Here is a 72,089-nt window from a genome sequence, read left to right on the forward strand (position 1 = left end):
TCGGTGAGTTTGTGCATCTCGTAGAGCCTCTCCGGGGTGTAATACCAGTAGGTGGACACCTTGGTAAAAGTCTCCGTCAGCCCAGTGTGGTACGCAGAGTGCCTCGCCCGATATGCGATCCCGTCCCACTCCTTGTGGCTCAGGGTTCTGCCCAATTCTCTGTGCCAGCGCTCTCTCCCCGGGTTGTGGTAATGAAACGGCGGGGGTTGGAGAAATTTGTACAGATCAGTGATAAGCTTGGCATCCGAGGTCCGAGTCACCAGCCACCGCTCGTAAGGTGTGATTTGGCGGGCTGCGACGTCACGCACTTGGGGTTGGAGAGCCCAGTGACGGACCTGCATATAACGCAGTCTGTCCACCTCCGTCAGACCAAAGTCCTGTCGGAGTTGTTGGAAAGGGAGCACGCCCTCCGGCCCGTAAATCTGAAAGAGCGCCCTGCAGCCCGCCCGCACCCAGTGAGAAAAAGCTCCTGGGGCCAGGCCCGGAGTAAAGTCTGGGTTACCAACTATGGGCGTGAACGGTGATGGGAAAGTAGTGAGCTCGCGGAGTTCACAAACCGCATCCCACACCCGTAGCGGAACCCGGGTGACAAAGGAGGCGTAGAGATTAGCCGGGCGGTGTGCGCGCCGCAGGAATGGAACCTCTTGAAGGGTGCGACCTGCAACCGCCTGATCTTGAAAAAGCCAGTGCTTGTCCGACTCCCATCTGCTCCATTCCACCAAATACCGGAGCTGCGCCGCTTGAAAATACTTCCGGAGGTCCGGAACACCGAGACCCCCCGCCTCCGGTGCAAGCGTGGAAAGAACCCTCTTCATCCGAGGCTTGCGGCCCTGCCACACGAAACGGGAGATGTCAGCTTGCGCTTCCTGTATCCAACCCACAGGGGGCTGGAGAGGTAAAGCGCGAAAAAGATACAAAATCTGGGGCAGCACCGTCATCTTCACCGCCGCGATACGGCCCAGCCACGAGAGCAGGCCCTTGCCCCATCGGCCGAGTTCCTCTTTAATCTTCTTGCTAAGGGAAGAATAGTTGGCCTTGACCATCTCGGGCAGCGAAGGCGCAAGCAGGATCCCCAGGTACGGCACCGTGGAAGAGGACCACTGCATAGGGAAAAGACGCTGGAGGTCTCGCCTGGTGTCCGCGGAGAGCGACACATCCAGAGCGGCCGATTTAGACATGTTCATTTTAAAGCCGGCCACGCGTGCAAAGGCGTTCAGTTCGCGAACGCAGGCAGGGAGTGACCGCCTGGGGTCATCCAGGGTCAGCAGGACATCATCCGCATATAGGCTAACAGTATGGGTATACCGACCCATCTCAACCCCAATAGCGTCCGGATTGTCGCGAATCCTCTGGGCGAACGGCTCCATATAGAGGGCGAACAAAAGCGGCGAGAGGGGGCATCCCTGTCTCGTACCACGCTCAATGACAAAACTACTAGAGCTGTGTCCGTTGACCCGCACCGATGCTGACGGTCTCCTATAACAATTGAAGACCATGGAGCGGAACTTCTCGCCAATCCCCAGTTTCCTGAGAACCAGCTCAAGATACGGCCAATGAACCCTATCAAAGGCCTTCTCCGCATCGACCGACAGCAACATCCGTTCCCCCGGGATGCGTGAGGCCTTTTCTAACACGTGCGTCACCCTCTTGGTGTTGTCGACTGTCTGCCTACCGGGCACAAAACCAGCCTGGTCCACCTCCACCAGGCCCGGTAGATGCAGGCCAAGTCTGGCCGCCAGGATCCCCGTGTAGAGCTTAAGGTCCACATTCAAAAGCGAAATAGGCCGATATGAACCGCACAGGGTCCGGTCCTTCCCGGGTTTCGGAATAACCGACACCGTCGCGGAAAGAAGGTCCGGCGGGATGGCCCCCGGCACAGAGAAGGAGTTGAACAAGCGAGCCAGTATAGGCGCCAGAGTGGAGCAGAAGGTCTTGTAGAACAAGGCCGTGTAGCCATCCGGGCCCGGGGCCTTACCGTGCTTCAATCGCGCGATAGCGGAGATGACTTCCACCACATGGATGTCCCTCTCCAGATGGTCCGCCTGGGCGGGCTCCAGAGACGGGAGGGTCACAGACTCCAGATAGGCCTCAGCTTCTCCCGGCGGGGAGGGCTCCGCGGCGTATAGCGCCTCGTAAAAGCTACGGAAAGAATCCGCCACATCCGCGTCACCGGAAACCGGGACCCCATCCGCGCCCACTAACTCCTTCACCACATTGCGTTGCCGCGCAGCCCTGAGCCGATGGGCCAGGAGCTTACCGCATCTGTCTCCGCCCGTATAAAAGGCATGCTTCAGACGCAACGCTGCGTATTCCGCCCGATCTAGATCTAGCGCAGAGAGGAGTTTCCTCGCCGCTTTCAGCTGCCTCCAGACCCGAGGAGCTCCCGTGCGGAGGTGAACCTGCTCAAGTTCCCTGACTTGCGCCGTCAGTTCGTCCCTCTTACATTGCCGCTCTCTGTTCTCCGCCGAGGAAATGGAAATAAATTCCCCCCTGAGGACCGCCTTCAAGGCTGCCCACTGCGTCGCAAGGGACGTGTCGGAGTTGCTATTGTGGACCAGGTACTCCTGAATGACCTCCTCCACTCGCGTCACCACCGACTTCCTATGTAGAAGCGTATCCCGAAGCCGCCACATCCCTCTAGAGGGGGGGGCTGCCGGCCAAGCAAAGACTCCTGAAACCGGCGCATGATCGGACAGGGACAGGACCCCGATGTCTGCCGCCGTGGCGGCCGAGCGAAGCGGTCCGCTCACCAAGAGGTAGTCCAACCGCGAATAAGTGCGGTGCGCATGGGAGAAGTATGAATAGTCCCTATCGGTGGGGTGCATAGTGCGCCAGAGGTCATGCAGATCCATCTCAGCAATCTGGTCTCGCACCGCTCGAGAAAGCTCCCCCGTCTGCGGGAAGCGTTGGGCAGACCTATCCAAAGCTGAGTCGAAGACCATATTTAGGTCTCCCCCCAGGACAACATGGCGATCGGGCGAGGCAGTGACGTCCACCAACACTGATGCCAGGAAACGATCCTGGTGGTCATTCGGGCTGTAAACGGAGCCAACCGTGAAGGCGATACCTCCAAGCCGCATGCGATACACTAGGAGCCTCCCCTTCTGCTCGGCATATTTATACAACACCTCGCCCCTAAAGGAGCTGGCTAAAAGGATGGCAACACCCGCAGTCTTGGTCGCCGCCGAAGAGAAGAATTGGGTGGGGAACTTGGCAGAGCGCAACCTATGACAATCATTGGAAAGTAAATGGGTTTCCTGCAAAAGGCAAATGTCCGCCTGCGTCCCCTCCAGCAGGGAAAGGATCGCCCTACGCTTCACAGGGTTGTTCAGACCCTTAACATTAAGGGTCACCACCTTCAAGGACGGCATCGCTCCCAGGGGATCGAAGCGCTATGCAGCAAGCGAAGGAACAGTGGAGGGGGCGCGCGGGGCAGGGGTGCAGGGAAGGCCAGAACCGGCCTCGCGCGTTCATGGGCAGTATCGGACGGGACCCCACCAACAACAAACCAACTCCTAAACCCTCCCTGAACCAACCCACGGCAACTGGCCAAAAACAGAAACAAAGAAAAACAGCCCATTGTCTCAGTCCGGCCCGAACGGGCAAGTCTGCAGAAATCAATCAAGTGGACGTTCAGCCACTCACCTTCGACTAACCCCCCCCCAACCCCCCAGTCCCAACCCAGCATCGTAGAGGCTAAGAATCTCTCCCCCCGGAGTGAAGTTAGGCCGTCATGGCCACACCGCTGGATTCAGGCGAGGTCCCGGCCGCCGCCCTCAGGGCCTCCGCCATCTCCGCTCTGACGGTAGGGGAATCAGGGCGACTCGCAGTCGCCGGCGATTGTCGTCTCCTCGATCTTCGCCGGCCCCGTCTCTCGGGACGTCTCCATGCGGGCGTTGCTCCGTCCTCCTCCGTGGCTGTGAGTCCCAACACCCCGCAGATGTCTTGGAGGGAGCGCAGCTGGTGTAACACTCCATTCCATCGGAAGATTAGACGGAAGGGGTGACCCCAAGAGTAGGGCGTCTCATGTTCCCGCAGAAAGTCTGTAGCGATCCGGAAGGACCTACGCTTCTGCAGCGTAATGGCGGACAGGTCCTGGTAGAGCGCCACGGGCCGCTCTCTGAAGGTTAAAGGCTGCTTCCTGCGGGCTTCTGTCATAATGCGCTCCTTCAAAGGGAAGTCCGGCAGGAACGCCAGAATATCAGGGGGGGGTGCCGATGACTGGCGCTGGCGGCCCACTCTGTGCGCTCTGTCTATGCGAATCGGAAAGTCCGTGTCCTCTCCCAAAATCTCCCGGAACAGGTCCTGCAGATAGGCCACCAGGTCCGATCCCTCATCTGTGGATGAAACACCCCGCACCCGGATATTGTTCCGCCTGGACCTGTTCTCAAGGTCCTCAGAGTGGGCCTGGAGCTCGACGCATTGCTCCCGTAGGCGGAGTACATCCTGCTGGAGATGGACTATCTCCTCATCGCGGCGCTGGGCTGCCGTTTCCACCGTGTCAACACGTTCGCCAAGGCCCTCGACCTCTCTGCGCACCTCTCGGACCTCGCTGGCTACCTCGCTCTTGAGCGTCTGGAAGTCCTCCCTGAGGGAGCTGAATAGGCCCTCCATGAAGGACCTCGTGACCGGTGGCTCGCCTCCAGTGGCGTCTGCCGAGGCCCGAGAGGGCCCCGGGGATGGTTGCGTCCTGTCCCGCTGCTGCTGGGCCCTGCTGAGCATGTCTGGCAGGGTGCGGTCCCCCTTTTTTGCGCCCCCTCTCCCAGACATCCCGGCCTCCTCAATGGACGAAGCTCAGGGCTGGCCGCTGCAGATGCGTCCAGTCGCCCGTGGGCACCAAATGTAAAGGCCCCGCCAGGGACAAGGGTGATGCGTCACAGATGACAAAATGGCGGCACAGTCCAGGGCGAGACGATCACCGCACCGACCAGAGCGGTAAGCAGGGCCAAAGTCAGGGCCCCGTAGTAGGTCACTCTCAGGGAAGTCGGAGCGGAAGCCAGGGCGAAAGGAGGCACTCGGTCAGCAAGGGCGCCGGGTGGGTCGCCAGTTCCAGCTCCCCGGTGACAGGATGGCGGGAGAGCGGGACCCGGGAGGGCGGCCCAGGCCGACAAGACCGCCGTAGACCGCCGGGCTGCAATGGGCCAGGAAAGTACAGAGCAGGTGCCCCACAGTCGCACCGGCGGGCGCGCCCAGATCGGCCGCCGCTGAAACGCCTCCGTCCCCCGCCTCCAGGTCCGGGATCAACGTCGCTTCGCTCACCGGCACCAGTGGCGAAGAATCAGAGCACCAGCGAGGGTCCAGGGTCCGCTGCCCATCGGCGATTCCGGTCACGTAGGCTCCGGCCGGAGGGTCCCGCACTCAACAAAGCACTTCGGGTCCGGTCCCTCGGGAGCACCAGCACTCCGCACTCGGCCCAGCCGAGGCGCCCGGACAGCGCCGCAACACGCTCCGCCCCCAGGCTCCTCTCCGCGGCCCAAGCCCTTCTCCGTGGAGCGATCTGCGAGCAAACTTTAGGGCACTTCCTCCGGGGCGACAGGAGTCAAAGTGGCTTCAAAACGTGCCCCAGGAACTCCGGCACAGTCCCCTCGCCCGCAAAGCAGCCGCGGGGGGAGAGAAGCGCAGGAACCGGGGCTCGAGCTGAGCCGGGACGGGGGAGCTACGGGAGGAAGCGTCCGCTCACACCGCCATCTTGGCCACGCCCCCATTCTCGGTATTTTGATATAAAAATCGTCATGCTATGATGAAGTTTAATTCTCGAGTCCAGAATTTTCAGAACTACAAACCCTCCTTTTGCCCTTACATAGGCAATTTAACCTAATCTCATGCTAATCTGAGTCCAGGTCTATATTCCTAAAGTCATTGAGATGTTGCTGTAACATCATTCTGGTACTTAGCTCGTCTCTTGATACAGGTTTCCTTACACATGATGTAGCACAGAGGCCACATATTGCAGGTGCACACTGCACGCACAGAAAGAACAGGAAAAGAATGGCTAAGACCATCCCAATGACCATCAGAATTTTCCATCCCCAGGCGGATATCAGTTCCCAGAACCATCCCATTAAAGACCAATCTCCTTTATCCACATGAATAGATTCGGAAATCTTATGCAGTTTAGAGATGGCCTGGTACACTGTTGGAGCGTTATCTGGAATGAAAACACAGCAACTCGATTGGATCAATCTACATACCCCACCTCGGTCTGCAAGTATGACATCTAATGCGACCCTGTTCTGAAGGGTCATAAGACGATCCGACTGGAGCTCAGCAGTCAAGTTACTAAGGGCACCAGCAGTTTCAACTACGGTGAACTCAACCACCCTTGTCAAGTGCCTTATGTTCCTGCTGTTAGCCATCGGTACCCAGAACGGCAGAAAACCCTTTATGAATTCCCCAAATTCTTGTCCTGCAGTGTCGTCTTCGCTGAAGACACCTCTAACTATCCTTGTCTTGTGGTAATCTGCTGCTGCTGTGTAGGTGGGAGGCAACAGGAATGAAACAAAACATGTGCCCGAAAAGTCAGGGGGCAACCATGTATTGGCTCTTTCATGGAAGATGAAATAGGTACCCTTAACTGCTAAAAACGCTGGGGAAGTCTGGGCTGCAAAAACATACGTTTTAGTGCAGATACTCTTCCCTAACTGAGCTCTGGGATTCTTGCCATTACCTTGCAGACACAGGTGACCCTGATGGGGTACGATCCAAATTGGGGAAGTTCTCTTTGCTTGCTGTTTCTCACTCAGAGTAGCTCCATATCCGGTTACGTTCCATCCTATGTATACTAGTGTCTCATCTCTCGGGATAGTCTCATAAGAAATATCTTCCTTAATCATGTCTACTATACCCTTAACCAGAGCACTATTCTTAGGATTGTCTGTTACAGAACGTAGGGGGTAGACTTCATGTGCGTATATGAACATTGTTCTGTATGCCCACACAGAACCATTGTGGCTGAAAGGCAGGACCAGATAAGGGATACCTTTATCCGTTGTGTGAGGCATAAGACCACACACCCAACAGTTAGTTGTGTTCATTACAAGTTGGTGTTGGTGCAAGAGCTGAACAAAGGAGTTATTAATAAACTCTAATCTCCTAGCTGATTCGTGTTCAGGAAGGGGTTAAAAAGAGTGTGGGGAAACAGTAGAAGGAGGAGGTATAGGCGATGTAGTGGGTGCAAATGTTACTCGAAAAGAGAATAACACATAACTTATTAAAAATATCATCACACTGAATAACATGAAAATGCACAATATCAAAAAGCTTTTCTTTGTCATTATATTACAGATCCTGGTTTTAAAGTTCACTCTTTTGCCAGGTCTCTCCATCTCGGAAAACTCCATCCTCTCTAAAGTGCTTCCCGCGATGGGAGGTTGTTTCTGCTAAAGAATGCTTCTGTCAGTCCAGGGCAACTCCCTTAGACCAACCAGAACTGCCGACCTAACGTCGTCAGCTGCACCCCAAAGACTTTGGGCAATCGCGGCCCTTGCAGCGGAACCCGGATGGCAGTTCGAAAAACAAAAATGAGCAAGTTTCTCAGATGGGAGATCTGCACTTTCAAAAATAGCAGGATAAAAAAAAGAATTTTATTTATTTGTCTATAGGTCTCGGCCTCAAATTATAGCGCTTTTTCCCAGCCAGGTACTGTTTGGTCTTTGAAAAGGAGTTCAGGTTCTGTAGTGTCCAATCGGACTGACGGCGATACAGTTGGTTGCAAAATATTGTCGCTCTCCTGTTCAGTAAGTGTTCCTTTTACACGTGCATCACTGAAAGGCAGAAAACGTGGCACGGTTTCAGTCTCTGAGTCGCCGACACCCTCCTGGACCCACCGGTCGTACGGCAGAGGTAAAGGGATCCGTTTGCAGTGGATCCCGTGGATCCAGCTTTTCTTCCCCTCCACTCGAACAGCTGATCTTGTGGAAAGAAGGACGAGGTGCGGTCCGGTCCACCTGGGCTGGTCGTTCTTGGTTCGCTGGAAGTTCTTAACCAGCACCCAGGATCCAGGGTCAATCTGGTGTCCTGGAGCTTCAGAGACTTGAGGCAGTGAATCATGCACCTGTTGGTGTAAAACTCGCAATTTAGCCGTCAATTTGTACAGATAATCAAGTAAAACAGGGTGTTCAATTTCACTGAACTTGGTGGGTCTTGGCACTCCCCATATGTTGGCCGGGCGGCCAAAGACTATTTCATAGGGACTAAGTTTCACTCGTGAATGCACAGTCATTCTGGTGGATAGGAGTGCTAAAGGGAGAGCGTCAGGCCATTTAAGACCAGAGCTCGCTTAGATTTTGGCCAGTTTAAGTTTTAAAGTGCCGTTGTAGCATTCTACTAATCCAGCTGATTGGGGGTGATTTGCAGCGTGGAACTTTTGCTGAATGCCTAGCCCTTCACATACTCTCTTCATCACACGACCCACAAATTCACTCCCATTGTCACTCCAGACCATTCTAGGCATTCCGAACCTGGGGAAGAACTCTTTCACAAGGGCTTTAGCTGTGGATAAGGCAGTGTTGTCTTTTAGGGGATAGGCTTCCACCCATCTTGAAAAGGCACAAACAACAACGAGTATGTATTTTAAATTGTTGCACCTCTCCATGTGGATGAAATCTAGCTGCAAAACCTCGAACGGATACGTAGGAGGTGCAAAATGACCAGCTGGAGTTGGGGTTCCCCTACCAGGATTGTGTTTCAGACACACCATGCAATTCTTTACGACATTCTCTGCACACTTGGGAATTCCTGAATTTTGCCATACTGGAGCCACCAACTTGCAAATCCCTTTCACGCTGATATGAGCCATTCCATGAGCCATTGTAACCACTGCAAGCACATATGCATCGGGTAACAACCATCTCTGATGCTCTGACAATTCAATCCAACAACCATTTGCATACCAGTACTTTCTCTCCACATGCTCAACTCTTTCTCTGTAGTCTCAGCTTGAATAGACTTCACACTCTCTATCGTGTCCTCACACATTCCAACATCACCAACCCATCTTGCAGGGCCTGCAACATACATTCGGCTCATTACATTCCTTGCAGTTTCTTTCGCGATCTCGTCAGCAAATGCATTTTCACGACCAACATCATCAGTCACCTTTTTGTGAGCACTACATTTCACAATCGCCACTTGCAGAGGCAAGGTCAGTGATTCAAGGAGCTTATTCGCCAACTGACCATGCTGAATCTTAGCTCCATGCGAAGTCAGGAACCCACGTTCTTTCCACAATCGTCCAAAACTGTGAGCCACACCAAACGCATACTGACTATCGGTTTAGATAGTCACTTTCATTCCTTTAGACAACACACATGCTCTTGTAAGTGCAATCAATTCTGCTGCTTGAGCTGAATTATGTGGAATACGTGCAGCTTCAACAATTGTATGCAAAGTCGTGACAGCATATGCTGCAGTCGTGTCACCATTCGGAAGCTTGAAGCATGAACCATCCACCCATAATAAACCATCACACTTTGCAAAAGGAGTGTCCTGGAGGTCTATTCTCCCTTTCGTTTCTTCTTCTGTTCTAAGAAGACAATCATGCTGTTCTGAAGCCTCTAATTCCCCTACAATTGGCAACAGCGTAGCTGGGTTTAGAGTGTTGCATCTTTTTATATGCACATGACTCGCTAACAATGTCAATTCGTAACCTGACAATCGAGCACTAGTTAAGTGCTGTGTCTTGGTTCTGTTCAACAATGTGTCCACTGCATGTGGAACCATCACAACTAGCATATTATTCATCACTAGACCAGCAGACTGTCGAATAGAAACAGCTGCTGCCGCTGTTGCTCTTAAACAACTCGGCAATGCTTTAGCTACCGGATCCAAAGTCGACGAAAAATACGCACATGGACGCTGCTTGTCTCCAAACAACTGAGTCAAAACTGACAATGCACAACCTTGTTTCTCATGGACATACAATGTAAAGGGCTTACTGTAGTTGGGGGTACTCAACACAGGAGCCGAACATAATGCTGTGCGCAATTCAGAAAAACTTTCCTGACACTCTTGAGACCAAGGAATGGGATTGGGTGTATCTTTACACGTTAATGCCACCAAAGGTTTGGCTAATAACGAAAAATTTGGTATCCATTGCCTGCAATATGATGTAATACCCAAGAAAGCACGCACTTCTCTCTGTGTTCTTGGCACACTCAATTTCGCTATTGCCTGAATTCTTTCTGGGGTCAGTTTCCTTCCCTCCTTCGATAAGAGATGACCTAAGTAGGTCACTTCTTGTCGACAATATTGCAATTTTGAGAGAGACACTTTGTGGTGCAAATCACACAAATGATACAACAATGACAACGTGGCTTCTTTACAGATTTCCTCAGTATCTGCAGCAACAAGCAAATCATCTACATACTGAATGAGGGTAGCGCCATCAGGTAAAACAATCGTATCAAGCTGTGTTTTTAAAGCTTGACTATATATTGATGGACTTTCACAGTAGCCCTGGGGAGCGCGTTTAAAGCGGAAGCTGCGACCTCCTAAACTGAAACCAAAAATATCTCTACTCTCCTCAGCAATCGGGATGCTGAAGAAAGCATTCTTCAAGTCAATCACGGAAAACCAGGTGGCAGAAGCTGGAATCATAGTCAATAGGGCAGTAATGTCAGGAACAACGGGAAACTGTGGCACAACTATTTTATTCACCTCTCTAAGATCAATCACGAATCTGTAAACAGGTGGCTGGGAAGGGTCAGTTCGCTTAAAAACAGGCAGAACAGGACTATTGCAAACGTTGCCTCTTGTCTCTTCAATCACATCTTTTTCAATCAGATCATAAACGATCGCTAGTAAAGCTTTTTCACCTTCACTAGAGATTTTGTATTGGGGAATTCGTGGCATTCTAACATTGGCTTTCAATGTTATAACATATGGTGGTATTTCTAAAAGACCTACATCATTAGGACCAGTAGCCCAAAGAATATTAGGGAGAGATGACAATTCTGTTGGAAGTTTATCCCTTGACAAATACATTGGAGAAACCACTTTCTTACCCAGTGTAAGTTGTACTCCAGAAGGAGAACAGTACAAAGTCGCATACAGTCTTTTCAGCAAATCTAATCCTAGCAAGTTTTCACCACAACCTGTTGTCAGAATAAGGGGTGCTTCGAATTCACAAGGTCCAACAGAAAGGGACAAAGGATCAGAAATCGGATTTCTAACTGGGGCGCCAGTAAAACCTACTGATACATTTGTTTCGCCAGACAAAGGTGCGCCAGGGAGTATGGAGTGCATAATAGAACTCTTTGTAGCACCAGTATCCAACAGAAAAGGCTCTGACACACCTGATGTAATCACCTCAACGTATGGTCCACTCTGATCTACTGGAACTGAAACAACTCCCTCTCTTTGTCTATGGCTGTCATAGCAATCATTACCGTCCATATTCTCATCTTCTGCATAGTAATCATCAGTATAGTACTGAGCCGTCCTACCAGATGCGTTATTCTGCTGATCGAACCTATTCATCGAATTTTGAGGTGGAAGAGACTGTGTGTTCTGGGGGAAATTTCCACGTCCTCTACCTCTAGATGCTTGTTGAACACCTCGACCTCTTACACCAGAAGCACCATTCGCACGCTGTAATAAAATAGGACAACTATACTTGAAATGACCCTCTTCCTTACAATATGAACACTGATTGGGGCCTACAGGGACACGTGGTTGAGTATACTCGACTCTTTGCGAGTTCCTCTGATACTGTTGAGGCTGCTGATAACTATTCTGATAGTTACTCTGAGCACCACTATTTTGACCACCACGTGGCGGATATGCTTGCTGTAACAAAACCTTCGTTTTTAACTCTTTAGTTTTCTTTTCTGCTCTATCTTTCTCAACTTTGTCCCGATTTTCGTAATATTGTGCAGTAGCCAATATCTGTGCTGAAGAGGAAACTGCCCAAGAACTCTCTGAATCTTTTAACTTTTTTACACAACTTGGGAAGCAGATTGTGCACGAATTTATCGACGAACAGTCGCTGACCACCTTCTGTGCTCATATCTTGACCACTGTGGTCGACAAAAGTCTCTTCAAACCTGGTGAAGAAATCTGAAACCGTTTCATCTTTCTTCTGCTTACATGCAGACAATTTATCCCAATTTACTTGCATGGCAGGCATTAAAGTCTTCATTTAATTAATAATCCTACCAGGGAGGTCTGCTACTAAAGGCTCGGGTTTAGCACCACCAACTTGTCGGTCATCTGCAGCAGCAATATTAGCCCATGTGTCACCTAACTCCTGATCATGATCTGCATGACTAATCTTTCCCCACAAAGGCTGTGGAACAACGTTCCCAAACAACATGTCTATGTCTGCTAAATTCATGATACATGACCCAGCAGTTTGTGACAACTCTTTGTAATACCCTGCGGGATTTTTACGGGGATCAGGCAATGTCTGTTTAAGGGCCAAAACTTCAGCTCGCTTCCAAGGAACATGTACCCACACACGCTGAAAATGTGCTGGCACAAGTGGTGGAACATTACCAGGACCAGCTGCTACTTCTTCCTTCCATACTGGAGAAACTTCTCTCATGGGGTACTGTCGCGCCTTTTTCCTACCGGATGCGTCATGCTCAAATAATGATCGAGAAGTGCCCCCCTTACTCCGATACGACAACAATGTCTCAACCGCTCTCTCGACATCGGGACCTACGATAATGCCCTCTGCGAACTCGAACCGCACACGACACAACTCGGGCGGGTTGTATTCCAGATCATTGTCTTCCAAATCTTCACAGAGAAAAACACACATTCGTTCAAAAACATATCTCTGCTTCGTTGCTTCCCATTGACGGAAGACTTTCATGACAGACTCTACATCATACCTTACAGCGTCGATAACCCATTTATGCGCTAAACAATTCAGTAAATCTCTCTCTCGATAGTCAGACAGTTGACTCCGCAACCGTCTTCGTTCCGTGTTCGACCCGAAGAAGGGTGAGAGAAGATTAGTAACAGTGTTGGCCATTCTTTGTCGAACGGAAGGAGAAACTGACGGAAGAACGGGCAGAAAAACAGGGTGAGATAAGGCAGGAGCAGAGGCAGTAGCAGAGGGAGCATTAGGAGAAATAGAAGGTGCACTAGGCATTATCGAAATACCCCTTTCTCGCTTATTTTTCTTTGCTAATTTAATTTCCTTCTGTTTGGCTTCCTTACGCCATAGGCGGAAAGAGTCAAACATTGCCGGCCGGGCTTTCTTCTTGAAAAGTTTAACTTCAATGTTATCTAAGATTTCTGTATCAAAGCTACCATATTGGGGCCATTTTAAAACACCATCTTTTCTGGTGTATTTGATCCACACTTCATTATATGTGATGGGACCCACGCCATGTTTTACATATAATTCATAAGTTGGAGTTCCAATCGGAGGAACCGGACACGAGTCCTCCAATCGGGAGTCCCTATTATTACAACCAAGACAAAACAAATTTCCAAGTCTGCTAAGACTAGGCATCTTCGCTCTCTAGTCTAGCTTCAAACTTCAAAGGATTTATCGATTACGATATTTCTCGTGAATACACGAGTCCTTCGGTTTTGGCACTTGCATGTTCCAAAAAGTGATTCCAAAAGGACTGGGAGACGCTCCACTTATACTTAACTGAGATACCGATGACGTCACCAGAAGACTCGTCTTATTGTTTCGCTCTACCAAACTTCAAGGGTCCAAATCAGGGCGATAGCCAGGGCAGCAGTCCTTCGTAGCCGTCGGGAAGCGGGGAACCTCGCAGCAACGACTTTCGGACCACGTCGACATGCAGGGGTCGATGAAGTGGCGGCCTTCCTCCAGAATTTTCACACGAAGCTCCTCACGTACATCTGGCTTGGACCGGTACCGCTGGTATCGCCCCACTTGGGCGCCAACTGAGGTACTGGGTTTTTCAGAACCGGTACCGAACCGGTAACCCCGTGGTGTCAGGGAACACACCCAAAGACCTCGAGTACTTTCCTGATTTAGACCACAGAAACTCAGAGTCTTCAAGGTGAAGTCAAGGATCGATTTTATTGGCTGCAACCAAGGTAACAAGCGTCCTAGAAGTACAACACACGGGATGTATATTCTCAGGAGACTGCTCAATCTTACAAAGTCAGGCTTCTCTTTTTATACATAATATTGTGCTTCAGGCAAACATTCTTCGAATTTACAGTATACTATTCACATATTTTCGTTAAAAAGGAAAAGCAGAGTCATGATGACAAGCCCATATTTCAGTTTGTCCAGCCCATCATTAAATTACCCGGCAAGGCCCAACATTTCATCAGATATCGATGGACCCCCAATAAAAACGGGCACCTCCCCATCATAAAGCAAGTGAGAGAGAAAAGAGCAGGGACAGGTGTGAGCAAGATTCGGCAGGGCATGTGTGCGATGAAAAAGGGTTTATGGCCTGTTGTGCCTTGATGCTATCTTGTTCGGCCACCGGGAGAGGAACTGACCAAACAGGTTCGGCCTGGGGCAATGGTTTCAACCTGCCCAGGTCAGAGAAAAGTCAATTAAGGTGTACGTGTCCTTTGGAATCGAATTTAGCTGTATCATAAGCCTATGTAAAGGGCAACTCACAAAATGGCTGCTGTACACAAAATGGAAGCCAAGGGTTCAAGACGAAAATTATGATTTCGAGGTGAAATCGTCACTCGAATATGACGAAAATGCTTGTACATAGTCTACTAGCCATTCTCGGTATTTTGATATAAAAATCGTCATGCTATGATGAAGTTTAATTCTCGAGTCCAGAATTTTCAGAACTACAGTTGGGGTACCCCTAGAATGGGTTTGACCTCCCTATAAGGGCCTTGTACATAATAGGGCAGGGGGATTGAAACTACCTCTATGTCCCTAGCATATAATAGGGCATGGCAGTTTAGAGGCCTTTAGCCCTTTCTGCACTTGCATTTGTGCACTGCTGAGCCTGATGTCAATTTAAAAGTAGCCCTGTGCTGCAGGACTGCTTTTAAAAAGTAAATTGTACCCAAACAAGACATTGGTGTTTGAGGCCCTTGCAAATGGATAACCTACAATGTGTGGGCATATTAGATACCCCCAGGGTCTCCCCTAGGTGTCACAGGGATGGGGAGTCAAGTATTTATAAGGTGGACCCTTATTATAGGTTTGGAGAAAAGCTTCATAAGTGGACAGACTCAACCTGTCCGACCAAGCCACGCCCGTGGGTCAGCCTGCCATACCTGGTCGACCTGCTGAAAAGCTCCTTAGGTCCACCTTCCAGAGTTTGACCGGGAGTAAGCAAAATCCGAGGCAGGCGAACCCCCACCGAATCCGGCCTGGTGAAGAGCATCGAGGTACCCCATAAGGAAAAGCTCCTTAAAAATTTCTAAGTGAGAATGAAGAAAAGGTGAACAGGAGCAGCTGCCAAAGCCAAGCTGACTGCCTTTAGCAGCGTGTCAGCCTGGATCCTTGTCTCGTCCCGCTAGAACGCTCCGGACAGCATACTTCCATAAGTTTGACCGGGAGCTCATCGCAAGGCATTCCGGCAAACTCTCACCGAATTTGAACTGGCTGAGAGCTTCAAGAGTCCCCAGGAAGAAAAGCTCCAGAAATGTTTCTCAGTCAGAAGGTAAAAACTTTGATCAAGACCTACTGTGGGGGGTAGCCGAGCAGGGCTCTATCGCGTTCTGCCTGAAACTTTGACTTTGACCCGGTCTATCGTGACCAGATGTCCCGCTAAGGAGCTATAGTCTTCCATGTACTAGATAATGCAATATCTTTGAAAATTCCAAAAATGGGATCTAAAACTGTAGCTGTTCTAAAAGTGTCCTATAGCATCCCCATGCAGGTCTTGGTTTGAAATGCGTGATAAGAGAGGAAGGGGTAAAATGAGAACCATATCCAGACCACGGACACCTAAGTCAGCCTGAACAAGCCTATTGAAGTGTTTTGGAAGTAGAGTTTTCAAAACTGATGTGACCCAGTAAAAGAACACTGCTTTAGTGAGATTTGGGACAAAGAATGGTTCAAACACCAATATCCATTAAGACCCATTGGAAGTTGTTTTTAAAATTTCAATCATTTACAGTCAATTGGTAAATGTTGTTCCCTGGCCCTTGAGGACCACATGTTTAAAAAGCAGCAATGGCTGAGTGATCTTTAATCAGTTAAAAGTATTGAGAATAGTTCTACTGCACAGAGCCCCATGTCACATAAGTACATGTTTCTGGATTCTACTTTTGGCTTGACATGCAAGTACACCTAAAGCAATTGTGGATATGGACTTGGAAAATGGGGTCACATCTACGACTGTCAGGTTATGCGACTTGCAAATTGCGATTTTTAGCGAATCACAATTTACGAATCGCAAAACCTTATCAGACACTGTTTGCTATTCCCAAAGTGGTCGTTAGAATTTTGTCTCAGTTAAACTTAAGTTTTGGTCTTAAGTTAGAAAACTTAAGTTTAACTGAGTCAAAATCCTAACTTTACTACTGCTAGATGCCCTTTGTGAATACCGAAAGTCGTAAAGTTAGGATTTTGTCTCAGATTACTTTTGTGAATCGGGCTCGAAAAGTTTTCTTTTCGTGTTTTTCAGTGGGTAGTGGTCAGTGAGACCATTGCCTGCTCTGAAAAAATGTTGGTGCATCCATTAACAAGGGGAAAGGCTTCCCTTGGGGTCCCCTTCCCGTTTGCAAATGGCTTCCCACCAATTTGAATTTGATGGTAATCTGTGTACCAGTATGTCTCGCTATTAGGAAGGGATGATCTTTACATGCCCCTATCTAACAGCGACTCGCAAACCTTATTTTGTGAGTTGGTAATAGGGTACCGACTTGCAAAATTTGTTGGTACATAGGAAAATGCACTTTACCATCACAGCCACATGGGCCATTTGCGCCCAGTAAAAGGCATCGTACATCTGGCTCATGGAGTGTAAGGCCAAAATATGTTGATCTGTTATATTAAAAATAATGTATTGAATTTATTCAGTACACATTTTTAAGATGTTTTAGAACTTGCAGGGATATATAACAATTTCTCTACTATTGGAGGATTAATGCAGGCCTCCTGATTCAGTGAATGTGTGCAATCACAGTCAAAGTACTGGGTTTAGTAATACTTCAGAATTCATCATCATAAATCTTTATTCGGCATAACTGCCATTAAAGCACATAGAAAATACAATATATATATTGAAAACATTAAAAACCAGATGCGTAATTGCAATAAAATACCTAAAATACAATAAATGGTAATCCATTGAACACAGTGCAACCAGGTTTACTTTTAAACACGGAACCCCTTCAAAATGATTGCTACCCCATCACAATTGACTCATAGCTTTAAAACAAGGATGATCCAAGGCACAACCTTCAGGATGCTAACTTGTTTTGCCTGAGCCTGCTCGTCTACTTCAGAATTAAAATTCTAATTTACGTAGGTGAGGTATCCCTTTCTGCATGGTCACCGCAGATTTTTTGCCTTTTTCTGGACCATATTTATGTTGTTTTTGTAACACTGTTATCCAGTACCACAAAACGTGCGCTCTGACACTAAATGGTATTGGGGAAATTAATTTCACTCAATTTGCCTATTTATAATCCCTGTAAAGTGATGAAACATGGCATAGCAAATGAAACAATGGTATGGGTTTTACAGGTGCAGTGCATACTTATACCGGCCGCATATATGTCAACACTGTAGGGCTGGCAACAGCGCCACTGTGCTGTCATTGGGGTGCAGTTTAATGTATGTATCTGTGTGGATGTTTACACGTTTTTTTACTGTTGCCGTGCGATTGTGTTTGGTGTTCTCTATTTGTTTTCCAGTGTGAGTGTGACCATCATTAGATGCTGTGTATGTTTATGTATGAACAACTATACTTCTCTCTATTTGCGTTACTTTGTATACAGACATTATAAATATGCATGGAAGCGTGTAACTGTGTGAGTGTTATCTACTGTGTCTCATGTACATTTGTATGTAAGTCATTGTGTAAATATAGCTTCACTCATATGCATGTTTGTATGTGTGTTTCCTTACATTTGTTTGTGGTTTTCTGTGTCTCAATGTGGGTATATCTGTTCCTGACTATGTGTGTGTATGTGTGCATGTTTTTGTTCGCCTGTATCTGTGTATGTATTATTTCTGTGTGTGCATGTGTGTTAGTGTGCACATGATTATGCATGAAATTGTGTATGTGTATTGTGATGTGTGCATGTGTGTGTGGATATCCGTGTGTCTGTGTCTGTGTAGGTGCAGTATGCATTTATGTGGGTGCATGTGGGTGTTTCTATAAATCTGTATTGTTTTAATGTGGGTGTTTGCGTGTGTATCTTTGTGTCAGTGTATGCTTGCATCTGTGTATATCTATGAGAGGATATATGTGTGTGTGTGTGTCTCTGTGTGTCTTTCTGAGCATGTATGAGTGTGTGTGTGTGGATATGTATCTGGAAGTGGGTATGTTTGCTTATTTATGTGTGTGTATCTCTGGAAGTGGCTATGCAAGTGTGTGTGCGTGCATATATCAATGCATGTGTGTGTATTTATGCATTTGTTTATATGTCTGTGTGCGTTTGTGTGTTATTTGTATCTGCATTTATGAATGTATCTCTGGTTGCATGTGGCATCTATGTGTATGCTTGTGTGTGGGTTCGTATATTTGAGTTCTTTTTGACGGAGACATTTTTTTAAGTGCGATTTCTTACTGATTGTCATCCGAGAATCACACTATCATTAAGACTCGTGATTTTCATCGACATTGCTCTCATTCCTACTCATGATTATGAGTCGACCCTACCATAATCTTTCTTTTTTTAATTTGGATACTCCATTTTCCATGATTCTGAGTGCCCTTTATTTCGGACCTCAGGTAACCCACCTCTCAGAGTGCCGTCTCCTTGCTGTGCAATAGTTTCATGACACTAGAATTGTAATGTTGAAAACAATTGCAGATGGCAAAAATGGTAATCTGCTTAATCAGCTAATAATAGTCCTCAAAAGATTCAAATGTGAATGACAGAAATCAAGATTTTCAAAACTGAAATCTTAAACAGCCAAGGTAAACAAAAGCTCAACTGGCACTTATTTCTAGCAAAAACAACTCAAAAATACGGAATGCATTTACACCGGACCACAACAAGAATGATAGTTACCAAGTTTGTCATAAATCGGTTCAGCCGTTTTCTTGTGGTATATTTAAGTAGAAATTCTTATGAGATCAAAAGAAGTAGAACTGTTGGCACTCACACCCCATAAATATTCAGAATTTTAAGAAACTGCCTAACAATTAGCATAGCAGATCTTACTGCACACACTAAGGAAGTGGCCAGTTTGGTGAAGATCTGCCCATAACACACTAGATATAGAGATACATTGGGTTACAAATTGAGTGACTTTGAACCTTTCCAAAAATGTGCTATTTCTTTAGAAGTAGGGAACAAATGTATAAATGGGCTAAAACAATACTGCACTAGAATTTGAAGAAAGGAATGATGTAGGATCATGCTGTGAATCTTGGCCCATTACACAGGCTTACTTTTTTAGTCAAATCTTGCCTCCTTCATCTGGACACCAAACATAGAAGCATAGGAAATTCTCGGGACAGCGGATGAGGAGTATACAGGGATCTATTTGCCAGACTGACAGAAAGAGCTCAAACAATAAAGGATGGTCAATATATTATACTTTTTATAGCAATAATGGAGCTGATAGAAACCCCCCAAAAATACTTGACAATGCCTCATATTTCGCCCTGAGACAAACAATGTCTATTTTGACTCCTCCCTGCAGTTCCTTGCTTGTGCCCACCTACATAGTTCATCACCCAAGCCATTCTTCCTCTGTTTGGCATACTAAGACAGCACGAACAGTGCTAGATCTTATGCTTAATCCTCGCACTAAATCCTGCCCAACCCTGCTGCTTTGTTCTCAATCACTTTGGACTTGGTCTGGGGTGCTGCAAAAGCCAATGTCTGATCTGGCTATTCCGGTGCCATGTGGTACAACAACCGGTCCGGACAGAACCAGGGAAGACTGGCTGTATGGAAGGGTGGAAGTGCAGCTCCTCGTGGCGTTGGGAAATGGGAGAGGGTGTCTGATGAAGCTCAAGGTACCCACAGTTATGCGTGCAGGAGGATAGAGAGTGGGTTACATTTTGACCTGAGGTATCTTCATCAGGTGGGAGTTTTTCACGATTGCCTGAAGGACTGCAAAAGAAATATTTGAAACAGCATGGACATCAAGATTTATAATAGTTAAATTTTAGACTGTTAAAACCTGTGGGTGGTGATGAGTGCAGCTGTGTGGTCGAAGGGAGGAGCTAAATCTGGAAGTTTTTTTTCTTCTTTTTTTTATTCAATTGTTTCAGTCATATCACATTACATTCACTTTTGTTATGCACCATATCCATTAGTGAACTGATCTTGATCCACAAAGTAATGGTTTTATGTTACAAATAATGTCTCTTTGGAAGTTCGCTACAGTACCATGCAGCCGAGATAAATTGAGTCGGATCAAGTAGTGCAAGAGTTCAGGATGTATTTTTAGTAAGAAATACAGTGCCATAATAACAAACCGGGGGTAGGAAGGGAGGGAAAGGAAGGTGGAAGAGGGGTAAACTGGGATCCAGGGCTGCTGGCCCAAGGGTGGTCTACCTATGTCAAGAGCGAGCATAGCGGGGATTGCCCCTGTTACTCTTGATTGACCAGGGGAAGAGGAGGCGTAGGAGCTACTCTGTCAGCTTGTGATTGTATGTATTGTTGCAACGGGCCCAAAATGTCTTTGGAGTGGGATCGAGGTGGCTGGATATCCCAGTATGCCCAGCATGATGATAGCTGCTTCTGACAGATCGCTGCATCCACGAGCCATTCCTTTCTGTGGTCGGGTCCTCCTTCTGCCCCAGTTCATTGCAATTTGTCGCTTAGCGAGCAAGAGGATCAGGGCCGCAAGTTTCCTACAGTCAGATGGTAGGTCTTTCACATACCTTAGCAGCGCAAGCATTGGGGATATTTCTACGCACAATACAAGCATCTTGTCTATCACATCAAAAACGGTTTTCCAGTAAAGGTGAATACTGGGACATTCCCAGGCAGGGTGGAGGAAGGTTGCCTCCTCTATTAGTTCCGCCCTTTTAGAGCCAAACAGGTGTTCTGTATAATCCGTGAATGAATTTGAAGTAAATGAGACTGAGACAATAGTTTGGGGATAGGACAGCAGAATGTCCATTGTTCCTTGAGTGATTGAGATGCCCAGCGTGGCCTCCCAATCTCGGTGGGCTCATGCCATGCGAAGGGGCGCTGTCTGTTCCTCAGGAAGCTCTCAAGGGTGTAGAATGTCGGGGGGTGGTTGAAAAAGAGGGGAGGATTGTGCTCAGTGAGGCTTGCAGTTGGTAATATGTCAACTGTTCTAGTGTGGACAGCTGACCTTCTTCCCATACCCCGGTAGCTCAATGAAGTTTGCCTCCAGAAATAAGTCCCCCATTTTAGAGAGCTGTATTTTCCTCAGTCTGGCACCAGGTCCCGCCTCGGCTAGGAATGGTAACATCGGGTGCGTAATCAGAGGGATCGAGGGGGCGTACAGTATCTCTACTTGTTACCTCCAGCGCAGCTCACTCCATGCCCACACCGAACAACCCACAGTGTCCTAAACAGTCCACGATTGTATCTGATTTATAGCTGAATGGAGGATGAGCGGGACAATCTGGTCATGTTCAGGTGCAGTGTGTGCCATGAAGTGTGTAGGGAAAACCCAGTGAAAAGGAAATTGGGCTTAAGCACACCAGAAGTATAAATCGAAATCGGGCGCACCAAGGCTGCCCTGCTCAAAAGATAGTGTGAGCATTTCCCTGGAAAACTGGGGTTGCCTGCCCGCCCATGCCAGGGTGATCATTTTGGATCATAAACGCTTCCTGAAACTGTAAGTCAGGGGGATCGGGGGGAGGGGGTTCGTGAATCGGTAGAGGAGTTTTGGTAGTACCACCATTTTGGAAATAGGCAGTCGTCCAATCAGGGAAAGTGGCAACGTGATCCATCTCTTAATGCGCAGCTCCAACCAGCCTACTAGTTTGCCATAGTTGGAGCACCATAGTTCCTCAGGATCTCGACTCATCCAGATGCCTAGGTATTTTACTGGTTCTTGTGATCATTACAGTGGAAATTGTAAGTGGACTTTGGATGTGGCCCCAGTCAGCAGAAAAATCGTTGATTTTGCCCAATTGATTAATATTCCAGAGAGACCACCGAAGCAAAAATAAACTCCCTTATTAGGGGGTCTCGGTTGTCCGCAGGGTGTTTCACATATAACGTGATGTCATCCGCATACAGCCAGACAAGAACCACACAGGGGTGAATGCTAGGCCCCTGTGGGCGTGATGTTGCAGCAGGAGACTCCATGGCTCTGGAGAAGAGGAGGGGTGACAGCGGGCCACCCTGACGGGAGCCACGGAAGACCGGGAATGGAGGCGATATTACTCCTTTGACTCTGATTCATGCGGTGGGAAGAGAGCACAGTAGGTTTATAAGTTTAATGAACTTGGGGCTGAAACCTATGCGGGTGAGGATGTCGTAATTTAGCAATGATTCGGTTAAGCATTAGCAGAAGACATGTTGTATTTAGAGACTATCTTGTACGTTTTACGGAATCCATTTTGTATTTCCGTCTGCCATTATGTTTGCCATGTGTTCTGTCCTACCTTCCTTTTAGCTACTCTTGAAATCTGCCTAGAGACAAGATATATTTATCCTCTTCTGCTTTGCACATGCTCAGTTGAGCATGCAGCTGTCTCCAATCTGTAACTGTCAAGATGTGTCCACCAGAATTAGCTAACTGTCAGCCCTTCCCACTTGTTGCTAGCACACTCTCTGTATGACCTTATATGTATTTGAAACCAACACTCTGTGCCTTGTACCGCCTTCATTTCAGCCCCTGTGTGGGTATAAAAGGACCAAGCTCCATCTAGTCAGTGTGCTACCTCATACTATACCGAAGGGTGTTGTGTGAATGTAGTTCCACCTCATGAGGTTTAATAAACTCTTTCTTTACTAATCCAGTTTCTGTGCCAACTTCTTACTATTGTTCTAAGGACTCTAAGCAGAGAAGGGCGAATCCCTTGCACTAGTAGGCCTGGCTGGGGCTTTCTACCTCAAATTGGTGCTTCCAACGTGGAACTCATCGGCGCCTCGGATGCCCGAAGGACTGATCGAGACGAAGGATTGGAATCTCGCTTTGGACGTGATCACAGCCGGAGGAGACCCGAGTCTTGGCATCCACGGCGTTTTCCCTTTCTTTCTGATTTGACCATCCAGGTGGCGCCGGTCCGCGACTGAGATCTCTTCTGTTGACTCGCCGTGCAGTGACCGTTTGGTCGGTTTGAGAACTTGGCAGTAGGAACCTGTACACCATTTGATTGGTAAAAGCCGTTTTGCGGCACTTGCTGTAAGTTTGACGCCTTGGATTGGTAAGGTAGTTTAGAAACGCTTACTGTGGCATTTGTATATGGAATTGGCCAAATATTGAACTCGTCCTATGAATATGTATATATACATGTGTTGCAATACATATAGGCAGGTAATGAGGAGATTTTTCTCTACTTCTAAGAATATTTGAACGGCGCAACGTACGAAAAGTACTTTAAGCGCTACTTTTGATTATAATACTGCATATTTTGCACTATTTTTGGCATGCCTGTTTCCAGCACACTTCGTAAGATGTGTTGCTTTTGTAGTGGTACCTATCTGAGAATCGATGAAGCACAACCACCCCCCCCCCCCCGGAGGGGACGCCTAATTGGGACATGTATATTAAATATGGTATTTCGTCCATAATGTACAGCACATTGTGGAATAAATACACCCGCAAAGATCCTGAGTTGCGTTGGCCTATGCATTGGTCATTTGATTTGCGAAAGATTCAGTATGTGGAGCAACGGATGTTCAAGCGAAAGGCTAGGCAAGACATGTTTGACTGTGTGCGAAAGTGGAAGAAAGAAGTGCGTGAGCAAATGAAGCGTGAACAGGCCTTGATTGAAAAAGAACAGTGTAAAAGTGTGCATGCGAAAGCATTGGAAATGAAAAATAAAGAGATTAAAGAAATTAAAGAAAGGGAAGACAGGTAAATGACCAATACGCTATTCGTAGGCCTCTTTATCCTATTCTTAATAAACCCCAAGATGATTCTCTCTTATTAGATCATTGTCCACCTCCGTATACTCTTCCCTCTGCTCCTGATGAGTCAGATGAGGACTCTCCTACGGAGCAGGAAAAAGCCCGAGACACTTGCTCAATGTTAAATACCGAACGTTCCTCTCAGATTAGATCTGCGGCACGTAAAGCCGATCGTAGTAGTAATACTGCTTCTGAAATCTTAGATACTATTCAGAATTGGTCGGAAAGGAAACAAAAATATTTCACCGAGATATTTGCTGGAGAGGTTCTTGAGCGATTGAGGAAATATTCGGTGGAAGTAGAGCCAGATGATATAGCAGCTGATTGTAAGCAATTACGTGAAGGTTCTTTTGTCTTCTCCCAGGTGGCTGACATGATCAGACGCTTGGTTAAACTACATGATGAAGCAGTCCGTTTGCGGGAGGAGAAAAAGGCAGCAGACGCAGCTGCATAAACATCTCAAATCAACATGGCATGAGCTCCGACGCTCGAAACAGATAAGAATGTTGTAAATGTGAAACCTATGTGGGAAGCCGCACCTTTATATGTTCCTCCTAAAGGAACAGGCACAAGTGATGATAAGACTTCTATTGACGAGAAAGGGTATTTTATTTATAATTGGGTTTACACTCCTTGGAGTAGAGCAGATGTCATGGCTCTTAAAAATGCATTGCCTGATCCGCGAAATAATCCGACAGCTTTTTATGAAGAAATTGAGGGTGCCATTAGATCTTGTACTATGACTTTGTCTGACATTGATTTGTTCTTTGGATTAATATTACTGCCTGATATGTGGAGAACTGTGCATAAAGTTGATGATCGTGTGGTATTTGGGGCATTGTGGCCAGATATAGAACAATTAGCTAAAGATAGAGAACCTGCACAAAAACTGTGTCAGTTAATTTTAGATCTTCCAGCAGCTATCTTGGTAAAATTAAAGACGATTATTCCCCCTAAAAAGATAGATTGGACTATGTTAGCGTCTTGTAAGCAAAAGATAGATGAATCAGTTTCAGACTTTTTCACACGCTTTGAAGAAGCATTCCACGATTTTAGTGGTCAATCATATACAGATGACATGGGTAGGCATCTGTTTGTCGATAAGTATGTCACAAACCTTTTGCCAGAGATAGCTAGTCGCCTAAAGGAGAGTAAAAGTTCATGGACTACCTCCTCTCCATTTTCTCTTCTAACTATGGCTCAGTATTATGAACAACAAGAATTAGAAGCGAAAAGTAAGGAGGATAACAAATCTAAAGAGTTAAAAACAAAGGTTATGATGGTTTAAGCTTATGGTCCACCTTCTAGAGGTAATAATAGAGGTGGACGTGGACGTTGATCTTATGGTTCGTCTTTTCCTCCCTTTCCTCATGTAGATTTGTCAGTTTGCGTATTGCAGACTATTCGGACATTGGCTTTCTAATTGTCCAGTGCTACGTGCTCAGCAGGGTCACGTGGTCGGGGACAAATGAGAAATCGTTCAGGATATTCAGGGTCTAGAGGAAATACAAATGATCGTGCTAGGTTTGATGCTAATACACGTGGACAAGAGTGGGCTAATACTTTTGACATAAGGAATCAATATCAAATGTCCAACTATGAGCCGTCTAATTTGCAAGATTCTGCTTATGCATAGGATTGCCTAGGATGGGGTAAGGAATCAGTTGAAGTTCCAGTAGATCAGAAGGGTCCCTATGTTACAGCACATGTTTTGACTTCTACTGATCAGTTTCAAGTTGATACAGGAGCTACTCGTAGCGCCTTGTCTAAACACTTGATTCCAAGAGCTCCCCTGTCTGGCTTAACTATTACATCAATAGGTTTCGATGGAACATCCACCCTTAGCCCATTGTCACACCCACTTGCACTCCATGTTCATAAGTTTACTGCTCCATGTCCATTTTTGCTTTCTCCAAATACACCAGACAACATTTTGGGTCTTGACATGCTCAGATATTTCAGGGCCACGATACAATGTTCTCCGGAAGGAATATGGGTTATTTTAAATGACAACTACCCCATGATTGAGAGATCCTGTTTTGTTAAAGAGGATATTGCACTAGCTTCACTCCCTAGTACTTTGTGGGCTACTTCAGACACCGATGCAGGACAAAGGATTAGTCCACCAGTAGATATTAGTGCCAAGAAGTGTGCTGTACTATCGAGATTGCCTCAGTATAAAATTTCTCGAGAAGGAGAAGAAGCACTTACACGTATTGTACAGGATTTGGTTAAGGTGGGGGTTGTGGAAGAAGTTCCTTATAATGTCTGCAATAGTCCGATTCTTCCTATTTTGAAAAAAGATACTGACACTAAGATTTATAGATTTATCATTGATTTGAGAGAAGTCAAGAAGATTGTAGTACCACAGTACCCTGTAGTATCTGACACAACGATATTGCTTATCCTGGTCCCTCAAACAGCAACTACATTTGCAGTAGTGGATTTTAAGAACGCTTTCTTCTCGATTCCTATTCATCCTGAATCACTTTGGATAACAGATCATACAGATTTTGTAGAATTCCTCAAGGCTACACTGAGAGTCCGAGTATTTATAGTCAAGCCTTAAAAAGACAACTTGATTCCTTTATTTTCTCTGAAGGAGAGGCTCTCATACAATATGTCGATGACATCTTGTTGGCATCTGATACACCTGAGCAGTGTGAAAAATGTACTTTGTCCTTACTTTCTTTTCTTGCGACACATCATCATAAAGTATCACGGAAGAAATTGCAATATTGTAGACCGAAGGTAACCTATTTAGGACACCTTCTGTCTAAGGAGGGTCGTGCACTGACATCAGATCGCATTTCAGCAATTCTAGACACTCCAGTACCTTCCACACAGAAAGATGTCCGTGCATTTATTGGTTTAACTTCATTTTGTAGGCAATAGATACTGGGTTTTTCACACATTGTTAAACCATTGCTAGCACTTTTAACTAAGAACACTCTGATTCCTCTTCCTTGGACAGATGAATGTCAAAATGACTTTCACCAGTTGAAACAAGCTCTTTGCTCTGCACCAGTGTTAGGCCAACCAGATTATACGAAGGCCTTTACACTCTATGTACACGAGAAAAATTGATGTGCATTGTCAGTTTTAGTACAGACACATGGTGACAAGCAACGTCCCTGTGCATATTTGTCTGCAGTTCTTGATCCTGTTGCTTGTGCGTTGCATGGATGCTTTCGATCAGTTGCAGCAACAGCTGTGTCCATACGTTAGAGGGAAGGGATAGTTTTGTCACACAAACTGTTGGTGCTAGTACCCCATACAGTAGATGCCCTTTTGAATCAGACCAAAACTGAGCATTTAACTAGTGCTCGCTTGAAAGGATACAAATTGAGACTGTTAGCACCTCATATTACATTGAAGAGGTGTGCTACACTAAACCCAGACACTTTGTTGCCATATCCTGCGACTCAGCTTCAATCAAAGGAGCCTCATGATTGTATATTCCTTACTGAGGAACAGACAAGGGGTCCCATTGATTTGCAAGATACGCCCTTTCCAGTTGTTGATGGGGAGCTGTGGGTTGATAGGTCCTGTTTAAAGTTACCGGATGGCACAACCTCAGCTGCATATGCAATCACCACACTTGAAACAGAAGTGGAAACAGCTCGCATACCACAGAAGTCGGCTCAAGCAGCTGAACTAATAGCCTTGACACGAGCATGTAAGCTAAGTACTGACTTATGTGTGAACATTTACACGGATAGCCGCTATACTTTTGGAGTGGTTCATGATTTTGGCCTACTCTAGAAGGAAAGAGGCTTTCTTACATCCCACAGGATGCAGATAATGCATGGATAATTAGTACATAATCTCTTGACTGCACTTACATATCCGAAGAAAGTTGCCATTATGTAGTGTAGCGCACACAAGAAGATCACTGACAAAATTGGACAACCAAATGCCTTTGCAGATCGTGTAGCTCGTGAAACTGCAATACAGCGAGGAACACCACTTCTATGTACGTAGTAAAATCAAAAGCTGAGCGTTGGCATGATGCTAGAGAGGAAGTACTGGATATACAGAGATCTGCCTCTGTGGAAGAACTTGAGCAGTGGTCCAAAGAAGGAATGTTAGATGATGAGGGTTGTTGAGGTAACAAAGAAATGAATACATGGACATTGCCTGCAGCCTATTTACAACCTATGGTTCAAATGGCACATGGGCTGGCACATGTTGGAGCTCTAGCAATAGCTAAATTGCTTACACAAGTCTGGGAGCATCCTGAAATTGCCAGCACAGCTAAAATAATAGTACAGTCCTGTTTGATCTGTTGGCAGTACAATCCTGGAAAAGGGACACAAACTCCTATAGGAGGGTGTGCTACACCAACAGCACCTTTTGAAGTTTTGCAGATGGATTACATCCAACTTGAACGCTGAAATAATCTAAACTATGTCTTAGTGGTGGTATGTGCCTTCAGTAAATGGATAGAGGCGTACCCTACAAAGGATAATACTGCTCTTACCACAGCAAAGGTGCTTCTGAAGGAATTTTTTCCTAGGTATGGTGTTTGTAAAATTTTGTGGAGTGACAACGAACCTCATTTTATTGGGAAAGTTGTTGATTATGTCATGAAAGGATTAGGGATCAGACAGAAATTCCATACAGTCTTCCACCCACAATCAGCAGGATTGGTGGAAAGGTATACTGCTACCTTAAAATTGAATCTGGCGAAAATACTGGCTTCCACGTCCCTAAAGTGGCCGGATGCATTGCCTTTGACACTGTTATCCATAAGATCAGTACCACACTCACGATCAGGTCTTACACCGTATGAGGTAGTATTTGGAAGACGGATGAACATTTGGGGAGTTCCTAAGCCACGCCCCATGCATGATGTACCATGTGTTCTGTTAAATGATTATTTGGCACAATTAACTGACAGTTTGACCTCTATTCATCAACAGGTTCGAGAACCTCTTCCTGACAGATCTACAGGTGAGACCCATGACCTCCATCCCGGTGATCACGTGATGATAAAAGCATTCGACAGATCGAACAGCTTGGAGCCAAGGTGGTGAGGTCCGGAGCAGGTGCTGTTGGCTACAAGGACAGCAGTTCGAGTGACGAACAGAAAGAATTGGCTCCACACCACGCATTGCAAGCGTGTATCGCCCACCTTGGTAGAACCTGCTGTGCTGACTGACCATCAAGAAATTCTGGAGAAGGAGAAAGGTCAAGCTATCTCATCTGACGAGTCATAGGAAGTCTTCCCGGCCACACGATTCCTGGAACATTGCGATACAATTTGAGACCGAGGAAAGTAATTTCTGAAGCGGATGCTCAATGTGAATGGTCCATACAGGAACACGGCGACCCGGGAGTACGCGGCTTCTCTGCACTTGCAATCGTCAGACATTCGGCAAACGTGTGATAGTCTCATTGAGTTCGCACTCGACTCCTAGTCACCACACTACTTGACACCATCTTTAGAATTGAAGGGCCTTTACGATTGTGACACATATCACCTACACGTTCTACTGGGATCATTCACATTGAGCATCCGCTTCAAAAATTAGTGTGTTCGTCATTTCCCTGTATTATTACAATCAAGGTTACGGGCCCTGCTTGGTCGGAAGTATCACCAGCAGAGTGACCTCGTGGTTGAATACGGCCACGGATAGCCATGAGGATTCGCGCAAGCGATGAAACACGTGTCGGCTGGCTGTCTAACACAATAAAAGACTTCATCAGATTATTCTCCTACAGGAGATCCCTACAATTTTCTATTGCTTTGTTTATCTGTATACTGTCTTATGAATGTGACATTACGTTTGATTTCTTGTGAGTGCATAGGGTACTCCAGTTTCTGTGCCAACTTCTTGCTATTGGTCTATGGACTCTAAGCAGAGAAGGGCGAATCCATTGCACTAGTAGGCCTGGCTGGGGCTTGCTACCACAAGGAGAGCAAACAGATATGGTGATTCAAGCTAATCGAATGCCTCAGTGGCATCCAAGTAAATTGCCACTGCCTGCAACTGTGGGTCTACCTCGTGCATTGTGGCAAAAAGTGTTTGGAGGTTGTGGGCAGTCGCTCTGCCAGGGATAAAACCACATTGGTCCAGGCAGAGCACCATGGGCGGCAGCAGGAGTGATGAGCTTGGCCGGTATCTTATTGAACACAAGGAGATGATGGACGGAGCAATGAAACTTTTGAGACACTCAGCCCCAGGTACAGATCTGGGTTGAATCCATCATCATTCTTTAGCTCACTTTGCCACCTCAGTTCAGACCCAGGTATATGCAAATCAGTCTTGACCCTGTGCCTCATGGGAACAGTCCAGCCTGAACTTCCAAGCCAGGTCTTCCCTGAACCGGAAACAAGCATCCTGTGACCGGTTTCAGGCTAACAGCCCTCATCAGCCAGGCTAGCTTGAATCCAGTGGCAAAGTGAGCAAGGGACCCAGGTCCGGGCATTCCCTGCCAATTTAGGGTAAACAAATCAAACACAAGGAGAAGATGGACAGAGCGCTGAAACTTTTCAGACACTCACCCCCAGTCACAGATCTGGGTTGAATCCATCACCATTCATTAGCTCACTTTGCCACCTCAGTTCAGATCCAGCTATATGCAAATCAGTCTTGACCTTGTGCCTCATGGGAACAGTCCAGCCCGAACTGCCTTGCCAACTTAGGGTGAACAAATCAAACACAAGGAGATGATGGACAGAGCATTGAAACTTCGCAGACACTCACACCCAGTCACAGATCTAGGTTCAATCCATCATCATTTGGATGGGTATGCCCAGACGTGGGTCCGGTGCTCTCCATGCAACTGGAGTAAAGCTATCCTGGATGATGAGGGCTGACAGCCCGAAACCAGTCCTAGGATGCTTGTTCCCAGTCCAGGTAGGACCTGGAGTGGCAGTTGGGGCTGGACTGTTTCCATTGGGTGGAGGGTCAAGACTGATTTCAATATGGCTGGGTCCAAACTGGAAAGGCATGGTGAGCAAAAAACGATGGATTTAGGCCCAGATCTTTGTACTGGGGTGAATGCATGACATAGTTCGACATTCTGTTCATCAATTGTTTTTGTAGTATCTTATTGTCCACATTTATCATGAACAGAGGCCAATATGAGTCGCATCTAAAGGGGTATTTGTTGGGTTTCAATATTGTGATGATTAAGGCCTCAAGGAGCAAGGGAGGGAGCATTCCCTGCTACACTGATTCCTCATACATGTTAATGAGGTGGGGGCAAGTATGTCAGCATCTTCCTAAAAAAATGCTGCGGTCAGACCATCAAGTCCGGGGGTCCTCTCCCCCGGCAGGGCATGTATAGTTCGGATCACCTCCTCCTCCGTGAATGGCTCGTCTAGGTAGGGCCTATGCCCAGCCTCTAACCATCGTAACTGTATGGAGTCAAAGAAGTCTGCAAGTCCGGAAGTGGCTGATTTTTTTTGGGCTCTGTACAGGGATGAGTAGAAGGAAACCATTCTGATTTTACAGCCTACTGGCTCACTGCGAACTCATCATCAGCCATGCAAAGTTCAGGGCTGTAGGCACCTGCCCAGGGCTTATGAAGGAGCCCCGTCAAAGTAATTCCTGCCTGATTCCCCTCACCGTACATTCTAGCCCTTGACTTCCTACATAGGAACTGTGATTCACACATTGACTGCTTTGTGGAATTCGTCCATTTTCTCTCTAATTTTGTGGAGCAGATTTTGGTTATGGTTGCCAATAAATTCCCGTTCCAGCACCTGTATATCATTTTCTAAGTGCTTGAGATCGCCCCTAATAGAGTGAAGCACACTGCCTGCTTAGTTATGCATTCTCCACGAATGACTGTCTTAAATGCCTCCCACAAGATCGAAGGGAAATTGACAGTGCCCTCATTAAGTGAGAAATATTCAGAAATGAATAGTCTGATCGTTTCATGAAACACTTGCCCTCACAGTGCCCCCTGCAGGAGTCTCCAGCTGAACGCCTTGGCTGGATAATTGGGGACATCCAGCCTGAGTGCCACCTGACAGTGGTCTGAGAGGGTCTAGGGTAAGAGTGATGTTTCGGCAGCCCAGGCCACCATGTCACAGGAGACCAACCAGTAGTGGATCCGCGACCAGGTAGATCCAGCAGACGTCACACATATGCCCTGCAGCTTCTGGGGATGTCTGTGATGCCAGACATCCGTCAGATCTCCATCAGAGATGATGGATTGCAATTGCGTCATGGCTCTAGGGTGGCGACGACGCAAGTCGCCCGACCTCTCCATTCTAGCATCAAGTACAACATCGTAATCTCGTTCCCATACTATTGCGCCTAGGCCGAGGGAGTCAGCCAAATGCCAAACGTGCATGGAGAAGTCAGGATCGTCAGCACTGGAGCCACATATTGAAATCAGTTGAAGTGGAAGCCCCACCAGTAAACCGGCAAGCATTACATTGCATCCCTTTTTGTCACAGATGGAAGTGCGTATACGCCAGAGCAGCCCCTTCCTGATGAGGATGGCCACCCTCCGGGCATAATTGGAGTAGCATGCAATGTGTCTCTGGCCGGCCACGCTTGCTCGCAAGCACCCGCATGTGTGCTCAGTGAAATGCAGCTCTTGTAGGAAACAAATATCTGCCTTGTGGCACTCAAGCTATGCGGTAACCATTCTTTAATCAATCAATCAATCGGAGTACTTGTAGAGCGCGCTACTTACCTGTGAGGGTCTCAAGGCGCTGAGGGGAGGGGGGGTGCCGCTACTGCTTGAAGAGCCAGGTCTTGAGGAGTCTTCTGAAGGTGAGTTGGTCTTGGGTCTGCCGTAGGTGGGTAGGGAGGGTGTTCCAGGTCTTGGAGGCGAGGTAGGAGAAGGATCTGCCACCGGAAGTCATTCGTTGGATGCGGGGGACAGTGGCAAGGGCGAGGCTGGCGAAGTGGAGCTGGTGGGTGGGGGTGTAGAAGCTGAGTCTGCTGTTCAGGTAGGCTGGTCCGGCATTGTGGAGTGCTTTTTGTGCGTGGGTGAGGAGCTTGAAGGTGATCCTATAGTCAACGGGGAGCCAGTGTAGGTCTCTCAGGTGGGGGGTGATGTGGCTGCGGCGGGGACATTTCGATCAGTCGGGCAGAGGTGTTTTGGATGCGTTGTTGTCATCGTAGGTGTTTGGCTGGGATTCCTGCATAGAGTGAGTTGCCGTAGTCCAGTCTGCTGCTGACGAGGGCCTGGGTCACCGTTCTTCTTGATTCGGTCGGGATCCACTTGTAGATCCTGCGGAGCATGCGGAGGGTGTAGTAGCAGGAGGAGGAGACGGCGTTGACCTGTTTAGACATGGAGAGGGAGGAGTCAAGGATGAATCCCGGGTTGCGTGCACGGTCGGTGGGTGTCGGTGCTGTTCCCAGTGTGGTCGGCCACCAGGAGTCGTCCCAGGCTGAGGTAGTGGGTCCGAGGATGAGGACCTCCGTCTTGTCCGAGTTCAGCTTCAGACGGCTGCTCCTCATCCAGTCGGCGACGGCCTTCATTCCCTCGTGGAGGTTGGTTTTGGCGGTGTGTGGGTCCTTGGTGAGGGAGAGGATGAGCTGGGTGTCGTCGGCATAGGAGATGATGTTGAGGTCGTAGTGGCGGGCCACTTGTGCGGATGGGGGCCATGTAGACGTTGAGCAGCGTCGGGCAGAGGGATGAGCCCTGGGGGATGCCGCAGATGATGTCGGAGGCTTTGGATCGGAAGGGTGGGAGGCAGACACTCTGGGTTCTGCCAGAGAGGAAGTACGTGGTCCAGTCGAGGGCCTTCTCTTGGATTCCAGCTTCTTGGAAGCGAGTCTTTAGAGTGCGATGGCAGACCGTGTCGAAGGCGGCTTACAGGTCCAGGAGGAGGAGGGCTGATGTTTCGCTGTTGTCTAGTTGGTGCCTGATGTCGTCTGTGGCGGCGATGATGGCTGTCTCGGTGCTGTGGTTTCATCTGAATCCGGACTCGGATGGGTTCAAGATGTTGTTGTCTTCAAGGTGGCGGGCCAGTTGCATGTTGACGATTTTCTCAATGACCTTCGCTGGGAACGGGAGTAGGGAGATGGGCCGGAAGTTCTTGAGGTTCTTGGGATCTGCCTTGGGCTTCTTGAGGAGGGCGTTGATTTCGGTATGCTTCCAGTCTTCCAGCAATGTCGCTGTATCGAAGGAGATGTTGCTGATCTTCCTTAGTTGGGTGCGATGGCTGCATCTGCTTTGTTGAATACGTGGTGTGGGCATGAGTCTGAGGGAGATCCTGAGTGGATGGAGTTCATGACCTTGCGTGTCTCGTCATCGTTGAGGTTGGACCATGAGGTCTGGCGGTAGGTGCTGGTGGTGTTCGCAGGGGAGGTGGAGTTTGGCGTAGTTGGGGTGGTCGTGGTGTTGAAGCTGTCGTGGATGTCCACGATCTTGCAGTGGAAGAAGATGGCTAGTGAGTTGCACAGTTCTTGTGAGGGCGGGATGTCATTGGTGCTGGTGTTGGGGTTGGAGAGTTCCTTTACGATGCTGAAGAGCTCTTTGCTGTCATGTGCATTATTATCCAGTCGGTCTTTGAAGGAGGATCTCTTGGCTAATCTGATGAGGTGGTGATGTCTGCGGGTGGCGTCCTTGTGGGCTGCGTGGTTGTCCAGTGTGCGTTCTTGCCTTGTGCAGATCATTCAGGTCACGGACATTCCATGTGATGCACTTAACTCTGGTCATGATGCCTTAACAAATTTTTGTCTGTGGTTCCCTCTAAATGTGGTGGGTGTCCAGGGGGGAAAGGAATGGCACTTCAATCAGTCAATTTCAGTAAATACCCTCAACAGGGCCCACCCACATCAGCCCCCAATCAGGCTGAGCAGTAAACCTAATCATCCCACATTCCCACCCGCAAACAAGATATATGCGAATATGGGGTATCATCCTAGGGGGAGGAATTCTAGGAGCCCAATGGGCTAACCGGCCAAAGACGGGTCGGGACAGGGGTCACATATTTGAAGCGGCCGGACTTTGTGCAAGTCAAATAGCTGCAACAAAAATAGTCAACACCAAAAGAGACAAAGGATACACTTGGGGAGAGTCATTGTCCAATAATGCAGCACCGGCCAATGCAGCTGGGACTACATCAGCAAGTGCTCATGCGGCTTCCGTGACGCACATGTTCAGTCGTTGTTGCTGGTGCGATTACCCTCCTCTGCATCTCTGTGAAGGAGTTATTTTTTCTAAGCCATCCGCAAGTCTTTCGCAAATCATGCTGCAGTCTTTGAAATATATGGTCCGTTCCGCGTGGAAAACTCGCACTTTTGCTGGGTACAGTAAGGAGTATTTAACATCCAGTTGTTGCAGGCTGTGTTTAACTGCCAGGAAGTCCCTTCTAGCTGCTTGCACTGCTAAGGTGAAATCCGGATAAAAGGGCACTGAGGTTCCCTGGTACACCACATTTTGCATGTCTCTGGCAAGCCAGAGCACCAAGTCCCTGTCCCGATAATTCAAGAGATGCGCAATAATTGGTCTAGCCGGCTCTCCAGGTGGGGGATGAGGGCCTTGGGATCTGTGTGCTCATTCCATGATACAAAGGGGTGATAGTGATTCGACAAAAAGGGCGCAACATTTCCTCTACATAGCCTTCCACAAGTGCCATTACAGTGGATTGCGGCACCCCTATGATTCGTAGATTGTTGCAGCACGATCTGGCTTCCAAATATTCATTTTTTTGTTTGATCACCTCCAGTACCTTTTCCATGTTAAGGATCTTTTCTCGGGTGGTCCCACCTTCATCCTCCAGCATGGAGGTACGCAGTTCCACTTGCACAAGGCACTTATCATGTTTGTTTACTTTCTCCTTGAGGCAGTTGAATCTTTCTGACAGCGAGTCTATTTTGTTGTTAATGGCAGTGAGAGACTGTTTGAGGTCTCTAATCATTGATCTAAACATGGGCCTGGTTTGTTATGCATTAATTGATTGCGAAGAGACTGTGATGCAGGAACACTCTTTTTTCCTGCCCTCACCTTAGTTTAGATCTCAGCGGGGGCTGCGTGCCTCAAGGCCTTTTTTTACATCCAAGCCAGTAGGGGGCTAAGCACCATTCTGAGCATGTCTTTGTTACTCAATTTCAGGCCGGGCTGCCAGATTTTTGAGCCACCGCAGTTTAAGGCGCCACCTCCAGCTGTTCTTAGCTCCCACCGCACCACGTATCGCAATGATTTACGGTGAGGTAGGAGTCAAGGTATTTTTTCTTTTTCACCAGGGTAATCGCCTCTTGCATACCACTGCCTCCCCACGGGGACGCGAACAGTGCGGAGCCGGGAGCCAATCCTCGTACGGGTATTCAGTCTCGACTTGGCGACTGCTCAGTACAAGTCCTTACATAGCTTACCTACTGGACCAGTGATCCCTGCTCTGCAGCCCCCTACGCCGCCTGCAAGCCGCCATCCTCCTTCACACTGGGGGTCATGGGATTGGGGCATGCAACAGGGCAAGGACCATTTCTGCGCCGGGAGCTGGCCACTCCAGCAGCACTTCGCTAGGCCGCACCCCCGCAACATTGACTGTTGGTCACGCACATCAAACTAGAGGGTTCTGCAGAAGTTAAAGCCCTGCATTGTAGTCACTGGACACTCCGGCATATATCCTGGTGGAGTTGTAGCATAGTACTGGCAGCTGCAGGGGATAAATGTTGGATGAATTGTCCGGTCTGTGGATTGTCACCATAAGGCGGCCATCATGATGTCATGCTCCAACCCCTCAACTCAGTGTACGTTTATTGCGGCTCTTGTTAGATTTCACCTATAACTTTTGCCCTTCTTTAGCCCTACTTTACCTTCTGACAGTGTCAAGCTACAGCTATATCTATAATGCTTTTATTTTCTTGTTTTTTGTAACAATTGGGTTGAACTAGAAAAACGTCTTCACCTCATTTTTTGTCAAATCTTTTTTTCTAGTCTGAAAAGACTCTCATGGCACTGCAAGTGAAGAGAAGTAAAAGCATAAGTTCTGAGAGAGGTTTTCAGGTGGTAGTGTGAGGAGGGGGCAGAGGAAGAACAGGGCCCCTTTACATTGCCCCTGCAGCACTACAACTGCTATAAATGTTTTCTCACACTAGAGACACTATAACTGCTATAACTGCTTCCTCGTAGTAGAGGGTTTTTGGTTCTTGGTTCATTGTATCCTTTATGTCTGGTAATGAGGAAGCACAAGATAGGAACGACCAACCAAAGACACCTAAAACTATGTCCACCTTGACCACTCTGGATGCCTCAACTATTGATGTCTTCATTGCACAGACAGTGGGGTTTATATTCAAGGAGATTGAACTGGCAGAAGGGCACATATCGCTATCAGGTGTGGCAGATCATCTGCCCCCTAGTGCAATTTTAGACCAAATGTTAGCCTGGGTAGTGCACACTGTCCTTGGTTCTGTAGCTTCTCCAGTACTTGATTCCATTATTCAGCCTGTGCACCCCCACCTGACTGTAGTCCTGCCAGCCATGCCTCAAGAACATTCACTCATTTCAGGTGATGGGAGGTAGCATGTGCAATCTTGACCTACACCTACGCTCCAGATGTAACTGGATCTATGTTGACTGATCACTCTGTTTATTTGCAATTCTTATGTTCTAAGTTTTCTTCCACGTTAGATAACAGTTTATGCTTAATTCATAATCAACTTGATTCGATTGTAAGATATTTGGGGAAACTAGGAATGGGGCCTGATACCTTGAGGAGATTTTACACCCTTCCTCAACCCTGAATTCTCTGATAGACATTCCCCTAGTTCTCACAGGTAATGTGAGGGAGGATCGTCTGAGCAACGCAAGGGACTCAACCCCAAACTTATGCCCATCCTCACCACCATCCTCATGGCAAGCCTGCTCACCTTGAAAGTCGCAAGAAGAGGAGGATGTTGGGGAAATAGGACATAGATGGCTGCAACATCTGGTCATCTTACCAAGTCCTCCGATTCATCTGCCCCCGGAGGCTTGCCCCTATGTAATTGTTCTAGAAAATGTTCCTCTCCTCGCTCTACATGCTCTAGAATCCCAGAGCAGCCAATAAAAAAGGTCAACATTTGGCTTCATAGGATTATAAGGTACAATACTCGCTAGTTGAATGATATTCTTCTGGTACGAAGGCTTTGTGGCTAGGTCCACTAACAAAAAAAAATTCTGGGGATTGTGTAATTGTGAATTTTAACAAACCAGATAACCCTAAAGCCCTTCTGTACCATTTCTACCAAGACCCCTAACTATTCAGTACAAGCACTTGCCCATCGGCTATTTGTATAGGCATTTGAACCTGGCAATACAGGGCTTTCCCCTGTGCCCACCTTCAATTGCTGCACCCCACCAAATCCCACCACTAATTGCTGCTCTGTGTTGTCAGAGACGCAGCAGAACAAACTGACTCCCACTTATTGTCTTTACTCCCCACAGCAGTAGGCATCCTAAGTGCTATTGTAACTATTACATAGAAAGGGACTTTAGAAGGTGAGCAGATGGGTGCCAACCCAAGCAGCCACCAAACTATCGGTATTGACCAAGCCCAAGGGCCAGACATAGGCAGGGATTCTATCTTTGCCCATCCATCTTTTAGGAAGTATGTAGTTCTCATCAGCTGGAACAAAGCCAAATTAAAATCAAAGCTGACCAATAAGGATTGGGGTAATTTTATTGACAAATAGCTATGCATGTTTTAAGAGACGTGGGTTACAGGTAATATTTATAGGGTTGATTAGAGTAGCTTTTGTATGCCAGGTGTACCCTCACAGGCTGGGAGAGCTTCTGGGGGCCTTCTAGTATGGATTCAAATTTCTTTGCGGTACTCTGTTAGAAAGATAACCACAGGCTTGCAAAATATGGAGGGTTTGCAGATTTCCCCTGATCAAGAGATGCCCTTCTCATAATCAACATCTATAACTGAGGCTCAAATGCCTGAACTTAATCGGCCACCCTCCACCGCCTTAATGCACTGCTGACCTCTTATGTTAGCACCCATTATCTTATACATGTGGGTTATATTATTTTAACATATAAACCACTGTCATAGACTTACAATTTGACCAAAGATGGGGAGGTATTATGGGGCTTACAGGATGTAACTGCCCCACCTAGGATGCAGCTGAGCAAATTGTCTCTCCAATTAGTTGAAATAATACTTAGTCATGGCCTATGTGCATGTAATGACCACACTTTATCCTATACCAACGCTTCTCTGACTTTTTCAAAGAGGGCTTTAAAGAAGCAATATCATCTATATTCTTTAGGATATAAGGGTTTGGAGTGCCATAGTTAATGTTGGACCTGGACCTCTCTTCAGGGTTACCCCCAAACTTTTTCCCTTTCACCCTACACCTTTTGCTGAGTTTATTTTTGCTATGATCATAACTCTGTGGACTTTATTACTTCTAACAAGTGCTAAAGTGCATGTGCTCTCTGCATAAAACATGGTTAAATTGACTTATAACAAATTTGTTCATTTGTTTATCTGTAAGTCCCTTGTTGAGTGGTACACCATATACCCAGGGCCTGTAAATTAAATGCTACCACTGCGCCTGCAACACTTACTGTGCTACCCACTAAATTAGCACCTTAAAACATATCCTGTACCTGCCACTGCAGCCTGAATGCAGTTGTAGTCTGCCATGTTGACTTGACATTTAAACTCCCTTGCCAAGCCTTAAACTACCCTTTTGTTACTTACAAGTCACCCATAAGGTAGGCTCCAGATAGCTCATAGGACAGGGTGCTGTGTAGTTAAATGGTGGGACATGTGCTTTTAAGTTTTACATGTCTTGACACTAAAAAACTCCTAAATTAATTTTTCACTACTATGAGGCCTACCCCTGCCATAGGACAAGATTGTAGATTCCTTATTACATTCAATACACTGTAATTTCCAAACGGGAGCTGGTAGATTTGTTATTAGGTGTCTTTCTAATTGTAATGAAAAAACCTATTTAATGGTTAAGACATGTTTTTGATCACAGTTTTAAAAATGCCACTCATAGAAAGTTAAAAGCAAAAAGCACAAATGATGGAGGCAATGCTGAATAAATCAAACATTCACCCCCACTCACAGATCTGTGTTTAATCCACCATTGTTTTACTCCCGGTTTACGCAGCACTCCATCATTATTTTACTCACTGTTTATGCAGCACTTTTAGAAACTTGCCATGTTCCTGTCCTTAGCACTTTTGTGCCACAGCCTAGCCGGATTCACGTGACTTAGTGTAACTGACAGGCTTTGTGAATTCCTCCCAGACAATCATGCAATGGGCCATCTGCCTGGAGGATGGGCGGGCGGAGCTGAGCACAGCCCCAATTGCAGCTGAATAGCTTGTGCTCTGCCTTCATACAATGTTCTCAATAACCAAACATTATAAGTGCATCCAGCTTGGAGTCAGGACAGGTGAGGCAGGAAATTCCATGTGCTTCAAAGCCACTGTCTAGAAGCTTCTCCCACCTTCTAGGTCCGAGGCACCAGGGTAAAAAGAAAGGACCTCAGGCACCAACTCTTTAGCAGACTTCTGAACCTGTGGCTACTCTGCCAGAAAGACGGTCTTCTGTGCTGCTGGAAGGACTTCTACTCTGTTGGAATGAGGCTCTCAAGGACTGTTGCTCTGCTACCTTATGCCTGGGTCCAAGGACTGGATAATCAACTGTCCCAGGACCTCCAAAGGGACTCACAAGGTCTCGGTTGCTGGCTTCCTGTTCCTAGCCAAACCTGGACCCAGCCTGAGTGAGTCCTGGCTCTCCAAGTGGGCCCTTGGATGGGGTGCTAAAGGTGCCCAGCCAGCCAAATTCCAAAATGGAGACTGAAAACATTTTTGAAAATACTTTTCTCTGAGAACCCAGAGGAGACCAGGACCAATCTTCTGGAGTGAATCGCCAGTTGGATAGAGTTTGCAGCTTCTCTCGCTAAGTTCTTCTACACAGCAGAAAATCCTTTCCAGCTGTGCTTCCCCAAAGGGATATCCAACCTTGTGGAACTATCTTCAGCTACGCCCTCTGCCTCAACTCGCTAGAGATTTTCAACTTCCATTTCAGCAAGTATGTCAGAACGTAGAAATCTTCACCACAGTTTCAACCCGAGTCCATTTTATAATGATGCTTCCTCCACAGGCCTAGCCCCATTGAACTTTACATACTCTGAATATTTTTTCTCAGAAATGTTTCTAAGTTCAAAAGTAAGCGCTGACCGGGCTCAATCTACTTCTTGTATCCAAACCACTCTCCATCACAGCTGGCCATATTTTTCAACTTTGACCTGTCCTTACGTGACTAGATGTCTGCAGTTGTTGCTTTGAACATTTAGGTGCTAGTTTTTACTAAAAACTGTAAAAACTCATAACTCCAGTTCTACTGATTGGATTTGTGTCATATTGGTGTCAAAAACTTAATACACTGTACTTTATGTTTTAAAATTGGTTTGGTATTTTTCTTGGGTTGTTTTAACTTAATTACTGTGTGTGTGCTACATTAATGCTTGCCTTTTAGTGAAAACTGACTGCTTTTGTGCCAGAATACCAAGGATTAAGCACAGGTTAATTTTGTGACGTTTTGTGATTGTGACTTTTGCTTGACTAGAGCTCACCTCCCAGTCAACCGACAACCCAATTTCTCACATTCAACATTAGGGTGCTTCACAGAGAGAGAGAGAGAGTGACCATTACCCATTTCTTCTTAAAGTACATAGTACACTGCTCAATGATCAGGCATGTAACAACCCTGATGCCTTGCCAATCAACAACAATCCCAGGACTGTCAGATGGAATGCCATCTGTAATTCAAATAATAATATTGCAAAGAATTATGAGACCCTAGCTACTACGCTAAGTCAGATGTTCGAGAATATTGACAAGCCTAACATAGAGTTTCACAGCAACCTCTTTGAGAAGCCCAAAGACTTCTCTTAGAAAGAACACAAACGTTTTACTAAATTTTCTAGAATCCAAGAATGGTTCACATTGACCTGCAGAGCCACCAAAACTGCGACCCTCGTGACTATTAAGAAGGGACATAGGGCCAATATATCAGATTTGAGGGTAATTTACAAAGCTATATAACATTCAGAGAAAATGAAGGGGAAGGGAGTAAGAATTATTATAAGTAGCCAAGACTAATGATGTGAGGAGCATCTGGCATATAGTGGGCCATGGGATCTGTGACTAACTCTTTCCAAGCAAGTGATATTAGACATATTATCACCTTCTCCTTGTAAGATACTGAGAAGACATTTTGGGGAAGGCCCCAGGTTTGGATAGGGTCACCGTGGACTTGTTCCATTCGAAGTCCAAAATCTGTGTACCTTACATGAATCTTTTACACTAAAGCCTTAGCCATGGGTGCTCCAACCCCCTTCTTATAATAGGGTGCTGAGATTGCACCCATCTTTAAGAAGGGCTGTAGAAAGTTGACAGGAAATTAGCGTCCTATTAGTCTCCTCTATAACATCTAAAAGATCTTCTCCAAACAAGCCCTTGATAAGTTGAGTGACTGATCAAGGAAAATTACATTCTAAGCCATTACTAGGCATGCTTTAGGGAGAAAACTGAACTAGGTTCTTGTAACCAAATGGAGGATAGTGGATATTGGTGGGGGAACCTCTATGTTACCCTCTTCGATCTGAGAGCAGCATTGGACATAGTTCCTAGAATCTTGATGGTGGAAGTAGTTGCTGAAATGAGAGTTCCACCTAACCTTTAATAATGATATTATGCCTTTACGAAGACAATTTTGCCCAGGTTAAGTGGAACCCAAAGGGTGAATTGATAGAACAAGTCATTGTCGATAAAGGTGTCCATCAGGGCTGCATCCCGACCTTTACCTTTTTCCTTCTCTTTATTAATGGCTCTATTAGCTTTTTGACTAATTGTAAAAATGATGCACTAACTCTAGCTGGGAAGAGAGTACTGGTACTACTTTTTGACAATGACACCCTACTTATTTCTAAATTCCTAAAAATACTACAAATCCTGCTTCACAGGTTTATTACTTTTTGTAACACACATTGGTTGAAAGCCAATGCAAGAAGACCAAATATATGTGTTTTTACCTTCAGAAGATTTTAGGGGGGAAATGTGGTTGGGGAAGAATCATCTTGGGAGTAAACAAATTCGATTATCATGAAATCAGGCTCAGAGATTCCAATTCATGGGTGTTACAAATTACAAAAAGCATGCTAATCATAGAGCAAAGGGCCTCTGCTGTTCCTAGGTTTGTTAAGCGCACATCAACAAGTATTTCTCAGATTCCTCAACCATACAACATAAGGGACACAGTTTATATTTATTGGCAGATAATGACCAAACAAATGTAAATGTATTGTTATACCTCATATCTAAAATTCAAATCGAACGATTGGTAAAGTGATGGATTAAGATGTTCTAAAAAAATCCTCAAACTTAAATGTAATTTATGGTACAAAAATGCTTGTGATAAAGTGCCTAGGGACATAGAGGATTCTCTCTTCTCCATGAATTATTTCCCATACCTTACTTTAGCGACTAAAGTTGAAATAAAAGAGGATGAATTGTACTAACTGTCTCTCAGACCAAGCCTACCAGACTAGAGAGCCTCTAACTCCATGGTCGCTTTTAGGAAAAATCTAAAGACGTGGCTATTTCAGAATTAGGGTGCTTCGGCGTTGCAGGGTTGTTTCAGTCCTAAGCCAAGACATCTCTGGGTAATTGTGCGCTATAGAAGTTATAATACCATACCATTCATGGTGTGGTGCTCTCCATGGTGCAGAGCTGTGATGCTACAAGTTTATAAACTCCTTCATGAATCTCAGCCAGAATATTCCTCTATTACCCTTAATGTTAGCTCTCTTACTGAAGCCTGTTGCAGAGCTCGCCAAACCTAGGCCTATTCTATATTGGCTTTGCATTTGGTGTTAAGTAAGGTCCATTCAGGGATGGTGTGTTGACAAGGCAAGTCCATTCAGGGATGCTTGTGGTAATATTATTACCCAGCCAAAATCCTTGAAGATCCCTTGGCTAAGTAATATTAAGACTTCCATATTAGAACATGGTCTGAGAGACAGCTAGCACAATTCATACTCTATTCTTCCTAGGAACGGCAGGGGCCCTGTGCTCTATGATTAATGTGCTTTTTGTGATTTGTGACACCCATGAATTGGAGTCTCTAAGCCTGATTTTCAGATAATCTAATTTGTCAACTCTCTCAAGATGATTGGTACCCAACCACATTTTACCCCTAAAATCTTTTAAAGATTGAAACACATAATTGTTTGTGCCTCCTATTCCAGACCTAGAGCTACATGGAACATTCTGTTATGTCAGACTATGGGTATATTGAACCTGATAAATGTGCAAAAATATATAAAACTGATTCAAGAATATACATACAGTTTATTGTTGCTACATTTCTGTATGAGGCATGGCTGAAAAGTTCTAAAACACTGCGTAAAGTACTTGTAATTTATAAACAAATATCTGTTGTTTTAAGTGTATGCTATTTTATCAAGTGCTTCTATACTTTTTAATACAATTGGCTTTTTCATTCACTGTATTTGTACAAGTTTACATGGGTTTTAATCATTTTTATGCTATATCTTGGTGATGGATTTTATTATTCTATCTGACAATAAAGATGATTATGACTAATCAAATATAAGAATTAAGTTTGAATACACACATGGAAGGTAAAAGCATTATGCATTTTCCTTTTTTTTCACACAAATCCTGAAAAGATTTAGACAATGTACCGAGACAAGCTGTCTACATTAAATATAGAATATGTTTTTCTGAATAATGTTCATTGCCTGCAGTCCTCTGTTTCACATGAGTTGCACTACGCCGAGTGGTGTCTTGGTTGTGAGACTGTAAATAGTTAAAATCCCGCTTCTTTTATGTAGGGCAGAGAGACAGTAACTAGCATATGCCCGAACTCTTGTAACGACAAGGAATTATCCTTATTGAGCCATAGCATGAAATTAATTTAAAGGATTACTGAGGTATATATTAATCCCCAGAACCATTAGTTGTCCCTTCTGTCTCAGGCTATTTTATTAATTTGGGCTTAAAAGTTATCAGATACAATTATGCAGATCCCTATGTGAACTGCTGAAGCAAAGGAGTACTATTGTTGAAAGTTGGACTGAGACCGTCAACATTATCGGCGCCCTCTTGCTCTCCTTAACCTTTTTGTGCGCGTAAAACAGCCGCCATTTTGAACACCATGGCTTCCCTGCTCCCGCCGAGAGCCAGCGCGCCTCTCTCCCACTCCTAGCTTCGCCGGCATCCCCCGCATACTGACAACCCCCCTGCCTGCACCTGCCGCGAATCATAAAACCCCTCTTCAGCGCTGCTCTGCGCCAGGCCCTCGTCCTGTTCCCAGCGCGACACCTCCCTTCTTCCCATTTATGATCCCCGGCCCTTTGATGCAAACCCCTTTTCCCCGTGTGCCCGTTTGTCTTCCTCGTTCCCAGGCCGACACCCAGCTCTGCCGATACTGTTCCTTGCCCCTCCCCGTGCAATAGAAAGTTTCCCCCCAGCAAGGGATCCCCGGGTTGATCAAAGCCCCCCCCGCCCTACGAGATCCGATCAAACCCCACACACTCCGTGAATCGGCGGAATATCCAGCTGCGCGATGATCATCACCTGTTGTGAACGGGGCGGGGACTCCCACTGTAACCTTGCGTGGGAACGGGCTGGGAAGGGGGGATTCGGAGGATGTCTTTCCGTACATCAAAGTATCGACGAGAATGTGTTACATGCAATAAAAAGATAAACTTGTGTATAAGAGGCCAGGCCTCAGGGATGCAGTTAGAGCACCTCAGAACGATACCTTCTGTCCGTTTCGTTGTGTTCTCCTCCGGAGAGAATAAAAACCTTGTTTCCTGCCTTCCAGTCTCCAGCGCCTGCCTCTTCAATAGTTTAACTTCTTTGTGGGTTCAAGAGGCGACACCGCCGGGCAATACTTAAGGATCTTATATTCTGGTTGGTAGCGCCCCCCAATTATTTTCTACAATTGGCGCCCAACGTGGGGCCCATCAGCGACCCATGGATCCAGTGGGAGAGGTCCTGACGACAAAGTGAACGACTGCAACGATCGGGAACGCGTCTGTCCGATAGACCCTCGTCTGACAGCCGATCATCCGAACTTCACTGGTTCCGAACAGACCTCTCTCGAGTGATCTACGGTCCTGACTGGGAACCATCAGGAGTGCCGCGAGGATAACGAAGAAGAGAGGACGATCGGGCGCTGGATTCGGAAGACAGGAAACTGTCCATGCGGTCCGGGTAAGGTCGTGTAACCACGACAAGTCGCGAAATATTTGCTTGATTGCTTGTTTGTTTAAAAATACTAGTATTGCTCTTTTTATTTATTTGGAGATTCACTGTCTGCAAACGGAGAAACAACGGGCTCTCTCTTTGCAAACAGTGGAGGATAGGTAGGGCAGCAGCCGTGCTTATTTTTTCTCCCCCACTCAATAATCACTTGAAACTGAACTGTTGTTCGCAAAACTTTTGTTTCCTGGAGATTCCCTGTCTGCAAACAGGGAAGAGACCACCCTTTTTGCAGATAGTGAAAAGGGTAGGTAACGCAGATCTTTGCGGACCTACTCATTCTCCCCATTGTTATTTATTGGTCTTTTGTTATTTTGATCCATGAGGTATTCACTGCCTGCAAACAACGTAGAATAGAAATATTCTGTCCAGTCTTTGCACCTAGTGATAAGATAGGCAGTGCTGACTTTTTAGTCCCTCGTTACGAGCCGTCATGTCTGTCTTCTCCCCACTGATTGGTAGCCTGTTTAGCCCGGACCGCTTATTAGAGATGGACCATCCAGCCCCACTGGAAGGCACCCCTAATAAGGACATGTTCATGAAGCATGGATTGACCGCTATAGCCTATAGTAGACTATGGCATAAATATACAAAAAAGGGTCAAGAAAGTCAATGGCCCCTGATAGGATCCTTCGATGATGATAAAATAAAAACGCTAGAAACTGCCCTGGGTAAAAACAAGACAACACCTACTATGCTTGACAGCTTCGGCATGTGGCGAAAAGAAACTGAACAACGTAAAAAGAAAACTGAGAGTAGGTTGGAAAAAGAGCTGCGAAAAGCAGCCCACCTAGCTGCTCAGAAACTAGAAAAAGAGATAAAGGAAAGAGAGAAAGCTAAACAGAAACTAGAAATGGAAACGCCAAGCCAGTGTCCGGTTAGAACCCCCTCCATGCTCTACCCTGATTTACCCTCGAAACGACAAGCCAATGAGGACCTGCTGTTAGGTCCTCCTATTATCTACATGCCCCCTCCATATGCCCCTTCTCAACCCGTGGCGCAGCACGCGCCACCCCCAGGTACAAACGAAGGTACCGCCACAGCGTCGGCCCCAATGGCCTCTGTGCCAGCCGAACCCCTTGTGTTAAAACCCGCATCAACAACGACGTTAGACGACCATGAGACTCGAGGGGCTGGCCCTGCAAGAACAAACAGACTAGACAAAGATGAGCGAGCGGGGATCGACAAAATAGCAAGGACACTGGTAGAAAGGAAGGATGATGAAGAGTACATCACAGATATGTTCAGCTCGTATACAGGGAGTCACAGACGACATTTTACCGTACGACTGTGTTATCATGTCTTGAATGCATACGAGGACCGATATCGAGACAAAGGTCCCGAGAGCCTAAGGACTCTGTACCGGAAGGTCGATATCGGGGATGAGGGCGAGTGTGATGTGTCGGACCTCCTTACGCGTACGCTTGAGGTTTTCCGCCACCTCACTGAACGAAAGCCGGGAGCTAAATCCGCAGCCCCCGTAGTGACCGAACCACCAACCGAGCAATCTAACACCATGATGCCGATACGTGAGGCTGCCCCTTACTGGGTCCCTCCTCGGGGTACAGGGACTCACGATGATGCAAACAACCAAGATGCGAAGGGAAGGGTAGTATACAACTGGGTCTACCAGCCATGGGACCGGCAAGAGATACTGACATTCCGGAAATCTCTACCCGACCTACGTAAAAACCCCACTGCCTTCTATACTGAATTGGGTACAGCCCTGGGTTCAACGATCATGACCCTGGCTGACATCGACTTGTTCTTCGGGTTATGTCTACCAGCTGATGTGTGGAAGCAAATCCGGAAAGTCGACCACCTTGAGCTGTTTGGACATACCTGGTCACAACTCGATGACCTGGACAAACAACGGGGACCAGGACAAAAGCCGTTGAAATCCATTCTAGACCTCCCAGATAAAATCGTAGAGAAATTAAAAACCCTAATCCCAGAAAAGAAAGTGGACTGGTCGATAGTAACAGCCTGTCGCCAAAAACCCCAGGAGGATGTATCGGAATACTTCTCCCGGTTTGAAACGGTGTTCTCCGATTACAGCGGCCAGGACATGACCACTGCAACCGGACACCATCTGTTTGTCCAGAATTATGTTAAGGGCCTATCATCGGAAATCTCCCAGAAACTACAGGCCAGCGAGAGTAGTTGGGCAGCCTCCAAACCTACAGCGATTCTCCAAATGGCCCAATATTATGAGCATCAGAAAAATGAAAACGATAGGGCGACAGAGAAAAAGAAGAAGGACTTAAAAGAGAGGGTGATGATTGCCAAACTGCAAGGGGTGACTATAGGACGAGACCAATACCGGGGAAACTACCAGACAAACGTCCCTAAGACTACATTTCCCCAGGACCGCACTCTGACTTCCTACAGTGGACGCACAGACCTTAGAGAAGACCAGTGCGCTTTCTGCAAAGGGACTGGCCATTGGAAATCCCAGTGCCCAGTTCTTCTGGAAATGATCAGAAACAAAGACCCCAGGGATGTAGCAAACGGACCGAGACCTAAGGGACAACAACGAGGGCCCCCAAATGACGCAACTAATGACAGATCAAACAGACCAAATACGTTCGACCGACCCAGGCAGAACCAATATCAACAATCTGACTATGACAACACTCACACCTTCGCATAGGACAGCCAAGGGCGAGGGAGGGATCCAGTCGAGCTCTATGTTGACCAGCAGGGCCCTTATGTCACTGCTAAGGTCCTGGGTACCAAGTCTCCATTTCTGGTAGACACTGGCGCAACACGTAGTGCGTTATCTAAACGACTGATTCCAAGGGCACCCTTGTCTGGCTCACTCATAACATCGACAGGTTTCGATGGAACGCCCTCCACCAACCCTTTGTCTGCCCCGATTCTCTTTGACGTAGAAAACAACACCACCGACACCACGTTCTTGCTTTCCTCCAATAGCCCTGACGCCATTATGGGACTTGACTTACTGAAACACTTCCGAGCGACGATTAGGTGTTCTCAAGATGGAGTTCGAGTGTTTCTTTACGACAACCCCGTTCTGCTTAGACATTGTTCCCCCCGACACATGTTTTCCATCACCGACGTTGACGCGTCCCTGCTTGACACTCTACCTCCGTATCTGTGGGCCAAAGCGGATTCGGACGTAGGGCGTATGTTAATTGACCCAGTGCACATTACTGTCCGACCAGACGCAACACTCCCAAAACTCCCACAATATCGGATATCGCCAGAGGGCGAGAAGGCATTGGTAATGATTATCCAGTCACTGATAGACGCAGGAGTGGTAGAGGAAGTGGTTAGCAACGTTTGCAACAGCCCTATCTTGCCCATTATCAAGAAGCAGGGAGAGGGAGATGAGAGAGCATACCGTTTCATCATCGACCTCCGAGAGATCAACAAAGTGGTGGTACCCCAGTACCCTGTGGTCTCAGACATCACCACCATCCTGACCTTGATTCCATCCACTGCCACCACCTTTTCCGTCATCGACCTCAAGAACGCATTCTTCTCCATCCCCATCCACCCAGACAGCCGATATCTCTTCGGCTTTACCCTAAAAGCCCGCTCATATAGGTTTTGCCGAGCGCCTCAAGGCTACACGGAAAGCCCTAGCATCTACAGCCAGGCCCTCAAAAGACAACTAGACCAAGTCCAGTTACCCGACGGGGTGGTGTTGGTACAATATGTCGATGACATCCTTTTGGCAGCCGACACCACCCCCCTAGCGGTTACCGCCACCATTCAACTCTTGCACTTCCTTGCGGAAAATGGCCACAAGGTCTCCAAGAAGAAGTTGCAATTCTGCCTACCCCAGGTCACTTACCTAGGCCACCTTTTGTCCAAAGATGGAAGAAAACTCACCCCTGATCGAATCCAAACCATTCTAGATACCCCTGTCCCTAAAACCCAGAAGCAGGTTCGCTCCCTATTAGGCCTCACCTCCTTCTGCCGACAATGGTTACCAAACTTCAGCCTCGTTGTAAAACCACTGCTTTCTCTGCTAAACAAAGACGTCCCTTTCCCACTCCCTTGGACTCCTGAGTGTCAAACTTCCTTCACAGAACTGCGAGATGCTCTGTGCTCAGCCCCTGTCCTGGGTACCCCTGATTACAGAAAGCCCTTCTCCCTTTACACTCACGAAAGGGAGGGGTGCGCTTTATCTCTCCTGACCCAGGCCATCGGCCCTAAGCAACGACCGTGCGCTTACTTCTCTGCCACTCTTGACCCTGTCGCCAGAGCCTTGCCTGCCTGCCTTCGAGCTGTAGCTGCTGCTGCAGTCTCTATCCGACAGAGTGAGGGGATTGTACTCTCGAATTCCCTCACGGTACTGGTACCCCATGCAGTCGACACCCTCCTGAACCAAACCAAGACACAACATCTGACGAGTGCACGACTGACTGGATACGAACTGACCTTGCTTGCCCCCCATATCACCCTGAAAAGATGCACCACACTGAACCCAGCAACTCTGTTACCCTTGCCAGAGAACGATCCCAATGTGCATCCCGTACATGACTGCGTGACTCTTACGGACGAACAGACCAGGAGTAGGGTCGATCTCAGAGACACAGCTTTCCCTGACCCCGACGGGGAGTTGTGGGTGGACGGTTCTTGCATCAAACTCTCCGACGGTACCACTTCCGCTGCCTATGCAGTCACCACGGCTCGAACTGTAGTAGAAACAGCCCGCATCACCCAGCGATCTGCCCAGGCAGCGGAACTGATTGCTTTGACGCGAGCCTGCATCCTGGCAACAGGAACCACAGCGAACATTTACACTGACAGCCAGTATGCCTTCGGGGTGGTTCACCATTTTGGGCTCCTCTGGAGGGAGAGAGGATACTTGACCTCACACGGCACACCCATTTTGCACGGGGATTTAGTCTCCGCCTTAATCGAAGCTGTCCTCCTCCCCAACAAACTTGCCGTTATCAAATGCCAGGCACACAAGAAAGTGACAGACATTATTGGACAGGGAAATGCACTAGCCGACATCACCGCCCGAACGACAGCTGAAAATAGAACGACAACACATATGTACGTGACCAGGTCACAAGCAGAAAACTGGACTGACGCCAAGGACACAATTAGAGACATACAAACGGCTAGCACACAACACGAATTGACTGAATGGACACGGGTGGGATTGAAAGACGATGAAGGCTGCTGGCGGACAAAAGACACGAACAGATGGTTGCTACCTGATTCGTACTTGATTCCCATATTAACCATGGCACACTCCCCTGCCCACATAGGATCAGCCCCCATGATCGAACTTGTCTCCAGGGTTTGGCACAATGACAAGATCCCAGATTCCGCCAAACGCCTGGTCCAACAATGCTTATTATGCCTACAACACAACCCCGGGAAAGGAACTGTAGTACCCCGGGGGGGATTTGGGGTCCCAAACCACCCATTTGAAGTCCTGCAGATGGACTACATCCAGCTAGACAGATGCCAAGGCCTGAAATATGTACTCGTCGTGGTGTGCGCATTTAGCAAGTGGGTGGAAGCATATCCAACCCGTGACAACACCGCTATGGCCACTGCAAAGGTTCTGTTAAAGGAGTTTTTCCCCCGTTATGGCCTCTGTCGTGTTTTATGGAGTGATAATGGCCCCCACTTTGTAGCCAAAGTTATCCAGCTCATCCTAAATGGGCTGGGTATTAAACAGAAATTCCACGCAGTCTTCCACCCTCAATCTGCTGGGCTTGTCGAACGACACAATGCCACACTAAAGCTTAAACTGGCCAAAATAGTGGCTACGACGGGCCTGAAATGGCCAGACGCCCTCCCATTGGCATTGCTATCGATGCGCTCTACCCCCACCCGACATCACTTAACCCCTTATGAAGTTGTCTTCGGTCGACCCATGAGCGTCTGGTCTGCCCCGAAACCAACTTCCATTCATGACGTTCCGGATGTCCTAATGTCTGATTATCTGTACAAATTGACTGAAACTTTGTCTGTCCTTCATCAGCAGGTGCAGCAGGCCATCCCCGATGCTTCCAGGGGTCCGGGTCACGCCATCCAACCGGGGGATTTCGTGCTGATCCGAAATTTTCAGCGATCAAAGAGTTTGGAACCCCGGTGGACGGGCCCCTGGCAAGTGCTGATCACCACTCGGACCGCACTTCGAGTGGAGGGGAAGAAACACTGGCTGCACGCTCATCACTGCAAAAAGGTCTCTCCAGCCCTGGCCACGACAGACACCGTCAACACCCAAGAAGAGCTCCTGAACCAGGATCGACCATCGTTGAACTGCTACCCTGATACTGAGGCACTTGAACTTTCAAAACATCCTGACCCCACTGTGCCATCTCGAGAAGGGTATTTCCTGCGTCGAAAGGAGGGAGCTTCGGCTAAGTAGGCCACGGACTAGGTTAAAGGATCTCAGAACGGTGACCCAAACTACCAAGGGTTACCCGGAGAGAAGCTAAAACTAAGTCTGTGGTCCTGCCCACTACCGAGCACCTTGAAGACGAAGATGATGGAAGCGCCAGATAAGAAGATGATGGAAGCGCCAAATAAGAAGCCGACGGAGACAGCAGGAAATACCCACTACAGAAATCCGGGAATAGACAGACTCCATAGCTCAAAGACAATTGCACTCTTCATCGTAATCCTCCTCTGTTTTCTCCTCATGACTACGCTCTGGATTATGGAAGAACACGCACCTGCTCACGAAACATTCCTAACCACTGCTCAGCCTACCACCATGAAGGAACATTATCTAATTTCGCTCTCTCCTCAACTAAGAGAGAGGCGAAAGGAGTTTTGGAACAACTCTTTCGTGCAGCTACTTCACCAGCACAATCTTGCCACCAATACCACCAACTGCTGGATCTGTGGGTTGCTACCCCATGCCACTGGACATTCAATACCATTCATCCCTTCACCCTTCTCTGTCCACGGCTCCTGCCTTGCCTGGCTGATCCTCCTGCAAGAGAGCTATACGGGCAATGCCACCTCCAGCAGAACTGCAGCACATTCTTCTCATGGGGCCGGGCGAAACAAGACAAAGACACACTTCTGCCCGCTGACCCCCAGCGACTCGAACCAAATGGACATCCCGGCTAAAGAACGAATCGAAATGCAGGTGTTCAACAATCCAACCAGACCCACCTTCTCCTATCTGCGGAAACGAACGGCTGCCACTCTGACTGTGGCCCTGACGGTCATCAACGTCACAGGCCACATGTGTGTAGAAGGACTTGGGGCACAACTGGTGGGTCGCAGCGCTTGCCGCTTTACCAGAACTCTGGATTCCACGGATCCACCTTCCTTTGTGTCATCCCCAAACATGTATTTCATCTGCGGCACGAAGGCCTACACCTGGCTCCCCAAAGGCTGGGGGGGCACTTGCTACATCTCCTTCGTCCTTCCTCCAACTTATGTGGCCCCAGCGAATCACCACAGGCAGAAACGAGCCAAAGACGTTGAACAAGCCGACTCAACAGGGGCGCAGTTCCTCGATGCTATGAAAGGACTCGTCCCCCTCTGGGGCCCGATGGCAAACAGCCGTGCCATCCGACATTTGACTCAGGCAGTCGAGACAACCATGAACATCACAGCGGGCATCTTTGCCAACAACACTGCCGAGCTCCAAGCGGTCCGTTTGGTGGCTCTTCAGAACCGCCTCGTTCTAGATGTGGTTCTGGCGGACCGTGGAGGAGCATGCCGCATTATTGGGTCCAGCTGTTGTACATACATACCGGACAACTCACCCTCAGTGTACAAAGCCATCGAACATCTTCACAGACTCTCTTCGGAAGTTCACCAAGAGCAAGAAGAATGGTCGCTTGGTGGTTGGTTCTGGGACACCGTCAAAAACTGGGGCTGGAGACTGCTCACCATTATCCTGATTCCCGTAGTTATAATATGTGGCCTATGCTTAGGAATTCAATGTTTGCCACCTATGTGTTCTTTATGTGCGAGTTGTATTTTTCCCAAAACTGTGGACATTGGAAGCGAACATATGAGAGCATTGTATGATACCGAAGTTAGGAATTTGATGAAAATTGACATTGAGTAAAGCAAGGTGGCTAGATATGTTGAAAAGGGGGGACTGTTGAAAGTTGGACTGAGACCGTCAACATTATCGGCGCCCTCTTGCTCTCCTTAACCTTTTTGTGCGCGTAAAACAGCCGCCATTTTGAACACCATGGCTTCCCTGCTCCCGCCGAGAGCCAGCGCGCCTCTCTCCCACTCCTAGCTTCGCCGGCATCCCCCGCATACTGACAACCCCCCTGCCTGCACCTGCCGCGAATCATAAAACCCCTCTTCAGCGCTGCTCTGCGCCAGGCCCTCGTCCTGTTCCCAGCGCGACACCTCCCTTCTTCCCATTTATGATCCCCGGCCCTTTGATGCAAACCCCTTTTCCCCGTGTGCCCGTTTGTCTTCCTCGTTCCCAGGCCGACACCCAGCTCTGCCGATACTGTTCCTTGCCCCTCCCCGTGCAATAGAAAGTTTCCCCCCAGCAAGGGATCCCCGGGTTGATCAAAGCCCCCCCCGCCCTACGAGATCCGATCAAACCCCACACACTCCGTGAATCGGCGGAATATCCAGCTGCGCGATGATCATCACCTGTTGTGAACGGGGCGGGGACTCCCACTGTAACCTTGCGTGGGAACGGGCTGGGAAGGGGGGATTCGGAGGATGTCTTTCCGTACATCAAAGTATCGACGAGAATGTGTTACATGCAATAAAAAGATAAACTTGTGTATAAGAGGCCAGGCCTCAGGGATGCAGTTAGAGCACCTCAGAACGATACCTTCTGTCCGTTTCGTTGTGTTCTCCTCCGGAGAGAATAAAAACCTTGTTTCCTGCCTTCCAGTCTCCAGCGCCTGCCTCTTCAATAGTTTAACTTCTTTGTGGGTTCAAGAGGCGACACCGCCGGGCAATACTTAAGGATCTTATATTCTGGTTGGTAGCGCCCCCCAATTATTTTCTACACTATGTTTGTTGGTAGCCGGACCAGTTATGCTTAATTTCTAGATGTCTTTTAATATGTGTTTCTTGTGGTAAAATCAATAGAGGTGTTAGAACTGGGGGTCTCTAGTTGTCAGAGATACATACATTTGACCAAATAGGGACCCTTGCTTCTAGTCAGGGTAAGGGGGTACACTACTAAAATAACCGCTGCTCACCCCCTTGGTAGCTTGGCACGAGCAGCCAGGCTTATTTCAGAGGCAGTGTGTAAAGCATTTGTGAACACATACAGTAATACAGTGAAAACACTACAAATGGACCCCACCAGTTTAGAAAAAATAAGTAATCCTTACTAGACTTAACACAAGACCAAACAAGACCAAACAACAAAAATCCACAATACTGTAATCAAAAATAGACTTTAAAACGTGAGAAATAGCTCAGTTCAGTATAAATGGTAATTGCGACACTTTACTGTCAAAGTTTTTTGGATGTGTCACGTAATATAAACAAAAGTGTCGCAGGGAAGATGATGTGTTGGTTCCTTGCTTTGAGGGGTGAAGCGTTGGTTCCTTACTGCAGCGCAGGGGAGGTGGTGCGTCGGTTCCTTACCGGAGAAGAGGTGATGCGTCGCTTTCTTACTGTGATCCAGTGCGATGCGACAAGATGGCGCCGCAATGCGATGATCCAGTGCGATGTGAGAAAATGGTGTCTTGATGTGATGCGACAACTTTGGATGTGATGCATGCAAGCCCGACGGCTGTGCGGCGAACTGGGTAACTCCTGAGCCGCGACAGGCCCTGCAACACATTTCTCCAGTTATGCAACGGCGACCTCTGCGGCACGCTTCTCTGAGGATGTAAGACACTTTGTCGATGATGCCATGGCGAACAGCTGCAGCGGTGGCACGCTTCTTCGACGGAGCAACGGCAACTGCTGTGGCGGCGACACACTTTTCCTCGTTCTCCTCATTGCGTCACGCTTCCAGCTCCCAGCGACTCGCAGTGTGGTGGTGAAGTCTTGTATCCCTGAGACTTCAGGCAGAAGGAAAACTCAGTTCAAGCCTTTGCAGATTCTTCTTCAAGTTTGCAAAAGTAAACACAAAGTTCCTTTTCTCCTTTCCTTGGCAATAAAGTAACCATTGCTGGCCAACCCCTACAGCACAGGACAGAGGCAGTCTCCGCCTTCAGTTTCTTTGGGTCTACTCCTTGGCAAAGGGTCATCTTGATTCCCAGAAGTGATCTAAAGTTCTGGGGTCTGGGTCCCCCTTTTTATACACCAAAATCCTTTGTCTCTGTAGGTAGAGAGTGTCTGTACCTAGTCGAAACCAGTTCTGTGCAGTCAAGGAGTACTTTGTTTACAGGACTCCTTCTTTCCTGTGCCAGGATAGGCCGGGGTCCTCAGACACACCACAGGAGGTGGAGCCAGCATTGTGGAAGGCAAGCTCAACCCTATTCAGGCCCAGGTGCTACTCCTCCCACCACTCTACATGCAGATAGGTCTATTCAGCCCTGTGTTGACTCACCCTGTCTCCTGGAGCCACCCCAGCCTCTGTCACTCACTATCAGGACATGCCACACATCAGGGCATGTCCTACCTTTTACATACATTGCACCCTGCCCATGGGGGTACCTTGATCCTACCTTGGGGGTGACCACCATGTAGAAAAGAGAATGTTTAGGGACTGGCAAGTGGGTGCACTTCACAAGTCGACATGGCAGCAAGACTCCACACAGGCTCTGCAATGGCAGGCCTGAGTCACATTTTACAAGATGCTTCTGTGGGTGGCACAACCAGTGCTGCAAGCCTACCAGCAGCATTTGATTTACGGGCCCTGGGCACACATGGTGCACTGTACCAGGTTCTGACTAGTAAATCAAATGAACCAATCATGGAGTCACTAATCCAATCCAATACTTTACAATAGGGAGCAATTGCACTGTGGCACTGATTAGCAGTGGCACAGTGCATAAAGCATCTAGACCAGATAAAACACAGAAGGCAACTGCAAAAATTTGAAGAGGGACCCACACTAATGGTGCCAGGTCTGACACGTGTCCCCTCTAGCTGAAATGTGGGGAGAACCACCCACCCCTTGGGAGTTCTCTTCACTTAGGCGAAAAATCAGGACAGACCATCAGCATTGGAGTGCTCTGTACCAGGGCGGTGTTCCTGGGTGAAGTCCATCCCCTGTAGAGAAATGGACCACCTCAACAGCTTTGGATTCCCACACATTATCTGCATCAACCATCTGAGAGGCCTGTGGTCTGTCTGAACCCGGAAGTGAGTCCCAAACAAGTATGGTCTCAACTTCTCCAGTGCCCAGACAACAGCAAATGCTTCACGCTCAATTGCACTCCACCTCTGTTCCCGTGGAAGTAACCTCCTACTGATGAAGGCTACAGGTTGGTCTAGGCCCTCCTCATTTATCTGTGAAAGAACAGCCCCACACCATGCTCTGAAGCATCTGTTTGGACAATAAACTCTTTTGAGAAGTTGGGTACCAGGAGCAATGTGTCAGTCCAGTTCACTGTCTTGGGCTGCTTCCTGGAAGTCAGCTCTTTCAAGGGTGCTACAATGCTGCCATACCCCTTGACAAACCTCCTGTAGTACCCAGTGAGTCCTAACAAGGCTCCCACTTCTGTCTGGGTCTTGGGGATTCCCAAGCCAGGATGGTCTCAATCTTGGGCTGTAGGGGCGCCACCTGGCCACCAAGTAGGTGACATCACTCTTGCGCTCCACCACCTCAAATGGTCCGGTCCACTTATCCTGGAGGGCACAGGGCTCCACGGGTGCCATGACTCCAACTTTCTGAACAGGTTGAAGTTCAATCAGAGTGGCATTCTGACCATACCACCGCTTAATCTCTTCCTGGCTGGCTTCCAGATTCGCCTGGGTGAGTTGCCTGAAATGCCGGGTTTGGTTTCTAAGGCCAGCATGCATGTGACTATATACATCCTAGGGAGGATTCCTTTGAGCTTTCTCTCAGCCTTTCTTTACAAAACTCAGAGGTCCTCTAACAGGGTGACTATAGAGCAATTCAAAGGGGCTGAACCCTAAGGACGTATGTGGCATCTCTCTGTAAGCAACGAGAAGGCATGGAAAGAGGACGTCCCACTTACACCTCATAGGGGCCTGAAGACCCATAATTAGGCCTGGGCAAAGCCCTACGCTAGGCTCGCGTAGTTTGCGAAGTTTGCGCAACTTCGCACTACGCAAACTGCACGTAGCACAGTGCGATCATGTGTAGCGTAGCATAGCGTAGTGCAGCGGTCATTTTTTGCTTGCTCGCGGTTCTCAACGTTAAGTTGGCGACCCCGAGCAAGCAAAATGACATCCTGGCGAGACATTTTCCTTGTTCGCGATCAGCAACATCAAGTTGCCGATCGCGAGCGTGGAAAATAAACCTCCCTGCGAGATTCTCAACGTGGTGAGGTCTGGTTTCTCATTGCGAGTGTTCGCGTATGCTTGCGACCGCTCGCGATGAGAAACTACCAGTCCGCGTTGAGAAAGCTGCCGCTTGAGTTAAAATCTCCTCGAGCGGCAGAAAACTACAGCTCACACTGTGCAGGATGCCGTTTTCAATGATTGCACAGTGCCGGATGCTTGTCCGCACTGTGTAATCATTGAAAACGGCATCTTGCACAGTGCGAACATGCTACTACACAGTTCGCGTAGTGCTACGCGTAGCTCGCGTAGTGCGAAGTGCACTTTGTGTAGCATCGGGAAGGGCTACTTTGCAAACTACGCCCAGCCCTACGCTTAATTATGCCATTGAGAGTCCGGTTGAATCTTTCAACCAGCCCATTACCTTGGGGGTGGTAAGGAGTGCTGAACTTATAAGTTACCCCACACTCATGCCACAGGGACTTCATATACTTTGAAATGAACTTTGTACCACTGTCTGACACCACCTCTCTGGGCAACCCCGCACGGGAGAAACTCCCCATCAGTGCACGTTCCACCACGGGGGCCATCACTGTCCTGAGAGGGATGGCTTCCGGGTATCCGGTGGCACGGTCCACAAAGACCAGGATGAACCTTTTGCCCATGGCTGTCTTGGGATCCAGGGGCTACACAATGTCAATGCCCACCCTTTCAAAGGGAGTGCTGACCACAGGGAATGGCTGGAGAGGAACCCTGTGCTTCCTCCCTCTCTTTCCACTTGCCTGGCAAGTCTGACAGGTCCTGCAATGAGTATCTAAACTCTTGTGCATTTGGGGCCAATAACAGTGGGTGACAATCCTTTCGAAGGTCTTGTCCTGCCCCTAATTGCCTGCTAAAAGCCCCAATAGGAAGGCTCTGAAGCGCTGGGGTACCACCAGCACATGTGCTGACCCAGGCTCAGCAACCTTAGGCTCACTATGCAGGAGACCATTCTCCCAGTAAATCCAATGTGATCTAGATTGATCACCTGCTGCCTAGTTTGCAGCCTGTTGCTTCAAACCCACAAGAGAACGGCACTTCTTCTGCTCCTCACAGAGCTCTTCCCTCGAGGGTCCTTCTTCATGCTGCCAAGGGGTCAGCTCAGACAGGTTTACCCCAGTTCAGCTACCTGCTCCCCTGTAGGTTCCAGGGCATCGCCCTCAAGGTCCGCCTCCTCCTGGACCGTGGGAACTGTGGTGGTGGGTTTCCCGTGCCCCAGCCTCTTTTCTTTAGGCAGGCACTTGGGACACTCTTTCAGGCTCCAGGTCCTCTTGAACACCCTTACTGGCTGTCATGGACCATGTGTTCACACACGCCCACTCAGGCAGCCCCAACATCTCCAAATGGGCACTTTGCTCCACCTTAGCCAAATGGATGCTCTCCAAATCGTTACCCAACAGACAGTCAACAGGCATGGCTGGCCTCACAGCTACTTGAAGAGTACCAGAGACCCCCCCACTCAAAGGGAACCTGAGCCACCTTGCAGTGTGCTGTCAATGGCAAGAACTGGGTAAAATGCATTGGGGGACCACCTGCTCTTCATACACCAGCCTACAACTGACAGCTGTCACACTGGTTCCGGTGTCTCTCAGAGCCTCCACTCTATGGCCATTGATAGTCACCCACAGCATGTACTTTTTAGTGTTATCAGGCAGCTGGGTCCTGGGGACCACCTCACAGTCTCCATTAGAGACAAGGGACATCTCTGCGGGACACCACCCACCTTGGGCTCCCATCTCCTCCCCCAGGGCTACACTCGCCATCTGCTGGGGTGGTGCACCAGTGGGTGCTGTCTCTCTGTGGGCACTGGGGATCATAAAACATATGGCCTATTTCACCACACTTGAAGCCCTTCAGGAGTCCCTTATGAACGGGTTTACCTGTCGGGGCCCCGGACTTCTTCTCAGGGGGAGTCTGGGAACCCATCCCTTGGTTCCCTTGGGGATTAATGTAGGACCCTTTCTGGAACTCCCTCTATTTACCCTTGTCCCCCCACTCTTCTGCTGGGGACCCTGCCCACCTTTGGCGGAGTCTCCCACATGACCCTTGTGTACCCGGGTACTCTTCCAGCGGTCCGCCTCATCAGCAAGCTTCCTAGGGTTAATCAGATTGCTATCAATAAGGTGCTGGATTAGCTCTGGAAAACAATTTTTTGACAAGTGCTCCCAATGATATAAAATTATACAGCGCTTCAAAATCATTCACTTTGCTACCCTTTACCCAACCATCCAATGCTCTGCCAAAGAAAGAAACATATTCTACCCAAGTGCTAGACTCCAGTTTCTTACAATTCCTAAACCTTTGTATTTAAAGCTCAGGGGTCAACTCATACCTGGACATTAAGGCCTCTTTCATGTGTAGATAAGAATTCTGATCTTCAGAAGGCAAATCTAATAAAGTGTCCCGCCCATCACTGAGGAACCGCCCCCACAACCCCGCTCCTCAATTCTTCTCAGGGACCCGGTGAGAGGACATAGCTAGCTCACAGGCCTTGAACCATTGCCCAAATCTTATGAAACTCCTTAATAACATCCTTGGGAATGAACACTCTTGTTTCAACAGGCACGGATGGTGTGCTGCCACCAGAGGGAGTAATCTCTAAACTTCTGGCTTTCAATTCCAGTTCCCTCAACATTCTTTCATGCTCTAAATGCATCCTTCTTTCCTCCAAGGCTAACTTCTTATTGTCTAACTCCATCCGCCCACCCATCTTGAGCTTGGCTAGCTCCATCTTATACATTCTATCTCTCTCCCTGTCCTCCAGCTCCTCTGGGCACAGGCCCTTTGAAGAAACACTGCTGCCTAGCCTTGAAGGTACTTTCTCCCCAGTCATGCCCAATGGCCCATTAAGCTGCCCATCTCCATTGTCTGCCTCATCCCTAGCCTCTTCAGGATGCTCAATACCATTTCAAGATTCCATCCAGGCTCTCAGAGCATTCTAGAACTCTTCCTTCTTGGTGATGTCTTTCACAGGGATTTTAAATCTTTTGCAGAAGGTTTTAAGCTGTGGCACAGTGTAGGTATCCACCCTATCATCTTCAAACTGTAAATCCATAGATGCATTGAATTCTGCTTTGCTCATGGTAAAAAACAGCAAAAAGAGGTTCCAAGAAAAATTCTCCCAAAAAGTATGTGGTCATGTTATGGTCTGCACTCACTAGTAGTGTACTCCAATCACTGTATATGAATCACAAATGCAAGTCCAAATCCTCATTGCTGACCACCAATGTTAGAACTGGGGGTCTCTAGTTGGCAGAGGTAGGTACCTTTGACCAAATAGGGACCCTTGCTTCTAGTCAAGGTAAGGGGGTACACTTCTAAAATAACCCATTCTCACCCCCTTGGTAGCTTGGCTTGAGTAGACAGGCTTATTTCAGAGGCAGTGTGTAAAGCATTTGTGAACACATACAGTAATACAGTAAAAACACTACAAATGGACACCACACCAGTTTAGAAAAATAAGTAATGTTTACTAGACCTAACACAAGACCAAACAACAAACATCCACAATACTGTAATCAAAAATAGACTTTAAAATGGTCGAAATAGCTCAATTAAATTTAGATGGTAAATGTGACACTTTACTTTCAAAGTACCATAGATGCGTCATGCAATACAAACAAACGTGTCGTAGGGAAGGTGATGTGTCGGTTCCTTGCTTCAGGGGAGGTGATGCGTCGGTTCCTGGGTAACTCGACATAATATCGAATTTAAAATATAGAATAGCCATAATATCGAAATAAAAATATAGAATGGACAAAATATCGAATGAACACAATATAGTGATGAAAAATATCGAATTGAAGGTAAGTAATTTAATATCGATTTTCAAAATATAGAAAGTCAAAATATCGAAGTACATAATATAGGTATTAAAATATATCGAATTTTTATTAATATCGAATTTTTTAAGTGTTTTGTATGTTAGTATGTGTGTGAAAAGTGTATATTATTTTTGTCATTTATTTTAAGTAATGAATTTTATGTTATTTAATTTTTGCGTAATTTAATACTGTAGCGGGTTGTAGGTTTATAGGGGAATAGGGTGAGAAGTAATTTAATTATATTAAATTAAATATTATTTTGAGAAATTACTAATTATTTTTAATTTAATTTCGCGTTTTAGTTCTGTAGCGGGTTGGGGGTTTAAAGGGGAATAGGGTGGGAAGTATTTTAATTGTAAATAATTAAATATTTGTATTTATTTATTGGTATTCATTTTGAATTTATTGTTAATTAATTTTTAATTGGTAATTAGTTTTCATTAATTCATTTATTGATAATTATGTTAATGTTATTAATGTATTTTCTGTAGCGGGTTGTGCTTTTATAGGGGAATAGGGTGGGAAGTAATTTAATTGTAATTAAGTAAATCATTTTTATTTATTTATTAATATTGATTTTTAAGTTATTGTTTATTAATTTTTAATTGGTAAATAATTTGTATTAATTGGTATTTAATTTGTATTAATTGATAATTACGATAATTGTATTAATTTATATTTTGTAGCGAATTGTGGGTTTATAGGGGAATAGGGCGGGAAGTAATTTAATTGTAATTAATTGCATATTAAAATACTTTTTGTGTATTGATAATTTATTTACTGTTAATTAATTATGAATAGGTATTAATTTGTATTATTAATTAGCTGTTGTTATTGAAAATGAATTAGTTGTTAATTAATTATGAATAGGTAATTCATTTTTAATACCTTATATTTATTTGTATGTCTAAATAATTAATTATTACATATTAATAAATGGGTAATTAATTAACATTTTTGTTTTATTGGTATTGATATTTAATTTATTTTTATTAATATATTAAAGCATTACTTTCCCTACTGTTAAACTCACTGGAGTGGGAATAGTAATTTTTACCCCTACGCTATCCAACGCTTTCCCTACTCTTGCACTCTCTAGAGTGGGAATAGTAATTTTTACCCCTATGCTATCCAACGTTTTCCCTACTGTTGCACTCTCTGGACTGGGAATAGTATTTTTTTACCCTACGCTATCCAACGCTTTGCCTACTGTTGCACTCAAAGGAGTGGAATGGTAATTTTTATCAATACGCTATCCAACGCTTTCCCTACTGTTGTATTCTCTGGAGTGAGAATAGTCATTTTTACCCCTACGCTATCCAACGCTTTCCCTACTGTTGCATTCTCTGGAGTGGGAATAGTAATTTTTACCCCTACCCTATCCAACACTTTCCCTACTGTTGCACTCTCTGGAGTGGGAATAGTAATTTTTACCCCTACGCTATCCAACGCTTTTCCTACTTTTGCACCCTCTGGAGTGGTGTAGTGTAGTTCCTATTATCCCAATAGGCTCTGCGCATTGGAATAATATCTTCAATAGTATAGACGTAGGACAGAGGTTAACTAGGTCTTCTACTGTCGATATTAGACTTAAAGTTTAATGTTTGCTAGCTAGCTCAGAGTTCACTAGAAACTTTCTCGAATAGACAAGGAGGAGTTTAACCTCCCTGGATAGACAAGAAGGGATTTAGTTTCTGACAACCATAGAACATGACAACTTTGCTCTCCCCTAATCAAGAGTGTATCTCTAGAGTCGTGTGAAAACAAAAGACAACTTATTTTACTCAGTCAGTTCAGTGCATTCTTAGTTTCACCAGATTGTAGAGAAAAGGAAGAGACGGGCGTGTTCAATAAAAAGATGTTATTTATTGATCAGTCTCTTTTCTCATACAAGAGAAATGAATCGCTATTATTGCAATACTTATAGTTAAGTAAAGTGCATACAGTAATAACAGAATTATAAAATAATACTGTAAAAGCATTGATATGGTTTCTTAGCCATATGATACTTAAAATGGATAAAATAGATACATACATATATACATTGACTAATCGTACTCAACTGGTGCTTCTAACTACGCCTACCCCAATGTACCTGACCTAAGCCTAATACGTGGGCGGGAGTAGATAAGTAGCAGTTAAGTTAAGTTTGCTTTGCCAAGGGTCTGCTTCAAGAATTCTCTACAAAGGATGATTCAGTTCAGTACCTGGGATTTAGAAGGCTGGAGGGCTGGTATCTCTATCTCAGGTCTTGATATTCCAGCTGCCTGCGAGGGCGGCTTGGAAGCGCCGGAGCTGGATTTCTCGGCAGGAGAAAAGGCAGCGTCTCTCTCTCAGCGCGTCAGAAAAGAGGGGCAGCGTCTGTGGGCTTCGCTGTTAGCTGGGCTCTTTGGCAAGACTCGCTGCTCCAATCTTGTCACCACCTCGTGTGTTTGCTTAAGGCAATGTCGGTATTATTTATACCTGAAAGGTGCCGGGATTGACGTAAGGATGGACATAAATACGTCAATAAGGATGTCATACGAACTGGTCGTTCGCACATTCTTTACTGAAGTTCTCGGCTAAATCAAAACAATGGCTGTGGGGATTTCCCAGGTCGTGGTAGGTTTGATTTGTTTTGAGAACACCGTATGCCTATTAGGGGGCTGGAGAAATAGTGCTTGCCTAATGAGATGGCATGCGCTATGACCTAATCAGATAACGGGCTTCTGTGCCGTTGTGTGGCTAATCAGATAACGGGTTTCTGTGCAGTTGAATGGCTGCTAGTTAATTGTTAACCAGACAAGGGTCAGAAATAGGGGGATCGATACAGTACCCATAGTAAATACACCACACCCACTCCACGTAATCTATGTCCATATTTACAAGTCTAGGCATAGTAAACAAAACTAGTAGTGCATGTGTATACCGAACCACCCCAAAATACAATCTTTTGCATATTGAAATTTGGAAATTCGAAATACACGAAAAGATGAGTATAGTCACTATATGCACTTCAAGCAGTATAATAATGCTAAATCTAAACGCATATTTTGAAATCAGCATGAACGAAATGCGGAAATTACACATGAGATGGCTCTTAATACAGAAGAAAAATTCGAGACTATCCCATCACAAAATCATAAATACTTGTGAACATGCTAGAGGGTAGCTAATGTCTCTAGAGTAGCTAAAAATAGAAATTTTGTTCTCTAGGAATAGTTTTACTTTAAGCAGAAGATAAGTGTCCCAAAAAATCGTAAATATTTTTGGAAATGGAAGGGGAAAGAAAAAAAAAAAATGTCTCGCTCTCCGTAAAAACTGGTGAGAAAATTTCTTATTGCTTTATTTTCAAAGTTGAAGGCCAAATTCAGGGTGTAGGGAACGCCGTGTGCTAGTTTTCTCAAAGTCATTCTTTCTGCTTTGGTGAAAACATCATATTGTTGAGACTTTCGAAAAAACTGTCAACTGCTTCCTGCGAGAGTTCCACTAACTCGGAAAAATTTTGTAACATGCATTCATGAGCATGATTACCTTCATTGATGTTTCGATCAGCATAGCTGACAGAAGGTCGTACCTGATTGATGCTGCTTTCATCTTGTACTTCACCACTCTTCAATCGTAGTGGTGAAGTCTCCACGAATGCCGTCATCAGGATTGGTAGCCGCTGGGGACAGCACGATGCATGAGCCGTTACCGGACCCAACAAAGTCTCTGCGTCCATTGGCATATCCGATTGTAGTGTCAGACAGGTGTCCAACACGCATTCTTCGCCGCATAGCAAGCACCTTAATACAGGCATAACACAACTTTGTCACATCGGTCTAAATGAAAGAAACCAAGTCATGTTTAAATCTCGTAGCCGTGCTAGTCCAAGGACTTTAGTTATGCGGTCCCGGTAGCCAATAGCTCGGATTGTTTCTTCCATTATCGCTGGTGTCTTGTCTTTGACGTGGTTTGCCATAGCGAAGTAACAGGATCAAAAATAGGATGCCTGCCACTAGTCCCAAAAGGAGAGAAAGTCCGCCAAAGATGGAATGGACAAAATCAGGAAAAATACCCAGGATGGCTTTGAATGGGGTTAAAGCTCCCGAAAACACTGTCTTAAATACACTCGCGATTCCGCTTGTATCAGAAATATTTAAGATTTCGCTCAGTATTTCTGCGAAATGTATGGGGGAATTGGTTGATAACAGTGAATGAATCTCAGCAGTTGTCCTTGCAACTTGGAGATCATACGTTTCTTTTGATGACGTTAACATGGTCGGCGTCTGTAGGAGCACTGTCTTCATTCTGCTTAAAGTATCAATTCGAATAGAAGAAATTTTCAAACTGGGCCACAACCTTGCCTCCCTGTCTCGGGCATCATTCGGGAACAATACTCGTTCACAGCACATGACCTTCGTAGTCACGGTTATGAGATAAGGTTTTCCAGGCAGCAGACTGCAACATCTGTGATCTACAATTAGAATGTAACTCCCGTTCGAGAGTCTCTTAAAGAATGGTTCTATTTGTGTTGCAGGTGTGCCTATCTGGTGACATGAAAGGTTATTTGAAGTCCCTTCACATGCTCCATGCAAACTAATACCCTGACACAGAAGTGTACCGCTTAGTGACCTTTCACAATTATTGCCACTAAGGAATACACTTTGTCCTTTATTACTAACACATGCGTGTGTATAGGGCAAGTTCCATGTTGACTTAATGTATCCTTTACCCAACCTTTCATACTGGCCTGCCTGTATATATTTTTGGCAGTATTGAAACTGGAAAGTTGTTATCGGAATATTTATTATCCCATGTATTATCCATTCAATGACAGGTCGCTCTGACATTGTCAATGGTAATCTCTCAAGTTTTTCAATGCTCAGAATTGTATAGTCAGCACCCTTCTGTGCCAAACTGATTTGTTTATCAGTAAGGTTAAAGATATTAAATAGTGACGTTGTGTTGATTAAACGCCAAGGCACATAGCCTGAACGCAATTTTGTAACGTCCAGCCAAGTTTTACAATAGAACGCAATTGGGACTGACCGTGTTGTAACATCAGTAAGTCTTGCGATATTATATCGATTGCTGAAGACACAATACTGTCCAGTGAATATATTCTGGAGGACAGAGTCATTAACCCATTGTCCACGACAGAAAGTGATTTTTCCAAATTAATACGGTCAATTTCCCGTATTTTTTCTGCTGTCTCAATTTGGGTTACTTTCCAAACTTCATTGTAAGCTGCATATATAGAGGCCGCTATGAAACGTTTTTGACGCTGTTTGCGTGGTCCCATAATGAAATCACGCAAGTCAGCACCCTCTTGAAGTAAAGTTAGGTGTTGCTTAATTTCTGCCAGTGTGGATGTTTGTAGCCATTGAAGTCAGAGCTTGCCCACACTGTAAATAGATACTATCCCTGGATGTTGTCTTTGGGAATATCTAGGGTCTGGCCTGGTCAATTTGAACCCTTGTATTTTGTTCAGGAATCTGTCTTGACAGTTATTTGTGTCTGTGGGCCAGATCAACCATTGTTTCCAATCAGGATGTGTTCTGTTTTGGTTTAAAATATGGTTCACGCCTATCTCAACATCTATAGAGTTATTACTGTTCGTTGTTGGCTTTGGAATAGACGTTTGTTTAAGTCTTTGATTTTGGCTAAGCCAAGACAGGTAGTTTGTTGAAAAGTGTCATTCAAAAATATAATTTGTTCTTTGATCATGCAGGCTCTGAACAATGATTCTATACCTTGTACTTGCCAATCTTTTGTACCCCAAACAGTTTTTGTTTCAATGTTATTGTTCCAGAAATCAAAACCAAATGTATTCATTTGCTCAAAAAATGAATCTGAATATATCAATTTTGTGTTTGTAAGCATGGTCTTCATACCTGTCTTATTTGACAATTTGAAATAAAATATTTCTGCATTACTTGTGTTAAACCCTGAAAAGTATGAATATTTATCATAAAATGTTTTGGAACTACCCTTTGGTGGAGTAGCACAATGTTCCCATTGGTTATAATTTAAAACATTTCTAGGTTGTGCAGATTTATGGAGATAATGGTTACCATAGTGGTTATAGCAGAACATTTGATCATAATGAGATGAACCCTGCAAATAATCATGTTCTGTAAATTTAGCAGACATTACTAGGTCAGACATCATATCATTAATACTTTCAAAGTCCCAATCATCAGCAAATGTGCTTGGTTTTACAAAGTCACTTAACGAGATCTTAAATTGGTGTGGATACTTCAGGATTTCAACCGGGCCATAGATTTCATAATCAGTATTGTCCCATGCTACACCGCCTGGTATAGGGTTGGCTGTGAAGTTCACTGAAGAAAGTTCTCTTTTCTTGACGTGTGAAGATGTGTGTGGTTTAAGGACCAAGTTGATTTTCTGGCTTGCTGTGTCCATTTTAGCATATTTTCCCTCAATGAAATGTCCCAAGCATAGTACCATGATGAGCCAAAGTATGAGGATAAATGCACCTAATGTCACCCACATTTTAATCCATGGAGAAGTCAGATAGGTTCCCTTTAGTTGATGAAAAAGTTCCTTTGCTTTGTCTTTAAAAGTTTTTGTTGATGGCTGTACTTCTGGTTCGCTTTGTTCTTCTGAAGAATCATCGAAATTGATGAAGTAGCCGGATGCCGTTCTGTCAATTGTTCCAATTGCTTCTGGATTACTTTTTGTTTTTGGATTTTGCTTTATTTCATTAGCAAAGTCTGTAGTTACATCATCGTAGGTTGTTGTTCCTTGATGAAAAGTTTTTATTTGGGTTTTAAGAGGTTCAAGTTCCATTGCTTTGTTGCATAGTCCTTGTTGTTTCACTGTAGATTTTCCAAATGTGATCAGTCTTTCAGTTTGAACCTCTGTGGATGTAGCAAACTTTGGTGTTCTGCTACTTCTTGGGAGTCCACTTGGCCTACTATTTGTTATCAGCCACATGATTGTGGTTTAACCAGGTCGATGGATATGACTCGGTTCTCCTTTTTACCAGCAAGGGGCGTTAGTACTACTGATCTTGTCCCGTTGATAGACAAGACAGGAACTGCTTTTCTGTAAGAAGGCCCAAATTCCTTCTTTACCGCGATCTTTTCTCTGACCAGATCCCCGACTTTTGGAATCCAGACAGGCCTTGCTGGGACAGGTGGTTTTTCTTCAGTGGTTGTTGGCTGCTGTTTCAACTTTATGTTGCTCAGGTCTTTTCTTGTTTCATTTAAGTCCTGTAAAATAGCCAAGCGATCTTTGATATCAAAGCATTTTTCTTTAACCACTGAAGTCTGACTATCTAAGTCCTGGATTAACATTCTATTCCCAAACAATAGTTCGTACGGTCCTTTCAGAGAATTTCTTGGCAGGTTATTTAGACTACGTTGGACACTTATTAGATGTTTGACCCACCCAGCTCCTGAACCTAATACCTTTGCTGTTATAGATTGCTTCATGCCTTGGTTTTTTCTTTACACCATCCCGTTTCCCTCAGGAAGGAAGTGAGAAGAGTCCCGCAATGCAATGTTCATTCTGGCCAGGCGCCCCCCATAAGCTGTTTTTAGAGCTAAAGGAAAGATTTTGGTCAGAACGTAACATGCTTCTAGCGTATATGCCATTTTAGACTCGCAAATCTTTGTATAACAGTTCCGAAGTCAGCCGAGAGTTGGGGTCTACATTATAAGTGAAAATAGCCTTTACATGTTAATGTGACGCATTATTCATACTGAGTTTTTTTTATTTTTTTATTTGATACATTCTGGAGTGAAACGCCATGGTAATAAACCGTTTCTCTCTCCACTGCGATCTCTATTGCAGTCTGGGCAGTTTTTTACAAAAATGTGATGATGCAGGCTCATGCCTGGCCACCAGTACACTGATTGTAATTCTTCCAGAGAATATTTTAGCTTAAGGTGTCTGAGACCCTCACCCATATGTGCGTCTGCTATTAACAAGCCTCTCCTGTCCGTGTTTGGAATTACTCTATCCCCCACTCCAGGGATTCGAGCAAAAGGGACTGAGTTTGCATCGATTATGTATGTATAATTGAGTGGGTAATTGATCGATAATGCTGAGCAGTCGCCTTTTGATGACGTTTTCACCGCCAGCACCGTTTCTCCGTCAATGTATTTTACTGTACGCTTTTTTGTAGCTACGGAAGCCGATTTAGTTGCTACCGCTGTGGCTGTCTCAGCCAATGAATTCCCTGCAACGTGAACGCCATCACGCTGATGACTCAGTGAATGTATCACGTGAGTTTTTGGTAGTTCTTTCTGTAAAAGAACTACTTGTTCCCAAAGCACTTTTTGCTTTATTGTTGCACCTGTGTCATCTTTGTAACCGTTTTGAATCCATTTCTGTAAATCGTTATTGTATGATTTGACGCAGTAATATGAATCGCACACTATAAGTGTCGGGAATTCGCGATCGGCATTATCCAGCGCCATTTTTAACGCTATTATTTCAGTTTGTTGTTCTGAATTATTTTCTACTGAGTGTGTTTTTGTAAGTAGAGGTCTTAATTTACCTCCGCGCCACACTTCTTTTACAATTTTTCATGTGGCATTGTAAGCCAGCTCTCCCCAAACTGAGGGTTGAGCATGTCCGTCTGTATATATTATACAGGCGTACTGTCGTAAAGGCAGAATGTCGATTGGCAGAGGGTATTCTCTCGCATATTCTAGATATTTTAATTCTTTCATTTCCGGGTCAAAATAGTATTTTACTTTGTCTGTAGCAACAGAATTTACCCATTGTATCCATTCTGGATTCAGTGCCGTTGTCAGTAAATTACATGGTGTTGTTAATGCCTCAAAAGCTGATTCTGCTGTTCTGACTGTAACCTGTCTACCGTCTGCTTGGTATTTTTCTTTTGCTACAGATGTTTGAACCACCTGAACAATGTTTTCCTTGATGCTGAACCTTTTTTCAGCTTCTGTGTACAAATGTGATTTGTATGCTATTGGTACCTTCTCTCCCTCATTAGAGGTCAGGTATGTGAATCCGCATCTTCCTGGGATGACTCGAATCACAAGGTTGCGTGTGTTGTCACGTGTTTGTAATTTTGTTTTAACTAACATATCTGTTTGTAAAGATCTCAAAATTTCTGTGTGTTTTTGAGTCCAATTGATTCTTTTAAAATCTGGTTTTATAAGATCATAGAGAGGTTTAACTCTCTCTGCATAATTTATAATGTAAGTTCTTCCGAAATTCAGGAAACCTAGAATTGATTGTAAGTTTTTTAGTGTTCTAGGTGCTTGGATTACAGCACATTTCTCTAGGAAATTGTCAGCCAGGCTTTTGCCTTCACTTGATAGTTCATATCCTAAAAACAGGACTGTTAGATGGGCAATTCTTGACTTTTTAAAGTTGAATTTGTAACCCTCTGCTGCGAACCCAAGTATTATGGTGTTCACTCTCTTGAAGTGAGTATCCAAGTCATCATCTGTTAGATAGATGTCATCGACATAAGATAATGCCTCATCATCATATATTTGTAGTAACTCTGTTACTCTTGCTGAGAATAATCCTGGGCTATTCTTGAACCCCTGGGGCAAACGACAGAATTTTTTTTGCGCGCCATTTATTGAG

Source organism: Lissotriton helveticus, chromosome 2_2 (assembly GCF_964261635.1).
Source record: "Lissotriton helveticus chromosome 2_2, aLisHel1.1, whole genome shotgun sequence".
Lineage (NCBI taxonomy): Eukaryota > Metazoa > Chordata > Amphibia > Caudata > Salamandridae > Lissotriton > Lissotriton helveticus.